General features: G+C 27.5%; 5 protein-coding genes and 1 pseudogene across 5 annotated transcripts; all 6 read right to left on the bottom strand.

Annotated features, from left to right (window-relative positions):
• Positions 1 to 15127: 15127 nt before the first annotated feature.
• Positions 15128 to 19349, bottom strand: LOC113871406 (squamosa promoter-binding-like protein 9). Its single transcript, XM_027508501.1, has 3 exons — positions 19000 to 19349; positions 15859 to 15998; positions 15128 to 15723 (listed from the first exon to the last, which is right to left on the bottom strand). Exons 1-3 carry the CDS (start codon positions 19347 to 19349, stop codon positions 15128 to 15130), a joined length of 1086 nt encoding a protein of 361 aa, XP_027364302.1.
• Positions 19350 to 23315: 3966 nt separating this feature from the next.
• LOC113871405 (protein PHR1-LIKE 1-like) lies at positions 23316 to 26354 on the bottom strand. The gene is made up of 5 exons (XM_027508500.1): positions 26001 to 26354; positions 25125 to 25236; positions 24944 to 25046; positions 23954 to 24023; positions 23316 to 23375 (listed from the first exon to the last, which is right to left on the bottom strand). The coding sequence occupies exons 1-5, from the start codon at positions 26352 to 26354 to the stop codon at positions 23316 to 23318; spliced, it is 699 nt and encodes a 232-aa protein (XP_027364301.1).
• Positions 26355 to 30733: 4379 nt separating this feature from the next.
• Positions 30734 to 33754, bottom strand: LOC113872906 (protein PHOSPHATE STARVATION RESPONSE 3-like). Its single transcript, XM_027510786.1, has 6 exons — positions 33099 to 33754; positions 32735 to 32951; positions 32536 to 32652; positions 31966 to 32017; positions 31769 to 31838; positions 30734 to 31034 (listed from the first exon to the last, which is right to left on the bottom strand). The coding sequence occupies exons 1-6, from the start codon at positions 33696 to 33698 to the stop codon at positions 30831 to 30833; spliced, it is 1260 nt and encodes a 419-aa protein (XP_027366587.1). The 5' UTR covers positions 33699 to 33754; the 3' UTR covers positions 30734 to 30830.
• Positions 33755 to 54930: 21176 nt separating this feature from the next.
• Positions 54931 to 56247, bottom strand: LOC113873536 (annotated as a pseudogene).
• An 830-nt stretch (positions 56248 to 57077) lies between these two features.
• Positions 57078 to 59437, bottom strand: LOC113871404 (alpha-latrotoxin-Lhe1a-like). The gene is made up of 4 exons (XM_027508498.1): positions 59344 to 59437; positions 57556 to 58035; positions 57250 to 57396; positions 57078 to 57103 (listed from the first exon to the last, which is right to left on the bottom strand). The coding sequence occupies exons 1-4, from the start codon at positions 59435 to 59437 to the stop codon at positions 57078 to 57080; spliced, it is 747 nt and encodes a 248-aa protein (XP_027364299.1).
• Positions 59438 to 63626: 4189 nt separating this feature from the next.
• Positions 63627 to 65484, bottom strand: LOC113871403. Its single transcript, XM_027508497.1, has 4 exons — positions 65470 to 65484; positions 65053 to 65174; positions 64353 to 64441; positions 63627 to 64234 (listed from the first exon to the last, which is right to left on the bottom strand). The coding sequence occupies exons 1-4, from the start codon at positions 65482 to 65484 to the stop codon at positions 63627 to 63629; spliced, it is 834 nt and encodes a 277-aa protein (XP_027364298.1).
• Positions 65485 to 72089: the final 6605 nt, after the last annotated feature.

The raw sequence follows: 72089 nt of genomic DNA, 5'->3' as shown, positions 1-72089 counted from the left end.
CCTTTCCCTCCAAATTAATTAATTCTCAAACAATAATTAAACCTCCTAACCCCTTCTTTTCCCTCCATTCTCCTCCTAAACTCAACTCCCAACTAAACTCTTAGTGATTGATGATGTATGTATGTAATATGTACTTGTTTTCTACTTATTTCTTTTGTCACAATATTTGTTTCTTCTTTTTGTTGCTAAAAAAGCAATTGTTCAAAACTTTTGACTATTTTAAGGTACTTTCTATTTTGATTTTCTATGTATGTTATTATTCAATCCATGTAGCTTAAGAAATTTGATAAAATTTTAGAGAATTGACCATTTATTTAGATAAGAAAATAATTAATTGATATTAAATTAGTTCATTAAATTATAGCAAATTAATTAATCATTCAAATGACTTATAGGTGGCCAATTAATTCAATTATGCTTATGCATAGTTTGAGAATAATTTAAAGTTATATTTAGGTGAAAAATGTAATTAGTTAATAGTAGAGAAAAATATAATATAAAATTATGCTATTTATGTGCTAAAAATTTAGAAATGTGTATCTACCGAGTAATGTTCTATTTCTTAGTAGAGGACAAAGTTTTACAACATATGGTCTTGCCTATGCAAAATGGTTGTTACAAGTGTTTAGTGATATATTGTTTATTAGTAAAGAATAAAATTTAATAGTGTTATATTGTTTGAAATATAAAATGCTAGTTGTGAATTAATAATTTTAAAATTATATAGGTATTTGTCTTGTGTGCACTTAAAGTAATAATTTAAAAAAAATATATATCATATAAAAATTATCCTATCAATTTTCTTCTTCTATTGTGTAGTACCTCTCTTTACTAATAATTGCATGATTGACATGCAAGAAATGAAACATAGTTGGAATGTATAATAGGCTTAATTCTTGACTACAACTTTTTGAATTTATTCATCTTTGATCCAAATTTAATAATCATGTTTAAATTGAAACTTGTACAAGTAAATCTTGACTTTAGTTGAAGTTAAGAACTTTATACACTTATACTTTACAAAGTACATATAGTTTATTCTTCTGACAAAAGTAAGATTATTCTTTAGAGAAATGAAACATAGTTGGATGTGTGATAGACTTAATCCTTACAAGGTTAGGCATGGAATCAAGTTTCCTAATTGACCTACTAAATTTGTTAGTAATGCTAAACAAATAATCTCACTTTTTATTGGAATGATAGACTGTATGTCATTGTGTGAAGCATAAGTGTATGAAGTTCATGATGACTTCAAGCAAAGTTAAAGTTTGGCCGTACAAATTTGAATTTAAATATAATTATTGAATTTGGACCGATCATGAATAAATTCAAACAAGTGATAATCAACTTATGAATGATAAGTGTCAGAGCGTTACATGTTATATGATACTTTTAGGCTCATTGGTGATGTACCTCACGTCAATGATAATGTTAGAAGTCAATCATTCAATAAGGAAGAGTTTCCTAATGCATAATCTTAACAATTTTATGATATGATATTATTTGTAAATCAACTCATCTTTGAATGGGCTATTGAATCTAAATTGTCAATATCTATTAAATTGTAGTAGTTTTAATTGATTTGTCAATATATATAAGACCATTCTGTTTAACAACATTAATGAACACATTTATATTTTTAAAATGCTGATCGATAGATTGAGGAAAATTAGGACATCATCTATGTAGACGATGACAAATTTAGAATAAGGATTGAAAATGTCATTCATGATTTTCTGAAATTTAGAAGGGGCATTCTTAAATCCAAAAGGCATTACATTCCATTTGATTGCCCAAAAAGAACAATAAAGGTAGTTTTATACCTATCATTTTCATTAATCTGGATTTGCCAGAATCCAGACTTTATGTCAAATTTGGAAAAAAATTTGGCAGAATTTAGCCTGTTAAGAAGATCTTTCTTATTAGGAATAGGGTATCTAATCTATTGAATAGCTTAATTAAGAGGCTTGTATTTGATTACTAGCCTAAGAGTACCTCTTTCTAGTTCCGTCTATTTATTAACATAAAATGCAAAACACGACTAATGACTCTTACTTTTTTTGATAAGTTTTTTGTCTAAGAGATCTTTGATCTCTTTCTGACAATAATGAAGGAGTTTCTCATTCATCTGAACGAGTCTCGCTTTAGTATGAATTTGACTTTTTTTAAAGTCTTTCTCATAAGGAAGGCTAACTATATGTTTCTTTCTATCCAAAATGCATTGGGGAGGTCAAAACATATAGAAGATTGAATATGTTCTAAAAGAGATTAAATTCTTTTATGAAGTAATGAATTCTCCAATTGCTTATTAATATTAGCAAAAGAGACTTCTTCTTTCAAAAAAAATAATTTGATTGATTTTATTTTGAATAAAATTGATATTTCTAGTAAAAGGTTTGCTGAAAAATTTAAATGTTATTTGCTTGCCTAAGTGGTACGTCGAAATTTCATCTTTTAAAATTTGAAGCGGAAAAAAGACTTTTATAAAAGGCATTCCCAAAATAACTTTTTTTTTTTCAAATTCTTGACAAGCAAAAAGTATGTTTCTACTTTAAAACCTTGATTTTTAATAATAGTTTTAGATAATTTGTAATTAATCTTAAACTTTAAACCACTCGTAGTGTTGAGTTTTTCAAATATTTTTTTCAAAATATTTAGTAGGAATTAATCCTTCTAAAATATAATTTGAATCAACACCTATATAAAAAAGTGTCAAAGTATTAAGAACAAAGTCATCAATGATAATTCTAATATTTATATATAATTTTTGAATTTTGACCTTGTTGATCAAGTTTATGAAAATTTCTTCTGGGTTATCAGAATTATCTTTCTCAAAATCAGTTTTCTTAAAAAGTTGTTCTTTCGCAACTTCAGTTACATCATCATCATCTTCATCTTCAAGTTGTAAAAGAATAGCTTGATAAATTTATTGTTGTTCTTTGATCTCTCGAATCTTTTTTTTAGATTATTAATCTCAATCTGAAGATCCTGCATAATGGTTGGTTTCGTGTAAGAATTATTTTTTAATTTTTTGAAAATACTTGTTATATCAAATTTATTTGTTGTAAAAAGTTTTTTTGTTTTGTTTCCATAACATATTTGAGTTTATTGACAAAATTTTTCTTTTTTTGAGGATCAGGAATAGAATTAATTGCTTCAAAAAGAAGATATTGCTCTTTAGTTAAAATATTGATTTGTGGAGTTTCATCACTATCAGAAGAAGAAATTTGATCATCATGTTAGATTTGGTTGATATCCTCACTAGAATATTTAGTAGAATCTTCTTCAGAGAATTCAATGAAGAGATTATTGATCTGATGTTTTATAAAAGGATCTAGGTTAAGATTAATAATTTTTTTCTTGAACCTACAATATTTACTGATATGGCTGTGTTTTCTATAGTTGTAACAGGTTACTTCTGTTATACTTAGGAGATCTAGAAACAATTTTGGTGATAAAATCTTCCCCAGTTTTCTTAGGAGATTTTTTGTTATACTTCCTTTTACAAGATTTCTTCTTGATTTATACTTCCTTTTTAGGATATAGTTTTTTCTTTTTAGTTGGACAAGGAGGTAGTCCAAATTATTCAAAAACAGATCCTAAATCTTTTTGTTTTGGGCTCTTTCTTTGGCTAATTGCCTTTAAATTTTGTTTTCTTGACAAATTTTTAAAATTAATTGAGATTAAATGCTGAGTTTTAGAAGGGAACATATTTTAGTTTCAAAACTCTAAAATTAAAAGCCTCATTTGCATTATTTTTTTAGTTCTCTAATTCTCTTCGCACGCTAGTCACTGAACACAAATTGCAAGTTGCATTTGCATTCAAGTATTTCATTTCCACACATAGACACACTGAACAAGGTACTTCATTTCCATTCTAGTATTCCATTTGGATACTAAATATTTGTTTATTTATAGGCAAATTGAGTTTAGCTTGTTGCTTATAGATTTATTTATTTTTAATTAATTCATTATCTCGTTAGTTTCTCATTCTAATTTAGTTGTTAATTTTTTTTAGTTAAATAGTTAAATAAATTTTAAATTATTTGTAGTTTATCAATGAATTCAAGTGTGGAATTGAAAATTTTGAAAGATTGTCAAATAGTGAAAAATAATCTAACACCTGAAATTCAACCTAATTTAGATATTTCACAAGTAAAAATTAATGATGATAATTAGAAAAATAAAAAAAGTTTAAGACTCTAACAATAAATAAACTAAATTTACGAAAGGAGGTTAAAAAATGGTGTTAGTGTTACAACATCAAAGAAGAGAATGTTTGATTTCTATTTTAAAAACAGTTTTTAATTTTTAAAAATAAAATAACACAATGTTAATCATGAGAAGACTCTCACAACACTAGAGTCAGTTTTTGGAATTGAAAAAAAAAAACCTTTTATTTTAGTATCGATTTAGTAAACGTTGCGTGACAATGCTAAATTTTGTGATAGAACAGATTTTTGCCAAGATTCTTAGAGATGTACTTTTAGTAGTGATTCTTTTTATAAAAATTATCATTTTTAGATTCTTAAAAGAAATCATGTTACTATTAACATAATTTTCTTTTATTTTATCAATTAAATGATGTGCATGGACAAAAGTTATGAATAAAAATACTGAATTCTTAATACCAATAACTCTGTTAATTTTAAATATTATTTTTTTATAATTTAAAACTAAAACGATAGATAAATATAATTTTAAAAACTAATTCAATAATATATTTGAAAAGTTATCGACTCAAGAATAGATTTGGCAACAACAAATTTCAAAAACTAAATCAAAGTTTACGAGACAGAGTATATTTTTTTGGCCGAACTATCACTTTCCCTCACGTTAACTATTTTAGTAATAAACTTAGGATAATACACAAGAGAAACTTCTTGATAAAGACAAGATAATTTCTCCTTATTCTTATTCTTGTACACTCCACTCAAAACTAAAGATCAAAAGGCACAACAAACGTCACAAACACAAATCACTAACAATACTTCACTAATACTATTCCACATTCTACAGCACTCGCAGGTTCTAAACGTTCACGATATTACTCTGTTCTGAAGGAACTATTCTTTCTTGATACAGTTCTAATTTTCTTCCTAGCATTCTGTATAAAATCTGAAAAGTGGTCTCTTTCATTTTCCTTCTTCTTGTTGGTACCATTAGCCACATCTACAGGTGCAGGGGGGGTGTGCTCCTCATGGCGACCAATTGTTGACATGCTCCTGAATTTACCCTTAGCACTTTTAATGAAATTTGAGAAAGTGTCATCATTATATAGTGGTTTCTTACCATGTTGCTCTGTTGGGTTTCCCCCAAGACCCACATGCTCTTGCTTCGTTGCGATTTCCCTCTGTTTTGGAACAACATAGAGTGGTTCAGTTGATGCAACCTTTGCTCGCTGGCCACCTCGTGTATTTGAGGTTGTTGAGTTTCCGCTGCCCATCTTTGTAGAGTTTAACAATTTTTTGGGGGATATCAAACAATGTTAAAGCTTAGAAGATTATGGGCTAAGTGCTACTTGCATATGCTGCTAAATCTTGGTTTTATAGTTATAAGCCTGGGGTGAAAAGGAAATATGCAAAAGCTAGAGGCTACTAAAAAAGGAAAACGTGTTTTATAAAATTGGGTTCTGTTTGTTTTATTTAGCGTGAAAACCAAAAAAACCTGTGGAAAGTAATAGTTTTGTAGGAGCCATATTTATTGCTTATTAAGATTCTTAACTGAGACTAATGTGAGAGCTTGTTTCTTAATTAACCGTTGAAGGCGATTATGGGGAATCTAAGGATTGTTCCTCGCATTATTCTATCTCAAATCCTGTAGCCATTAGCCACATTTTAGTATTTTACAATCCGAGGGAAGGGTTTCCAAGAATGGCCTGAATGGTATCGGATTCTAAAATGAATGGTACAGTTAGATATTTTTCTCAAGCAAAGCAAAATTGCTAGAATCACATTACCAATTTCTAGTAACACACTATTGTGCGTTCAAGTTAATCACCAACCCAAATCCTAATTCCTATTTGTAATTATAAATGAATTCTTTTATAAAATTGAATGATTTTAATATTAGCTTTTATTGAGTCTTCTTAGAACTCTAGTTAATAAGATCTATATTAAAAAGAATTAAATTTTGAGTTTTATTAACTTCAGCCTTTAAGATTAAGTTTAAGCCTCAACAATTACAAATTTTAATTTTTTTTACTATTATTAACTTATTATCTTATTTTAAGAGTTTTATAATAAATATTTTTTTTAAGGATTAGGCTTTAAGTAATTCTGAGACACTAGGCCACTCTAGCATTTACATCATCCGATGACGTATAGATATAGTAGCAAGGTTCTATTTTAAAGCTATACAAATAAAGGTTCAATCAAATCATAAATGAAAAAGTAAGGATTCTCCTCTACCATAAGCTGCGGCTCTAATAAAATTAGCAGTTAGATTTCAAATTGCTCCTTTAAATACCAAGATGTAATTATATTAATTATTTAAATTTTTAATCTTTTTTAAATATAAAATTATAGCTAAATTTATTCATAAAAAATTTAAAACCATTACATAAAAAGAAAAACTTAATAATAATTATATATTTTTAAAAGAGTAAGTTTATATCTAAATTAACTTATCTTAAAAATATTTATTTTCTCGAGATTAATTTTAACAAAAGTATCTTAATTTGATGAAAAGTCTAAAAGATAATTATTAGGATTATATTTTACTTTTAGAAAACTTATTTCATGACAAAAGTATTTGAAAATAATGTAATAATGAGTAAGATAATTATGGGCTCATCTGGGTGTAGGTACAAATAAAAACAACAAAGTTATAAGCACAAGTAATTTATATATATATATATATATATATATATATATATATATATATATAACTTTAAAGCTAAAGTATAAGTATAGTAATTTCTAATATTATTCATTTTTTTACCTAATACTATTTTATTTTTCACTCTAAATTTGTATTTATTTTCAGACTTTAGACAAATGATACTATGAATCATAATATTGACTTTTACATCTTAATATTTAAAATTTATAATTTTTTTTAGTACTTATTGTAATTTTTTTATTATATTTGATGTACTTTTTAATTATTTTTTGTATTAATTTTTAATTTTAGAAAACTTATTTCATGACAAATTAATGTAATAATGTCTTAATTAGTATTTATATTGGGTAAGGATGATAATGACTATAATACTCGATGAGTATTTGCAAAAATATCAAGGTAAGATAATTATCGACTCATCAAATTTGAGTATAGGTATCAAACAACAAAGTTATAAGCACGAGTAATTTTTACCAATATATATATAATTTAAAGTTAAAGTATAAGTATAGTATTTTATAATATTTTTCGTTAATAATAATAATAATAATTATTATTATTATTATTTTACCTAATACTATTTTGTTTTTCACTCTAAATTTATATTTATTTTCAGAATTTAGATAAATAGCACTATGAATCATAATATTTGACTTTTATATCTTTATATTTAAAGTTTATATTATATATATATTTTTAGTATTTATTATAATTTTTTATTACTGCTTTGTATTAATTTATAAAAACTCATGAAATTATATTTTAATTAACTAAATTACAGTTAATTAAAATAAGTTCAAGGATTTAGACACTTATTAGGTATAAAAATAAAGATTAAAGTTGTTATTGAACTAGTATTAAGATGAGTACAAATATTTTTTTTAAATATGAATATGAAGATAAAATTTGTAAAATATTTAAAGAATAGTGTAATAATGTCTTAATTAACATTTATATTAGTACGTGTATATATATATATATAATAGATATGGATACACCTACACCTATTTATCCACACCCCATGTGTGTATAATGGGTAAGATAATTACTTGCTCATTAAGTTTGGACATAAATATAAATAAATACATTCAAAATTGAGCATGAGTCTCGACATAAATACCTATTTTCTCGTATCTTATGTGTGTAGTATACTAAACATATCTAATATTAAATTCTTACTTTTATATTTTTTATTATATTCCTTTTTTTATCTTACATAATTTATAATATTTGCAATACTATTATATTTATCATTATTTCTTTTTTACCTAATACCATTTTGTTTTTTCACTCTTAATTTGTACTGTTTTTATTTTCTTTTTCTGACTTTAAATAAATGTTATTGTAATTTGTAATATTTGACTTTAATATCTTAGGGTCAAAAGTTCATATTATATTTATGTTGTTTTTTTGGTACTTATTATAACTTTGCACTATATTTGATGTTTGTAATTGATGTTGCATATTAATTCATAAAGTAATGAAATCAAAATTTACGTGAGTAAACTACAGGTAATTGACATGGATACGAGGATTTAAAATTGAGAGATATGAGAATGAGGAGCAAAGTTGTTACCTAACAGATATATAAGAAAGTACAAGTAAACTTAAAAATGTGAGTATAAAGACAGATTATCTCTAAGTGTGAGAAGGTTTCACACCAATTTTTTTGTTTCAATTGATCTGTTTCCATTATAATAATACATGAAAAAGCTTTAGATATTCAGCACCATGGGCAATTTGAGAGTCAAATTCAGAGTAAATTAGGAGAGGGTCACATTGAACTTTAATAACTATTTTAGAGAACGGTTATGTTGACAACTGGTCTACAATAGAAAAAAGGTAAAACAGTTAAATAGGTATCATTTTACAAGTGACCATTGCTGGGTGTCTACAGTAGCATAGTGTATTTTAGATAAATGGTATTGTAATTTATAGTATATGATTTTAATACCTTAATATTAAGTTCATATTTTTGTATTTATTATCATTTTTCACTATTTCATATTTTAAATTGATACTTTGCATTAATTCATATAAAAGTATGAAATTGTATTTTGTTAACTAAATTGTCAGTAATTAAGGCAAATAGGAGGATCTCGTATTTAGACACCCACTAAGTGTTAGAACGAGGATTTAAGTTTACTCAACAAGTATAAAAATAAATACGAATAATTTTTAAAACATGAGTGTGAAGATGAGTCATTTTTAATAATGTGTAGGTTTAGGAGAAACGAAGGAGAAAAAAGATAAATATTTTTTAATATTGAAAAAATATAAAAAATAATAAAGTAATTTATAATTTTTAAAGAGCGGTTTAATATATTATTATGGCAATAATTACTTTTTCTTCTATATTTTTATTAGCCAAACAAGAAAATGTTTCCCTCTCCTCTCCAATTAAATCAAACGTAAAAACTATTTTTTTTTCCTAATTTTCTTTCGTTAAAATTCTCTTTCATTAGAACTGAGGATTTACTATTGGGAGTGTGACCTTCCCCTTAACAAAGAAAAGAACAAAGGAGTGGATCCCAATAAATATCAACAAAATTAAGCTTTCGGTATTCTATTGTTTTCACGCAGTAGATTCCATGCATTACCCTCAGTAGTCTTTCAGTGCATTCATTGTCTATTCGTTGTTTGTGATCAATTAATCATCTTTTACTATGAAACAATATATTCCAACCTTTACCATTCCATGACCAAATTATTTGAGCCAAGTTCAAGTAACTACACCACTGTTATTTGTTTTTTCACACCATTGTTATATTGGAAAAGTTAGCATGGTTGAAAGTTTATTCGTCAATTATGTCTACTTACTTTGCAAAAGTTACCAAGTTGGTATCCCCTGTAGGCAAAGCCAACATTTTGGGATGAAGGAGAGCCATGATTCAATTGATTAAAATGTATACCATTGTTCTTATAATATGGATTTAATTGATTATTTTATTTTTTATATATTATTTTAAGGAATAACACTAATATAAAATAGTCCATCAATTTAAAAATATTATTATAGATAGCTTAAAATATTATCAAATTAATACAAATACAATTTTTTTCAATTAGAGTATATTTTTGCTAGAGAATAATATTTTAAACTGGGATTTGAGATTGTTTAATTACTTTGTGATTGCATCACACAATGGAGGGAAGAAAGGTGTAAATAAGATAGGGGGAGAGTAACACAAAAAGAAAGGGAAGGTGAGAGGTAGTGTACAAGACAGTAAGAGAGACAAGAAAGGGATTAGAAAAAAAAAGTGTTTAAATTTTTACTTTTTATTTATTTATTAGTGTTATAATTTATCATAGATTTTAGCATGGATAATTTTAAAATTAGGTATACCTATATTTAGTCTTCAAAATATGCAACCTTACTATAATTAGTTCTTTAATTTTAAAATTTTAATTTTGAAAATAAAAATTGTTAATAATTTTTTTATTAAAATATGTTAAATTAAATAATAAAATAATTATTTATCACATTAAATAACACTTGAAAAAACACAAAATAATGTGATTTAAGATTTTTTAAAACTTTTATCTTGTTTGTTTTTTTTCATAGCATCTTCTCTAACCATTTTTTTGGCCTTCAAATACGGCAAACGACCTTGTTGTCGATGTCATTGTCATTTGGTCAAAATATCATGGCCTCTGTTCCTCCCTTATCTCCAAACTTTACACAGATGAGTCACTTTATCATTATTGACGATTTTTTAAATATTTTTACCTCTATTAACCACCCTTTTTTATAATCATTGTAATTTGATCAAAATATCTCTAACTTTCTTACTTATTTATCTCAAGTCATACACTATAAGTCACTTTAGATCTCACTATCATTTGGTATTCAATAATTTAGTTTTTAATGATATAAATAACAATTTTTCACTGTAAATTAATCTCTATTTAAATCAAATCATCATTCTTTCATGGATTTATTTTTATTTTTAGTCTTCTCTATACTTTTTTCTTATTTTTAAATTTTATTTTTTTTGGATTTAAATTTTAATATATTCAATCACATTGAATATTTTTTTTAAATAAATTAAAATTTAAAATTATTGCAATCTTAATAATCTTAATTTAAATTTAATTTTAAAATTTTATCATAGCATATCAATATAATTATGTATTGGAATTTTTATTAATTTTTTTTATTAACTCAGAATCTCTTACAGCATAAAAATATTTAAAAAGAAATTCAAAAACTATATTTGAAAAATTGAAAATTAGGAGAGTTTACAAATAAGTGAAACTAATAATTATAAATATTAATTTCCTTTATTGAAGATTATTATTAATAATAATAAATAAATAATACACATGTTTTCCTAATTTATAATAGTTAAGTATATGATACTTCTTTAAGAATCTTAAGAAGAAGAAGAATCATCTGATATTGTCCAGTTTCGCATATATTGATAGCTATCAATATGTCAAGCTTGCAATAATTTATATAGATACTTCTTGATAATCTTGTTAGAGATATGGTTTTTAAAAATTTCAAGTAATTGAATATATTTTTCACCTTGTCTACTATAAAGAGAATCACTAAGGTACAACTAATATTCTTTCTAATGCGATAGTAAATATTCTAACTAATGTTTCTAATCACATAGTTAATAATATGCTAATACAACCAATAAATCACCTATTTTATATCATGAAACACTAGATTGATAATAATAAGCAACGCAATTTGACTATCGCAATACTCTTTTTCAGATTGAGAAAGCTCTACACCGAGAGAAACTGCTTCCCAATGCTCTTTTTTTCGGTTGCTTCATGAATTGAGCCAAAACATGCACACATTAATTTGCAAAAAATCTGGTGACACAAAAATACACCATTAGAATTTTTTACCACCTCAATGCCCAAAACAGACTTCAACTTTTGCAAGTCGTATCAAAACATTGACAAAGACAATGCTTAAATTGTTGGATCTAATCGTGTCAATTCTGCAATAACTAAAGGTTAGGTTAAATCGCATCAAAACATTATATATATATATATAATTGCATTTCATTTAACATATTGATGTTTATTTGATGAGTTTATAGGCATTCTTCATAGAAAATAAAAATAAAAATAGGTCAGACCGTTCTATAAGTCTATGACTTAACTTTTTTAAAGTCTAGTTCGACTTAATTTATACTTTTTAAAAAATTTAATTAATTAAATAAGATAAACTTGAGTTTGAGAAAAAGTTTATTAAGCTTGTTAGAATGACCTATTTAAAATTTATAATAATATATTAAATATTTTTATATAAAAATTATAATATAATAATATATTATTAATATATAAAGATTTAATTGACTTCGTCACAAATATAATTTGACGAGAAAATTAAAGATAATAATTTTTATGTATTTTTAAAAAATATTTCTAATCACTATATTTAAAGTATTTTTATTTAATATTATTTTTTTTATTTTGAATATTGATGAATAACATGAAGAAATTTTCTTAAAAATCAGATGGCATATTTGTTGCTTTGTATTTATTATAAAAAAAATATTGTTATTTGTGTATTTTAGATTTTTGTTTGTTGCATTTACTAATTTTAAGTCTAAAATTTATTTAGTTATATTGTGTTTGTTAATTTAACGTGTAAGACTTTATGCTACTTTATTTGCTTAATAATTTATAAATTGATGTTCATTTTATTGTATTTTTTGTATGTGTAATAATTTACTTATTTAAATTAAATATATAGTTAGAAAGTAATAAATAAAAATATAATTTTATTATACATATTTAAGGTGATAAATTATTTTTTAATAGTTTATTTATATATAAATCTTATGAATTTTAAAAAAGTATACTTATTTAAAAAGACCAGACTTAATCAAGTCTATTTATACAAAACCAATTCTAACTTAGCCTTTTTCGACAATGAACACATTTCTAGAATTTTCTTACTTTCTCCATATATGATATTAAGGACAAAAAGGTTAGGTTAAATTGTATTGAATACCCATAACACTGTCACGAAATTCACAATCTACCAATCTTTTAGTTTATCAAAATCCTTCTCCACTGTCGTTCCATCAACAAAACCATATTTCTTCAAGCAAACCACCCCCATATTAATCCCTTAGATTATATGGATTAAGTAGTTTTAGTCCTTCAAATTTTAAAACTCCTTTGATGGACCATAAGAATCACCTTAATATGTAAATTTAGGCTTTTTAAGCATTTATTATGATTGAATAACGATAGAATGTAGAGTTATCACGTTAAGTGATATCTAGAATTGTCTACAAGCGTCGTTAAGTTTTAGGGATGGTTAATGTCCATAACCTCCTCCACCATACATCCTAAATCAAACTTAGTTTCATTCTAACTTTGTGTTTAAACCCCTCCACCATTATCGATATATTATTCTTCTCATCTTCAACTCAATCTTGATTATGGTTTTCTATGCCTCTTCATTTGGTGATTTCATGTTTGATCTTGATCCTAAACTCTTATCTTCAATTGTCATTAGAGTTCACTTTGGTCACAGAACGGACGTTTGCAAATCATTCTGATTTTTGTCGCAAAAAATGCTTTAGAGGATGAGATTTAGAAGCAATTCCATTTCCCTAAAGGTTGGTGATGGTGGTTAGGCATTGGAGGTGTTTATTTTACTTCTTGGAACAAATGTTGGTTGAGATTGGTTGGTTTAGTGAGAGAAGGGTAACTCTTCATTATTGGCACTAAGGTCTTCATTTTTCTTTTAACACTTTTATGACCAACTAATTAGAAAATACTAGTGCTTTGTTGAGCTGAAACAATTGCAAGACAAGAATATAATTTGCTTATACTATTCTTACTTAAATGCCATCAACAATGCACAAGAAGAACAACTGCAAAAGATTATAGAAGAACACAGGGAAAAACATAACCATTCATAAAGCTTAACAATGTTGTTTAAGCCATTTCGACAATCTTATGTATCCCTTAACGCGACAAGTTACCATTTGGTTTTCGACTCGATATAATCATTTAAGAATTTTTTTTCACCTTTTGCATTCAAGCATTTGCATGCTTGGTTCATCTCTCTTATTACCAAAAGAATGTTTCTTCATCTCTCGGATCGAGCAATGCTATGATTATTTACTATTAATAAGTTCGACTAATTATGACTAGCTTATATTGATTGCGAGATTATTTTATTCCTTTTAATTAAAAATTATTAAGGAATTAATAATTGCTTTAAGAAAAATTATAACCTAATTTATGAACAAAAATTTCTGGTACACACTACTATTAATTTTTCAATCATTTATTAATCAAATTAATAATTCATCGCGTGCTTGTTGGTTAACCTTTCAATTGCGGTAGCACACCCCAAAGATTTAATTTGTCCAAATTGTAGTGTCAATATAAATGCGTAATTCAAACTAATTCATCTGCAAGTAAAATTTGTTCTATTTTGAATTTCCGAAAAGAGTGGATAGTCCCCTGCATGGAAAAGGAGATATCATATCCTGTCCTGCAGGGTTACCATATACTTCTTTTACCTTACCTTGATCGTAACAAAATGGAAATTTGTATAAAACACAGCCCTCTCTTTCCAATGTCATCTTACAAACCAATTAGATGTAATGTTCTTGGACAAAACCATATATTTCTTGTCCAGTGCATTCGTTATTTGGAGACTATTCAATCTTTTACCCCAAAGAAAAAATGAAAAATCAAATAACCTATTAGTAACATTGCTAACTCTACAGGTGACAACAATATATGGAATATAGAGATGCTAACAACAAAGTCTCTAACACAATCTTTTAAACACTCATTATTATCAGTTAAACTTTATTGAAAATCACAAAAATTAAATGATTTTCAACTATATTATAATAATTTTTAATAAATTACAACCAATAACTAAAAATATGTTTAAAAGAGTGTGTAAGAGTGTATTTCTAGTACTCCTCTATGGAATATGGATTCAAGTGGAGGCTGAGACCTAGATGCTAAAACACATCAATCATACCCACGTTAAAATGATCCATATAGAAACTTCCACAAAATGAAACGAGGCTATCCATCTTTGTTATAAGTTCAAATATACCAAAATAATAAAGTCTGGAAGTTCCACAAAATGAAACAAGGCTACCCACCTTGCTTATAAGTTCAAACAAACCAAGATAAGGATGTCTCAAAGGAAGGTTACCACATTACTTGTAAGTCAGAAAGAAACCAAAAAGCAGCAGTACCAGTCCGGTAATTGATAGGCACAAATTCCCTTCTCATTCTGTTGTGCAACATGATATTGTAATCATGTAACTTAAAGTGACCAGTGAGAAAACTCATAGGCCCGGGACTCCCCTAGATCCATGTAATGCCTCCTGCCCTGCTGTGATAGATCAAGCTCATCATGAAGGTGGCTGTGAAGAGGCGGCAAAATATGACCCAGACCAAGATCAGGGACAACCTCGGGCGAACAAGTACCAGAATCAACTCCTTTTATGTACCATGACGTTGCATTTGGAAGTTGATGGATGGCTGCAACTTGAGGAGATGCTGCAACAAGTTGTGTCATGGGTGTCCCATTGAAATTCAACAAGTTGCTCAGCTCAACATTTGGTGGTGTGTTTCTAGAACCCCATGTTTGACTTGACAGAAGAGAGAGAGCACAGCCTGAGTCAGTGACCCTGGCATAATTTTCCACTGAAGGATGTCTAGGACCAAGGAAGCTAGTTCCACCACTCACTGAACCTTGCAGAAAAAATTCAGATTGTGTGTCTGAGTTGGCCTGCCAGCTAAGTGTTGCAGCTTGATTCCCAGGAATTAGTTCAGATGATCTTGGAGTTTGCAATGTATTTCTCAGCTTTGGGTATGAAGCAAATTCCATCAGAAAGCTACCACCTCTGCCATTGTCATCTGTTAAACACGAGTCAAACATTTGAATGTTTTATAAGGAAAGAATATCTCAAGATGAAAAGCATTGATCCTTCCTAAGGATAAATTAAGTAGAGAAGGGGGTTTGTAATTGAAGTTTTACAGATAATTTCTAACCAAAAATAGGCGAAGAAAGCCTGGCAAAGTGAGAGGTTAATAAGGAGCTGGGATGGGGCTTTCGGCGGCGTTCATTATGGCCAGCAAGTCGCCTACGGCAGCTTCTTTTTCCTTGATCAAATTCAGAAAGCAGATGAAATCTGGGCAAGGACTATCAAGGAGGATATTAGCTTTTCTTAAATAGAAGTGCTACAAAGTTCATGTATAAGCATGTTACAAAAGAGAACATGAGCAAACACAAGATTTGAGAATTTCTAAGAGGACAAATTGTTTCTTAGCAGTTAGCATAACATGCAATGTTGCTGTTACTAAAGAATTGGATGCATTTCAAGTAATCTCCTTTCTCATTAAACTTCAAGCAAATAAAGAATTTGTAAGTCCCTTTACATAGTCATCACTAAAATATTACAGAACAAAGCTACCAGAATAATCCCAAGAACTTGGGTATATTTCGATAAGATGTAATTCACACATAGTACGGTAATGCCAATGCATTGGATGAGTGAAGGATACTAATACAGTCTACACCTCAAATGTTATGAACTTAGGGTTGAGATAGCATCAGCAAAAAGTCCTCTTAAACATAGCATCAAGGAACATCTCATTGTTCCGTGATAACTTGAATTCAACAAATAAAATAAGGCTGAAACATGGATACCAGTAAGCTTTCCTTTGCTTGTCGCTAAGTGGGATTACATTGTATATACTTGATAGTACGAGATATACTATTATAGTTGAAAGGTCAAATCATTGAACTTGAGTATGGGGACACACCTTCAAATATATATTCACTTTGTTGTTACAAAAATAAAAATAGATGACCTATCATTCCCGCAATTACCATTTGCCCATCTGCAAATTTGAAGTTATCTGATTTCAAGAACTCATCAATAATATGTCTCCAGTATCATTAAGAATATACTGTCTTTGCAAATTCACAAGATCACTCTTAATTTGTTGGTCCCTCTTTCTGATTAATTCAATTATTGAAAATAACATGATCCTTAAAAAATGGTACGAACAAATGTGCAATAAAACCCTTTTCAACACTAGACTTGCCAAAAGCCCAGTAGAGACAAAAATTATACTTCATACAGCCATAAAAAATCTATCCTAGCTCCATAACAACACTGGATGCTTAAAACATTCATATACTTGTGCCGATAAACCCCAAAACAAATGAAATTCTTATTGTAAGTTTGTAACACAACAAATCATCATATCCTTAACTATCTTAGAATTGACAGTTGAAATAAAGAGTAATCAGAATGGGATTTGACATTTTGTTACACCATATGATAATACCATTCCTATTTAAGGTCACAACAACTACATAATAAAATGACCTCAGATTATAAGCCCAGATAAAGCTTAATTAGCAAGCTGCCTCAAGGCATGTTTAAATCCAATATACAGTAGTAAAAAATTTGAATTTGAATTAAGCACAGTATAAACACACAGAATATGTTCAAGGCAGATACTGATGTAGCTTCTACAAAAGGAATCCTGCATGTATAATAATTACGAATAATATTTACAAACCATCCTATCAACAATATCTTTAAACCTAGTTAAATAAACCTCAACTCAAATTTTGTTCAGTTACCAAGAAGCTACACATATCAGATAAACAAAAAATATATCCCAGCCATGCTATAAACCAAAAGAGCAACAATAACAATCAATCAAAGCCTTTTTCCCACTCACGGGGGTCAGCTACAAGGATATAAGTATGCCATAGTGCTCAATTTGTACTATATCCATAAACAAGGAGAGCATCCAGAAATTTCACCGCACTTTTTAGTTGCTACAAATCATCATTCAATATTCTTTTTTTATAACATAAGTGATAAGCATCTCATCATTATCATTCAATAAGACTTACCCTTCCCCAGAAAACATGATGCATCCAGCATGGCTTGAAGGTTACGTGAGTACACAAAACATAATGTAAGATTTTTGGTTATTTAGAAGAATTTTTATCCTAAAATGATCCTCCCTATGGATCCCACATTACACAAGACCAGTAGATTTAGACCAATGAGATTGATCATCAATAGGGAAACAATTATGATGTTATAAAACTTGGCTATTCCATCAAAGGATGCATCTTACTCTGAAAATTTTATTTCAGCTTGAAGGGAATCACTCATTCATTCCCTAAAATATCTCAAGCAAGGAAAGTATAATCCCTTTGCCAGTAAGGGATCAATGAGCAACATTTCATGCATTGCCCAACAGGTTATAGAGCCCTCAATTGGCTTTTTTATTTTATTTCATCTCATTTCTAATGTCAAAAAAATACTGGCAAACAAATAGACCCGTTTTCCAAATCTCAGTGAGAAATTATCCAATCATGATGACCATTCACCTCCAAAACTATAGACTTGTTAGTGATATTTTGTCATTGAACACATCCTTAAAGTGCCCACTAACATTTGCTAGCACCAATAAATCAAATTGAAGAGGAAAGTAATTTAAGATGTAATAAAGCTTGAACTATTAAACAGAAAAGGATAAACAGAATGTAAGATCTGGATCAGAATTTAGGAACAAGAATGATACAATCTTCATTGAAGAACGAAGACCACAGATCACTCTGCTCTCCATGCTGTGAAATTCAAGAGCCCAGTCCCTCCTCTGCTAACCATTAAACATTCAACAGATGTCCCTCTCTTCGTCTCTTTCCCTAGTTATACCTCCTTCCCCTTTCAGTTACATCTTTAACTCAAGATAATAGTCCAGTTGTCATAGTCATACTAACTAGAACTGTTTAATCATGACATTCATTAACTGTTATTTCTGGAACTAACTGCAACCCAATTGAAGTAAAAACAAGATGTTCTATTTAAAAATTAAATATAAAAGAGACAGCCAAAACCATATAAGAATTGAATGTAACTTAGAAAAGAGAATAAAGCCATTTACTTTAGTTTCTTTTTTTAAAGTACCTATAAAAGAAAAGAGATAACCTAAGGTGAGATAAAGTAAACCAAAGCAGAACATAAACATACCCAATATAGCAAAAACACTAAAAATAGCCAAAACTACACAACAACAAAAAAGAGATTTTTTTTTTTGTTTCAAAGTCATAAATAAAAGTAAATGAGGTCAAAGGCAAAGGAGTCAAGAACAAGTGACCTGCTACACTGTTGGCAAAACCTTTGTTCAAGACCGGCAACAATAACAGTAGGGGATTTAGAGTGCATGGCACAGACTTTATGCCTTGAATAGTAAGCCTTAGCACCACTCAGATCTACTTTACACCCCTCAACCTGACACCTAGGAGGCTGAGTGGCTTGTACTGAACCACCCCTTCCTTTCTTTGAAGAAGATGAAGATGACCCACCATTCGTTTTGGCTTGAGTTGCAACACTCGCATCCTCAAAGTAGATTTTTTTACCAAACTTCAAGCCATCTAGAGACTCTGAGGAGGAGTTGGGTGAGGAAGAGGAAGAGGATTGTGGTTTGGTGACCGTGCCTGAACTCATTGGTGCTACTCACTGATGAAATGATGCCTCTAGCTACTATCTGCTTAACTATACTACTATAATGTAGTCATCAATTCATTCATTGTCAATCTGTGATGCCTCTGGCTACCATCTAACTAGATATGTTCATTAATTCATTTCGTTGAAAGAAAATTTGAACTGCAACAAAATTTTATGTGCAACAAAGAGAGAGATAAAAGGAGAAAAGGTTCCATTAATTGTTTAAAAAAATTATTAATAATTTTTAGTTAAAAGTACTAATTATTTTTATTAAAGAAAATAACTAATGTTAGAGAGATACAGAACATTACAAGTGCACGAGAATAAATTTTGAAGGAATAGTTTTGTAATTTATAGTAATTTTATTTGACTCAAACTGAATTTAGTCCTATTCAGTCAAATAAGATCGATTCTAATAAAACATAATTATGATCCAAAAAACCACAAAACATTAGTATTATAAAATATATCATTTAAAAATATATATGTGAAAATTATGTTAACAATATATAAAAATTTGTATTGATTTTCTTAAGAAGATAAATAGGTAGTTAAAAGAAAGAGGGTGACATGGGCGATGATGTCACAAGGGTACACTTAGAAGTGAGTTGTGAGGGGGTTTGTCTGTCCGAAAATAAATAAGGTGATGCAGAGCGATAATGGAGTTCGTACTTTCTTTGCTTTTATTGGGACTCTTACTATGCTTCGTTGTCTCTTTACTGTTAGTGCCTTATACCACACTCATTAGAGCAACCGTCGCTTTATCAAACCTTTTCACTGTCCCTGTCATCATACATTAAACACCCATTTAGTAACAGTGTAGAGAAAATATTAGATTATAATTAGTGGAAGATAAATTCTTATCTGTACCTTAACACATCACCTCGAATAAATAGTATTATCTTATTATTTAAGATAAATAAAAAATAATAAAATAATAATTTTTATTTTTATTTAAAGTTTTACTTATCAATATATATATATATATATATATATATATATTTAAAAATATGTTTATATACATATAATATTAAAATTTTATATTAAATTACAATAGTTTTTTAACGATTAAAATTTATATTTAGGAAAAATTTATAATTTGAAAAAAAATTAAAATATATTTTATAAAATAGTTAAAATATTATTTACAAATAATTTTTTAAATATACTTTTCTTAAAATTATAAAATTATATTTTTTTTAAATATTTATTTTTTATAAATATTCAAAAATATAAAATATGAGTAACAATGTAACTTAAAAAATTATTCTATCTTAATAATTTCTACCCTAGTATCTCTATTAAATTAAAAATTTAAATTATAATAGTAAGATAGAATAACCTAGTAGAATAAAATTATTATAACTTTGATCAACAATAATAAAAAATAAGATATAATAAAAGTATTAATTTTGGAATAGAAAACTTAATTTGAGCATTAAAAAATAAACAGATTAAATATAAATAATTAAAATTAAGAAGAAAATTAGACATACATTAAAATATAAGGTTCAAAAGTACAATTAAAACTATTTTTTTATTAAAATTATTTTATTTAATAAATTTTATATTAAAAATAATATATAATAAAATACATTTATTAGTAAAATAAATATAAAAATAAGATATTATAAAAAATGTTATTTTGTTTTCCCATTTAGTCAATGAGCATTTTTTTTTCTTTTTACTCGTGTATTGTTTTCGTAAGAGGTAATTTTATTTATATAAAAATATTTAGAAATTAATGGATTGATTTTTTTAATGATAATTTTCTTATATATAAAAATTTCATTCTAACTTTTATATGTGAAAAATAAATATGTATTATTTAATTAACTATCTACTGATTTTCATATAAAAACTTGACTAATATTACTGAATATGTAAATTAATTAGCAGTAGTAGTTTCAATTTATATTGTGGTCTTTATTTTAAATTTTTGTGAATACAGTTATATTAAATGTTTAGAAATTATATAATTAAAACGTGATTATCTTTGGTGATTTAAATATTTTTATTTATTTTATATTTAAAATAAATAAATTTTCATTAAATATAACAATATATACATTTTTTTATATTTTTAAGAAATTATACAATATCATAATTTTTTATATTAATCACATCATTGAAAAAGTATATTAATTTTTAACTATTTCTCTCTTGAATTCAATTTAATTTTATGAGTTTGAAATAGTATGTCTATATATAACTTCAATTTGCATTATAAAAGATTTTTTATTTTTTTTCATTTCTAATTTGGGGACGACATGTTTGAGTCCGTACTATTGCGATTGGGGAAAAACAGGCTTTCGTGAACCTTTTACTTTGGGAAAGAACCTTTCGTTTCCCGTGGTTTCTGAGTTCTGACTTCTGCTCAATCATTCAAGTTTTATTTACAATGGGAAGATTTTTACGATATTTTTAAATTTTTTTTATAATTATACACAAATATCAATTTAAAATTACTGAGAGAACAGGTAAGAAGGTGTAGTGAGAGATCATTTTGCTGTCTATATAATTTTATTTAATTTGAATAAGTTTTTATTTTATTTTTTTATTTTGAACTGTTTTAACTTCTAAACACAAAAAATATTTTCTTTTTTTTACTTCTTAAATATTTATTTATTTACTTTTTAAATTTTCAAACAAAATCTAAATTTATATTTAGTTTAACGTATAGAAATTTTAATCTTAATGAAATTAGTTTTATATTATTGAATATATTTGAAATAGGTCCATAAAATTAATTAAAACCAATCGAGACATGCGCTTGTAAATTTTATTGTAAATTTTTTAAAATAAATTAAAATTTACTTATTTTAATTTATTATATTGATAAAATTATTGCAAAATGTTGAAAATTACTTATAAATTAACTACAAAATAGTTGCGTAAACTGTCCTAATTTCTCCCCCTTGCACTGGCATATATCAAACGTATAACATATGCAGATTTAAAGTAAAAATTAGTTTTTAAATTTCATTTTTAATATCTCAAAATATCACGACTTTTTATTTAAATTTTCAAATTTATTATTTAATTTTTAAATACTTTTTCCATTAAAAATACTTCAATTTGGTCATGGATAATTAAAATGGACAGTCAAAAATTATTTTATTTTATTTCAAACAATATTTTTGAGATACATGTCTATTAAAAATGAAAGAAAGAAAAAGAGAGACATAAATAAGTACGTATTCTAGTTATAATGTATTTTCAATTTCGACTAGAGATTCACATTGTTATATAGCATAGATGAGAATGTTTATATTAATTTCTAATAGATAGTTGAAGAAGATATGCACCAAACCATGTACGTATACTTACTCCTAGAATTTCTAATAGCCTAGAGTTGAATTGGTAGACCTCAAATCTTTTAAAACTTCAGTAGGTTACCTATCCCATTAGTTGTATCAAGAAAAATTATAAAGACTTCTTATTGGCACATATTTAACCATGGACAAATTTTTAATCACTTAATTAAAATTATCACTTAATCAGTTGTAATTGATTACTTTTTATGACTCTATGATTCAACTAAAAAATTTATTAAAAAAATATTTTTGAAGTTGAAAATGAAGAGAAAGATAGGATAAGGAGGAGTAGATGAGAAATAAGAAAAAATAATAATTATAACATTTTAAAGATAGGTTGAGTCTTTATTGGAGTTCATTAGGAGAAAATAATAATAATAACATTTTAATGCAGTTAATTTTTTGTAGATAAAAAATTTATTTAAAATATTTTTGTAAGTTAATAAATAAAAATAAAAATATTAGTAGACCAAACTAAAATACTTAAGACACATATATTCACTTCATCATACAATCATACTTTTTAATCTTTTAAAATTAGTTTAAATAAATATTCATTAAAGCGTTTAGCTCAAACAAGTTTCACAATTACAGGTCCGTTCCTAATTATTTTCTAGAAATATTTTGCCGTCACTCACATTCTGAATGATCAAACATTCTGGAGCTGTTTCTTTTGTTGTTCAACTTGCATCAGCAAATTTCGTTGAATCTGAACATCAGAAGAGTAAAATTACAGTTACAAACACATATATTTAAAGCCATTTAGTATAAAACTTTCAATAACTATTTATAAAATATATAAACAAATAAATCGATCAATAAATAAAATTTAAAATAATTAATTTGCTATATTTAAAAACTCTTCTCTGTATAAACTTATCATTAAAGACTTTTTTTTTTTTTTTATCAAATTACATAAATCAAAGAGGCTGAATCCAAAGAAAATGAAAATTTCCACCAAACACTCTATAGTTTTCCTTTCAATTTTTTTATAAAAAATAAATAAATAATTTATTAAAACTAATAAAAAATAATATATATCATAAATTTATAATATATTCTAAAAATACTCATAATTATAAATTATTACTTGGTTACTTATACAATAAATGAATAAAAATATACACATGTATAAAAGTAGTAGGTGAATATTTTATTAACATAAATCTTATAATAAATTAGGGTATAAAAATTAATGTATCTTAATAAATAATTTTTTATAATTAAAAAATAGTACTAATTATTCCTTATTAAAAAAAACAAAACAAAACTGAAAGGAATACTTACTTCTAATTGTTCTTCAATACTCCTCCGAACCTCAAGTTGCAGTTGCCTTGATTCATCAATTTGCTTATAGCTGCAAAGGAAGCGTTATTAAGTGACACTATTTTGTGACAAAATAACTTAATAATAGGTAATATATACTTAGACACAAACGATACAATTGTGGCAATACTATGTTACATTTTCTGTTGAAGTTCACTGATCGTGTCTCTGCCTTGTTTGTGTTCACATCCCTCTGCAACGGAAATTAACTCATTTTTTTTGTAATTTATCCATAGAATTAGATAAGTAATTCATACTTAAGAATAATATAGACTAAAAAATATATTCTTTTTAGCCCTTTTTATAAGCATTTTTTAAATTTTTTTTATTTTTGTGTAAGGTATTTTATTGATTTTATAAAGTATTTATTATATATTTCTAATTTGTCTATTATATAAACGGAGTCAATGAAAATTTAAATTAAAACTATAAATAAAAGTTGAGAGTAAATTTATTATATTATAATAAAAATTAAGATTTTGTTAACTTCAACCTTTAAGTATTTATAAATAAAAAAAATTTATAAAAAAATATATATAATTATTGTATTAAAGTATAAAAATATAATAAATATTTTTTTAATAAAATTTTACTAGATTACTTATTCGTCTAACAAAACTTTAAAAATTAACCAAACAAAAAGGCATTTAAGCGCATTGAACAGGAATTTACCCGTGAAAGTGTTATGCACGTACATTGTTGTCCGGTATTTCTGCACTCAAATGGTGTCAATTAAAAATACAATACAATATTTTCCTATAACATTTTCTTACTAATCCTCTTAATATTTTATAAAGGACATTTAAATGAAAAAATAACTATATTTAATATCTTGAAAGTTTAAAATATATTAAAATTTTTCTTCATTTAATAAATAAAAGAGTTTTTATTGGAAGAGAATTTAAAGTTATTCTTAAAAATAATAGGGACACAATGATATTTAAGAACAACCTTGTGATTATGTTAAAGAGTGTAACCTGCAAGTGACTCTTAACATGAAAAATGGTCAGTGACGTTGAATTCATCAGCTGTAGCACTGCCTTAGGCTTTGCTTCTACAAATAATGAAAAAAATGAAGCTATGAATAGTTCATTGACAAGTAGATTGTTCAAAGCTTTTAACTTGAACTTACCTTGAGGACCACCAAGGATATTGACAGCTGCAACAAATTGCTCATGCAAATCTTTGGTCCATTTTATTCTTTTTTGTCGTGTTGGAACTTTGCCAGAAGTACAGTTTCCACGCTGAGAACAGAAGGCCAATAGATAATACCTGATATCAATCTTAATTATAACACAACAAGAACATAAAATCAAAACAAAATTGTTTTTGACAACTTTTGAGCGCTAATTTTGTTTTTATTTATCTTTTTGAGAAAAAAATTATATACATCAAGAAATTTAATTTAATCATTTTATTAAAATTAATTGTTAAACTTATTAATTTCTCTTTTATTCATAAGCCTCTCTATTTTAATCTACTCAAATAGTATCAATATCTTAACAAATGTTTAATGATATATATTAAAAAATATTAACTACACTTTATTAAATATTTTAAATCACATAAAAGTACTTTTCTGTCTTATTTCAAAGCTATTTGAGACTGTAGAATATTAAAAAAAATATATTAATTTTTCAATAATATATTTATTTATTAAAGATAATTTTTGCCAACTAACGAGTAAAATAATTTTAAGATGAATGTGTTAATATTAAGTGATATCTAATGTGAGACGGAAGGGGTATATAATAAATATTTTGAATAATTTTGTAATAATAAATATTATTTTCAATAATTTTTTAATTTTAAACTTATAAACATGCACTTCAAATATACACTGAAAAATATTAATATTGTAAATAAATAAAAATATTATTGAAAATTGTAAAATTTGACAGGTAAATAAAAACAAAATTAATTTTCACAAGTTGGAGATATAAATAAAAACAGAAATAATATGAACTTTAATTCTTGAAATATCGTAATTGAACATGATTACACCAACCTGAGTAACAGGGGCAGAATCATCACCCATGAGCCTGTTATGAACATGTCCCAAATTCTCATAAAGTGACAGGTCAAGGGAAGTATGTTCACTATATGTTTGACAAAAGGTGTCTTCGTGGCTGGACAAGAGAGAATCAACAAAGCTTCTGAATAGCGGGGTTGAAGAGTTGTCTCCAGAACACTGACACTGCAGATTTTGCGAAGCAGAAGCTTCTGGAAAATTGAAACACAAAAAGGAATCATCAACTACGTGCTGCTCATGTTGTTGGAAGTTGAAGTCGTCATTTTCTGAGCCTCCACCCTTGGCTAGACTGCTACATGCACCGTTCGACACCTGCGAAGAAAGATACATTTTGCAATTTTCTGGAGACAGATACAACGCAAGTGCAAGGATTCTGATATTCTATTATCTATTTTAACTTGGCATTGCCTAGAAAGTGCTCATCAAAAGAGGGAAAGACAAAAGCTATAACACAGCGTTTGTACTATCACAGTTTCTTTGAGGAATTTGTTCTTGCAGTACAGATCCTGTTTTTGGGAGTACAACCCACAGGGAAACAAAAGTAGCTCCGTATTATATTCAACAATTGACTTTTGTTAATTTCATTCTTTAAACTTGAATTGAATTTAAGTAATTAACTATAATAAAAATATTTAAACATATTTTTAGTCCTTCTATCATTAGAGATATTTTAATTTTAAATTTTTAATATTTATTTTTTAAATTTAGTATTTTTTATTATTAAATACTGTTAATCATAAGTGATTAGCTAAAGGATTTAGTATTTTCACCTTAACCTATTTTTTTTCTCTTTTCACACTTCATTAAAAATATTTATAACTTTTTATTTCTAAAATATTCTTTACATTAAATAAAAATTCTTTCACCCATCAACATGGTCACTTTCCTACATGAAGAGTAACAATCCCTTTACTCACCAATGCAATTACTGATCTTGATCTAGTGATCATCAAGGCAAATATTGTGGGGGGAACCAATTGTCTGGCATTGGGCTATATATGAAGGCTTTGTTTATTTTTTGCAGTGGGACTTTCATTAGTCAAATTAAAAAATGTTTTAAAATCATTGTCATTTTATCTCCTAAAAGTGTTTGATATCCGTTTTGAGGTTCACGCACTGGCAATTTACACAAGATTGAAACATCAACTTCTTATAACTTAGTAAAAGAATATAGAGCAAAGAAGTAGAGAAATAAAATATAGAATTTTATTTTATAGAATGTCTTTCTAATGCTTCTTGATTTAAATTTTATTACTTTTGAAGAAAGAGGAGAAGCTGTAGAAGAAGATGATTTGAAGAAACAAACAAATCTCTTAGTTTTGGAGGATGTGATTTTTTTGGAGAAAAAGAAAGATAATTCCAGAGAAAAAGTTAAAAGATAAATTAAAGAAATATGTAATTAGTAAAAAAATCAGGTGCAAAAATTACAAAAACATTGGTCAACTAACAAGAGATTAACCTCTAGTTCAAATTTCAGTGAATGCTCAATAAAAAATATACTTGTGGTCCAGACAAAGTAAAATCAGATGAGGTGTAAAAATTAATCTCTCTAATTAAGAGATTGTCACATTAATATTTTTTACATTAAAACCATGTTAGAGAGAGAAGAAGAAAAAATTAAAAATCAAACTAAAATTTAAAGAAACTAAATTATTGGGAAAATATAAAAGTTATAAACATGATTAAAAGTAATAAAAATATGTAATTTTTTTAATATGATTTAAATGAAGTTTGGTACCAGGAAATTTCACAATTATTTTATTTTATTTTTTTACAAATTTTTTACAAAAAAATATTTCATTTTTTAATACGATACTTGTGTCAGTAATTTATTATTTTTCTTTATTCATATAACATCTAACTTGACTTATATAATATACATTGAATTAATGAAAATAATGATATGACATCTATATTTTATTTCCTTCATATTTAATTTCAAAATTTTTAACTTTATAACCTAGAATTTCATTAAAAAAATATGAAAATTTAATTTTATAAATTTTAATGTTGTGTCTTAGTCAAATTATATAATTCAAATTAGATGTTATACAAATAAATAATGAAACAGGTTGATGAATTACTAATACAAGAACTAAAAAGGAATAAAAATATTTTTTTATGAATTAGATTAAATTTTTTTTAAAAAGACCAAATAATTTTTTTTTTAAAAATCAAAAGCTCATTTATACATTTGGTCAAAATCATAAAGATACAAGTTGGACTTGTAATACATGAAGAGAACAATAACAATAAACACAGAGTATGTTTACGGATATAAATTAATTAAATATCTATTTAATAAATTTTAATTATATGAAGATTTATATTATATATTTTATTATAATTTTGGAAAATCAGTTTTAAATTTTTTATAAACTCTTTGAAACTTTAGTATGTTTATATGTATATATATGTATGTATAAATTAAAAATTAATAATATATTTCTAAAATAATACTATAAAAATTAACAAATATGAATAAAATAGTATTATATAAATTGAAGTAAATTGAATAAATTTTATATCTAAAATATACTATACATTTAAATATAAATATGTAAACAATACATTTTACGTTATGAAAATATAAAATGCTATCATTTAATATCACTAATATTTTTTTTATAAAAATAAAATGATATTTTTAAAATAATATAAGAATTATAAATCAGGAATGATAATATAATTAAATTTAAAATATATATAAAGTTTAGAAAATATAATATAATAAAAAAATAGTATTGAAAAATTTAAGCAATAGTTGTAAATGTTAGTATTATAGATAATATTAAATAATATTAATGAAAATAAATATGAACAAATTTATATATAATATACTGTATATTTAAATATGAATGATTAAAATGTGAATAGTACATTTTCAAATAATATTATAAAAACTAAACGATAAAATTCTATATCATTAATATTTTACTATAAATATTCTTTATTTAAATGAAAATGTTAGTATTGTAAAAGGTCATGAATAATGGTAGTTTTATATAGTAAAATTTTTTAATAGTTACCAAACATTGGAACAATGAGTATTGTTTTAGTTTTACTACTGAATTTATTTTATTTTACTACTATTTTTTAAAATTTTTATTAAACCAATGTTTTGCTAAAGTGTTGTTTCAAATAATAATAATAATAATAATAATAATATCAAGATATAATTTTTTAAACTGATATTTTATTATAAAACAAATACTACTTTTATAATAACATAATAATGAGAAAAAAGAATATAATATTTCTTTTTTCAATAACAAGATAGATTAATTTAAGAAAAAATAATTGGTAAAATAAATTGTATCAATAATCACTTTAATAAATATGAAAAGTTTTGTAGGATTAAGATTAAGACTTCATATTTTTTTTGGTAGTGATTAAGAATTTATATTTAAAAGTTATTACTAAATATAAAATTCAGAAAAATAAATATTATAACCTTACAGATGATGCATTATTGTAATTTTTTTGAAATAGCAACATTTTAATAACTTTCAAATCAGAAATAATTATAAAATAAGCAAGTAAAAAATTCTAATAAAATTATATTTGAAAATAAGAAATTTTTTTATTTTTAAGTGGTTCAATTAAATTTTAATTTTATAATTTAAAATTAATATATTTATTTAATATATATTTATCATTACACATAAAAAATAATTCAAAAGCAAGTAAAACCATTTTCTACTATCTCTGTAACTTGTAGAATCAAAATCAAAATATTCTAAAATGATAGTATCATAAAATAATAAGAATATAAAAGGTATTTCAATGAGGTACATTTTTTTTTTTTTTACTTAAGGAACTTAAATTTTATATATCTACATTCGTCTAAATATATATTTAAAAGCTGAATAAATAGACATTTTATTAAACAATAACCAAGACATTTATTAAGCTGAATAATCATGTTTTATATTTATTTTTACCTTTTGTGCGAATATTTGTAGTTAGGAATATTTGTTTAAAAGTATATATTTTTCCTTTTTGTGCGAATATTTGTATTTAATCATATTTTCATAACTGCAAATACTCCATATTCTCAGGAGGTAAAAATATTTTAGTAAGCAAGATTTTGTCACCTCCAATTGTTAAGAAGTTCATGTTTGGTATTGCTGAAATAACTGCATGTTTGGTCTAATTCTAGGAAAGTAATCACTTATTTTTTCGAAAACTCTTTAAGAAACTGAAAGGAAAAATTCTTTAACATAAATTGAACTAAATTTGCACCAAGTAGGTGAATGAGATCGGATGAATAAAAATTTGAGATACACATTGTTTTTGTCATTTATGGGGGTCTTTGTCACATACATTTCAGAAACTAGATATAGATACAGTGATGTTAATTTTTGTGCTGTGTTTGCTTTTTCTCTGTTTTCACATTTTTCTACCAGCAAAGTGAAGGTTTTGTTAACTGCATGTCCTGAAGATGAAGGAAATGCAAAGGGAGCAAGACTACAAGACTCTGCTGAACTGATACAAAAACTCTATATGAAAATTACAATTAACCAATTATGATGTGTTCCGTGCAGAACTAATACAAAACTCTAAATGAAAATTACAAATTACAATTAACAAATTATGATGTGTTTTTCAAGTATTGCAAAAGTAGAGCACTCATAATTTATTGAGTTTGCACTTGCACGACAACAAGAGTGTTTTTTTCTTCCCAAAATGAAATTTTATGGTGTGGTTTGACTCCCTTACAAGTAGTAAGATTTGTTGGCACACTGTCACTGCAATTAATTGCCTATGCATAGAGCAATAAAATTATGAGATTGAAGAGCTAACTTATCTTGGAAGTGAATAAGGAGTTTCAGACCCTTCAGAAATGGAAACCTGAACATCTTTAGGTCTCATTGGTATATCAATATTAGTTGTAGTGCCCAAATTCTGAGTATTCAAGGGACTATTACTTGTCTTCTGCTGTTGGTCAAACATCATCTTCAACTGCTTACCTTGTTCCTCAATCCGTAACTGTAATTTTCTCTGAATCTAGAACCAGAAAGTAATTTAAAAAAAAAAAATTAAAGTCAGAACATTGTGTAGAGATTATTACTATGAAGTACCAAATATGAACATACAAGTTTTGCAGAACAGGAACATATAGTAGCCAAAAAGTAATATGCTACAGTGCACAAGTACAGGTACCAGTATCAAGGTATGACACGATACATAAATATGATAATCTTTTAAAAGATTAAGATACAGTCTACTATATCAAGTGAAGCATAATTCTTTTTATAATTTACGTATATTTTATTAATTTATTTTTCTCAACTTCTTTATTTTTTGAATATAGCTAATCTGTCTAACATTGTACAGATAAAAAGATATATATTATAAATTTTTATTATAATTATAAAATTTAATAGTATCAATGCAATTAATTACATTGAATTATGTAATTCTTAATAAAATTTTACTATATATTTACTTCTCATTGTGTGCCATCATTATTGTATTACTACTGCTTTTTAAACTCTTGAAAATTTTATTAAAAAAGTATAATCATAATGAAATTTAAATAAAAATATTATACACAGTTAAGGATAATAATTCCAAAGAAAAAAAATTATATTAAGAGATTAGAAGATAACACAATCAAGATTTAATGTTGAGACAATCATATAAAAATATTCAGTATCCGGTACAAGAACCATACAAATATACATTGTTAATTTTGAAGGATCAGTGGATCATAACATATAAGAACATCAAGGATATACCTCTAGCTGTTCATGAAGACGCCTCTGAACATCTAGCTGCAGCTGAAGTGCCTCTCTAATTTGCAAGCCGCTGCAAATTAAGAACAAGAAATTCATTTGATTAGAGTAATAGCATCCGATGCCAATATGAAATTAACCAGGAAAGGAGTACTGGGATAGTGGAATGATAAAAGTGGCTTTGGTAAAAGTAGTGTTACGTTTTGGCATCAAGATGCACATTCTCTACATGGGTTCTTTTCTCAGATTTCCCTGAAACATGAAAACAGTTTGTTTAGATCTAGTATGGGAAGTGGACCTGCTAATTTGAGAGTGAATAATAACAATAAGGGCATTGAAGATCATGAATAAAGGAAGAATAATAATAAAGCATTAGAGGTAATTTTCACAACATCTTTTTAGTTTTTATAGCCTTGGGAACTTCATGTGTCTTTATGATGTAGCAGAGAAAGTAGACTGTATTTGTCATTTAGTAATAAAGTTTTCTACCATATGAAAGAATATTAGTGTAATTTTTCTCAATTGCAACTGCTTATACCTGGAAGTGAATTCAAGCCTATTTTACCCTCTCAGATATATCTGTATAAATAAGAAGACACTAATACTTGAACAATTTACATTAGTTTATAAGCTGATCCTCTGTATTGCCAAGCTCTATATCATACACATTTGCTCACCTTTTATAATGTGAATGCTATAAATATCAAGTACAAATAAATGTACTTGGCATCATATAAAAACTAACTACAATACAACTGCAAAGAAATTACCATGAGTTGACTCAGGCATATATTTGGCAATTCTATATTTCTGCAAATGGCTTTTAACATGGAATATGGTCACTCCATCTGATTCCATCAGCCTCAATATAGCTTTTGGTGTTGCCTCTGCAATCAAGATACCAAGAAGACAATTATTTGGTGTTGCAAATTTAGTTAATGAAATGGAAAAAAATAGCAAGATACTTACTCTCAGCACCTCCTAGGCGATTCACACACTCTACAAACTTTTCATGAAGATCCTGAGTCCATCTTATTCGCGTTTTGCTCGAGACTACAGGTCCATTGGAAACAGGGTTCCCACAAGCAACAGAAGCACTACCTGCTGAGAGTGTTGGAGACAGCTTCTCCTGCTGAGAAGAAAAGCTAAGCTGTGTAACTGGTAAATTATATGAGCCACATGAAACCTGTAGCATAGAAAAGATGCAATAAAAATATAGGCCGATAAGGAATAGTAGACGACAACAACCAAGTCTTGTCCTATTAGGTGACGTCGAGTAATCAGTGAATAGACAATGAACAAAAATAAATAGGGGGTATGCAAAAGTACTTACTGTTTGATCCTGATTTCCTTTAGAAGGAGTTGATGGGCTCCTACTAACTGAGGCAGCATCATCAATGAACAACTTTGGCTGTTCTATTGGAAGAAAACTTCTGCCAGAAAAATTCCCACATGGGATTTTATTAGATTTCTCTGTAGATATACAACATTGATCACTGTTCAATTGAGATTTCAGCATTGTTTGCGAGGGATTTGACCACTCAAAGTTGTGGCCAGGTTGGTTTGCTGGCGAATCCAAGAAAAGGCTTTCCCTAGGAGATTGATACAAAGGGAACTCCATATCATTAACCTTAGAGAACTGAGATATCAAAGAGGGATTACCAACTTGGCTATCATATTGTGGGAAGCCCATGAAGAATTCTGTAGCATAGAAGGCTGAAGCTGGTGACTCAAAACGGCTAATGATGCTGCTAGATGATTTGGCTTGGCCTAAATATGGTTGCTGTTCCATTCCTCCACCACATGCCATGGCAAGTGGCTGATTGCAAGTACCAATATTTGAAGCCTGTCTCATATCAAAATAATTGAAATCACTATTTAGACCATAGCTTTGTTGAATCCCTTCTAGACAATCAACTTTCTTCTTGCTCATTTATTAGCACCCGAAAAATGCCCATTTAAAATATAAACCGTGCTGGCAGCAAAGTTGCAAGATAACTGTTCAAATTTCTCTGGCAGCATACATAAGGTTCATCCTTGTTAAGGGGCACCAAATTAATGTAAAGGGTGAAAGGGAAGAAGGAAACAAGAACCAAACGAGATCACAAGAAGATTGGAAAGGTAGGAATGGTAGTGCTAAATTCTAGCCTTATGGTATAAAGTTCGGTCCTATATTCCTCAAGGCTTCAGGAATAAGATTTGAATCTAATTTGTCTAAATGCTACCATGCAAGGTCATTAGTTATTATTCTTGAAATAGGATAGGAATGAAACAGTTACCTATTGACACAACCAAAGTACAGAACACTGAAAAGAACAAAGCTTTATAAACAAACAATTACTTTTGTCTAAAGTTGTCATCATGTGAATATAAACGAAATGCAAAAGGAATCAGAGAAAATATGAAAGGTAAAAACAACCTAGCTAGGATGAGTCACAAGTAGAGGTTTAAAATTAAAAGTGCCCCTAAACTAATACTAAATACTAATTCATCATCTTAAAATTGTAGAATATTGATATTGGCATCAATAGTGAAATAATTAAATGTTAGATAAAGATACCGGCATAAATTCTCATACAATAGATCTGCAATTATTCTTATAATGGATTCCGAAGAAATAACTTTAGCCACCCACAGGGGGGATAAATATATATACAGATGGCCAAATCTTCCTTTCCCTAAAAAGAAAATGTATATTAGACTTAAAAATATGTTCCCATTGCATGACACTGCATCTTGCAAAGTGGGGTATCAGAAATTACAACTAACTTTATATTCATCTAGAAAGCATAACAGAATTTCAACTAGAGTTTCTCGGTAACCTTAGTTGGATTTGCATTACCAAAAGGTAAAAAGATATACACATTCAGCGCATTCATCTGCTAATTTTTGATCCATTGGTCCAAATGCAAGAAATATCTTTTAACTGTAGGACAATTTCGAGATGCAACTGATCATTCATCCATATGATAAGTTATTAATTTTCTCTTTCTCAAATTTGATAACATATAGTAGATTTATATTGACTTTACCGTTCATAAGGAATATATATGCTTAAAGAATGCATTTTATCAACTTCATTATTGACGGAACTAGTTTTGTTGGGAGTATCCAATCTATGTAAATGGCTGTTTCATGGTCACCACCCTCTATTATCGCACATCATTATATAGACAAAATTAAATGGAAACACCCAAGCTAGTATCTGTCTTTTGATATTATATTGTAATCAAATTGTTTAGCAAGGGTCTATCATGTTGTGCCAACAACTTTAGCGGAAAAAACAAGTTAAAGAAAACAAAACAAGTTGTATAAAATCATCAGCACTATTTTCATTGGGGTCAATTTCTATACTACAGAACATTAGAAACTAATAAGGAGTCATTGCTTCTGCTTTGGCTAATCCGGAATGAATTAGTCACCATAGTGGATAAGGATTATAAAAAACATTAAATATAAAAACAATCATAATTAATCAAAACTTATTAAAAATCATAAAAAATATAAGTGCCACTCTTAATTTAATTTTTTTCCACACCTAATTTAATGATTCTCACTTATACTTTTATAGTTTTTAATGTAAATTTATAAGAATATGTTAAAAAGAATATATTACCAATACTCTTCACATTAGTTAATAAGTACTGCATGTGTGATTCTACTTAAAAAGTCTCAAATTCAAGTTTATATATCTTTTGTTAGTAAAGCTAACCACGTTATATTATATATATTCTCAACTAAAAAGATGATCTTTTATACAAGATTCTCGTTATCTTAGAATAAAATCAAATGTGGTGATATGTAGTTATAGAGATGTAAATGATTATTTTTTTTTCTATCATACAACAGTGTGAATGTCACTGTCAGAAGTGGAGAATCAAATTAATGGGTTTAGCAATGCAAAAAAAGAGTGTGGAAAGCAAGATTCAGTTCATCCTCTTCAACTTCAAAGGAATATCTACGTGGATTTGGGACCCTAAATTCAGTCAAAAAAGTGCACAAACTTTGTCTTCACCATTGAAACCTTTAGCTAATACATTCATGCGCACAAATCTGAACTGAAGAAGAAATTGCCGCCCAAAAGGGCCCAAGAATAAAATGGAAAAATAATTTGTTCATTAATAATCACAAGTTACCAGGTTCATCAAGGCCCCAACCTCTAATTGATAGTTTACTTAATTTCCTGCTCTCCTTTCTTCTTCTTTTTTTGGTGGAACTTAAGAACCCTGTTCCATGTCTTAATCACATCCACATATGAAACATTAGAAAGCTGAAACGATAACACTTTCACTCATAGGAGTATATGCCACAAATTCAACATCAAACTAGCACGTACATGTAAAAATTTTGAAGAGCAATATCAAAATATACTCTTTTTATTATAAAAATATTTCTTGTCTATAATTACTACTAATTTAAAAGGTTTTGAGAGAAAAAACCATGTTTTTTATCATCTTACTTCTACGTTGTTTTCACTTTGATCCCTTAATTTTAAGAACTTTTAATTTGATTCTCTAATTTTTAAATACATTCTAAATAAATTATTTTTCATTAAAAATGTTGATTTCATTAATTTTTTTTCTCTTTTTCTATCACCACATTTATATTTTATCTTCTTTCTTAGATTTACGACTTCTTTTTTTTCTTCACTTTTTTGTCTTCTTCTTTGTTCCTCTAATGGTAGTTTTTTTTTTTTTAAATAAAAAGAAGTACACAGTATGTTAGGAAAAATGATCATGGTAAATGATTATGGTGTTAATGAAGTCTAATATTGCACTTAGAAATAGATATAGGTTATATTGTTTGATAGGGATATGTGATTTAACTTTTTTAAAGTCTAACTTGAACAAAACTATTTAATTAATAGGTTTAATTTAGACTTTTTAAAAAGTTTAGTTATTTAAATAGGTCAAGTTTGAGCTTTAAAAAAAGTCTATTAAGCCTATTAGAATTGCCTATTTAAAACTCATACAATTTATAATAATATATTAAATAATTTTATATGAAAATTGTAATATAATAATATGTTAAATAAATTAAATTTTAAAATAAATAAAATTTTAAATTAAAAATCATAATACTTTTTGTTAGAGTTGAAGTGTCTCTATTATATACTCTCTAAGAGAGAGAGCCTTATTTCTTAAAAGTCTTTTGTGTATATCATAACGATAATGCTAATTTATATTTGCACTATCTCAATTAGGTTCATTGCGAGTTAATCTCATCTCATCCATCATCTTCTTGTGTATTTTTTTTATATTATATCATATGTAACTCTTTTCTATTACAAAGTAGGTTATTAAAAAGGTTAATATGTTAGACTAGGCTTAATAAAAAATTTATAAGAGATAATAGGTCAAACTTAAACTTTAAATTTATTAGATAGGATAAGCCTATTTATGCAAAGTCTATCTATTTTTATCCCTAAATTACACTTGTGAGTGAAAAGTATAATGAGATATATTCTAAGCCGCAATTTATTTTTGAATATAGGTCATTTCAATTACTCAAGTGAAAGATAATAATTGGTAACAAAGCTTTGAAAACAAATAAAAAGGAACATAGAAAATACAAAGACAAGAGGAAGGGAGAAGGAAGTTGCAAAAAAGGTAGAAGTCATAGAGAAGGAAATAGTTACAGATATGGATAGGAGATAGTTAATTGATTTTATATTTTTACTTAAATGAAAAATCATCTACTTAAGAGAACATGCCTAAAAAATTTTACTGGAGCCCACAGTTAATGCAGGGAATCATTTTCCAAAAGTTACAAAAAAAAAAAATGAACATTAATTTTTAAACTTGAGTGACCACTAATTTGAAATATCGACAAACAAATATTATTTCATAAGAATATAAGCTTTTGATCTATTAGGTATACATAAATATGGTAAATAAAAAAAACTAATTTTTCAATATATTACTTTTACAAAATGAAAAATTTTTGCAAAAGAAAAAAGAGAAAAAATAATTAATAAAATTGTTTTTATCAAAACAATAAGTTTTACAGCGGATAATTTATTATCTATGAGATTTTAAATTTACCATTATCAATATTGAGTATACGAAAAATTGTTCACGTCCATCTTTATATTTTATATAATATCTGCTATGTTGTGTTGTTGTGAATTAGAACAAATAAAATCTAATGTTAATTAACAGCTTAAAAGCATGGAAAAATAATTTTATCGATTAACTTATTTTATTAACAAATTTTTAAAGAAATTTGTATAATAAAAAATTTAGTATAAAAACTAATAATTTTGTCATTTAAAAGTTAAATATAACTTTTTTTTAGAGAACTCTCATGAGTTAGTTCATATACATCGGAGCCTGTATATCGGTATATTTTAATGGTATAAAAATATTATTTATGAATTATTTAATGTTGAACTAATTTTATTAATAATTCTGTTACAAACATTAAATTATTAGTATAAAGATTTTATATTTCTATTAAAAAAATATTATACCAGAAATATTATTAATAAAAATGTTTATAAATTATTAATATATTAATATTAGTATAATACATTATTTGTTATTATAAGTCTTAAAAATATATTAAAAAATTAACCTTTTATGGCCAAAGACTGTAATGATAAAAACTATATTATAACTTGGCAATTTTTATTTGTTAATAGATGATAATTTTTTTAGCGTTAATTAACACAATTTACGAGAATTTTTTCTCTCAATATTTTGTTGTCATCCACCATATATATTATGATTTTATTTTTATTTTTATTTTTTTTTGCGTTGACCCGATGCTTAAGTTTTCAATGTGTTAAATTATTTTGAAACATCGATAAAAGTTTTATTTGGTACAGTCTAAAATGTCACTATCACAATGAATATTGTCAAGGTCTTAATCATATTAAACAACAACTGAAATAGAAAATAATAATAATAATAATAACACAAGACACAACACATATCAAAGAAATAAAGATATAAGAAAAAGTTCAAGACTAAAACAAGGTAAACAAACTGTAAATACTAATTGAAAGAAAGAATTAAGTTAACAACGCTAGTACATGGTTAAAGAATTAATTATTAAATGATGAAAAATTGATTTTATTAATTTTGCACAACAGAATTATTGTATACACATCAAAATACTGAAATTCTACACAACAAAATTATTCAACTGTCAAAAAAGAAATTTTGGCAATTATTTTATGTGTTTCAAAATTTTAATCTAATTTATTAAACCAAAATTTTGTTATTAGAGTAGATTGTAAATCTGTTAAAGAAATTTTACAAAAGGATGTTAAAAACCTTGTTTCCAAACAAATTTTTGTAAGATGATAAGTAATTTTAAGAGTTTTTAATTTTGAAATAGAATATCTCAAAGACACTTCAAATTCCCTTCTTGATTACCTTGTGAATATTTACAGGATAAGTGAGATGTCTATAAAGTTAGCAGCCTCCTCCAGAGAAGGAGCCACAGGTAGAGGAAGAGTTAGGCTTGCCCTAACTCTTAATAAATCAAAATCTAAGTCTATCTCAGTAGATTCTAATTCAAATTCTTTGGAGTCATCCACCCAAAAAGCCATCTAAATAGTTGAGCCATCCACTCAATAATATGCAATTCTAAAAAAAGACTCATCCAATAAGGCTGAATCTTCTTCAACCCAATCTAAAATTGCTAAACAAACTAAAGCCGACTACGCTTTACCTGTTAGCACCCTTTTATCTCTCCAACAAGGAAGCCTAAATATTTTACCAAACAAATCTTGGGCAGACATAACCTCAGAAGATGAAATAAAATTAGACTTAATAAGTTAAACACCATAGTTCAATCCTTAAACCAAACAATTAGCCTTCCTGGTGAAATTAGTAAAACTATTTTGTTCCAAAAAGACAAACAAGTACAAGTATCCATGGCAAACTAAAACCCATCTCATTACATAGCTAAGGGAAAATTTTCCTTAGTTTTATAGATGGAACCAGAATTTTGGGACAAAAATTCCTATAAAGCAATTTCTAAAGTCTTCCCGCCAGGATTCCATTTCAGGCCCTCAGCCTTAAATAGAACTCGACAATTTTATGAATTCATCCTAATAGATTCAAATTTTGTTTCTATAAAGCATTACAAGGATCAAAAGGAACTTTCAATAATCACTCATTCAACCTTACAAATTATTAAGGTTTTAACCCCAAAGAACTTTGGGAAAAATTTAAAATCTTATAAAAAGTTTTCTCAACCTTATGACCTAATAGGTTATAATTATTAGGATTACATTGACGCCTAGACAAGTGCCTTTTGGTTTCAAAATAAACTCAACCGACATGATTGGTTGATCTACTTTAAGAAGACTCAAGACTTCAACAAAAATTATGAATTTCCTAATTGGTTTTTTCAATAGTGGGACTTTTTCGGTCCTATTGAAGAAATTCTTCCTTCTCTAGTAAAAGAATGATATAATCATTTCAAGAGGAGATATTCTCACGAATCAAGAATTCCTAGAGATTTCAAATTCTTCTCTGCATTTGCTCTTGCTTAGATATTTTCATGGCAATACCGATACAGCAAAACAGAGAATCAAGAAAATTTACCCATTGTACAAAGACACTCTTTTGTTAAATGGTGGAACCAATTCAATTGTGATCAAGTTGGGCCCTTAGGAGTTAATAACTTCTTTAGTTATCCCTAATATCTGAAGATCTTTGACTTAGAAACTTCAAGATTTCTTAACCAGAAATCAAGAATTGCAGCATTCTGAACAGGATGTAATATAAAAGATGATCCGAAGAATAATTTGAAAGAAGTTTTTCTACTTTTTCAAAAAGATGACGTAAAAACCTCTTCAAAGAAAGAATTGGATGATGCCTATCAAAATGAAGACGATTGTTTTGACATAGACATTTAAGAATTGTAACCAATACTGTAGCAAATAGTTCCTGTAATCAATTAGAACTGTAGAAATAGTATTTTTAATTTTCTATAAAAGGAGTCATTGACCATGTTGTGAGGTACCCTTTCATTCAGCAATCTTAGGAAGAGAAATTAAAGAAAAGTGCTCTGAGATACTATCTTTACAAGCCTTTTCTTTGAGTTTTAATAAAGTTTAACATTTTTTGTATTTTTTCTCTTTTCTCTCTCTTTAGCTGGTTTTGTTCGGACTACCATCATTCAACTTTCTTATCTCTTTCCTCCACTAGTTCTGTGCTGGTTCTACCGCCGTTCCAGTTTTTTATGTTTAAAATTTTTACATCTTTACTTTTCTGCAAATTTATTTAGTAGTCTTACTACTGCCTAATTTTCTTTTAGTCTTTTACTTTCCTTAATCCACTTTTATATATATATATATATATATATATAAAATAATAATAATAATAATAATAAAATAAAATACATACTAATGCAATGTCCATTTGTATAATCTTTTACTTGCTTTTATTTTTATGTTATTTTAATAAGTTTAAATAAAATAATATTTTAATATTTATTATTTTATTTTAATTTTATTCAGATTAATAGCATTAGTATCACTATTAAAAATATAGAAAATACAAATGGATTTATAGATGGGTTGGAGTTGTCTATAATTTAGTGCCAATAATTATATATTAGCCTTGAGAACTATTTAAAAATCTTTAATAATAAAATATGGTGTTAGTAACTTCACTTATATATGTGGTCTGAGATCATGTATTAGTCCACAGGATTTTGTCTCACTTGCGAGTGTATGTTTCTTCAACGACTTTTTCTACAATTTTGATTAAACACCATCTCAAAGATCAATTATAAATTGAATAATATAAAATTTAAAAGAAAATTGAAAATCAAATACAAAGTTCGCCTTAGTACTAGTAAAAGTCGTAGAGCCAATAGTATGTAGTAATTCCCCTTTATTAGATACCCTATTTGTCTTTTTCTTTATGATGAGATTTTTAAACTCATTCGTACCCTAATACTCTTGCAAGGTATAAAGAAAGGTGGATGCTATCCAATCAAAAGATGATAGGTCTTGACCAGCCTCAATGTAGATCTGTCTTAGTTTATTTGCAATGCGACTTTTTCAGGCCTTAAAAATCATTTTCTTGTCCTAGGAGAAATGGAGAAGTTTCTCTACATAAATATAAAGTAATTAATATAGGTACAAGAAATAATATCTAATTATATTCATCTCAAATTAATTGACTGTTATTACCTTCCAATCTTTGAACTATTTTAGCTTTGTATCCTTAGACACCTTTCTAAAACTTGTGCAAAGTGTATCAAACATCTTCTTGATAGTATCCGTTACCTGGTGAAGACCCTTCTGCGGTGGATACCAACTGAATACTTAATAAAATAACACAATTATTATAACATTCATATCAAATAGAGTTATTAGCCATATTTTTAATTTAACTTACCAAGTGGATTAATTCCATCTTAAAACTAGAAACAATCTTGATGATGCCTGGGTTTGTCATGACTACTGCCCACTTACAGTTGTAACAGTATTGGATTCCTCGCTTGTGTCCTGTGTAGAGGGGAACTATGTGGCATATGTAGTAGACGGTGCAGATTGTAAAACTTGTTGTATTGGAAGGGGGAGCCACATACCCAGAGTTGGGCACCATGATAAACTACTCTTGTCCTCTAGTCTAGGAGGTCTGTACTGTAGCTAGTGTGAAGATGAAAGTGGGAGTGGTGGGTGAATGAGCGTTGCCATGATTAAGACGTTGAGCAACAACTTTCTTATCTTTATCTACCATATTTGAATGAAATATAATATATCTTTAGAACCAATATCATTATTTTTATCAAAATAGGATTAATATTGGTGAATACTCATGTTTAGTCCATATCCAATAATCATGTTTCAATCTAAATTTATATAAAGCATACCTAATTGAATTAATATAAAAAAACTTTTTATACTTGCACATAGAACACTTAACTTTTTGGTTAGTAATAAATTACTGTAAATTATAACAAATACGTATGAATTCCCAACATCCTCATAGAATTCAGGTTTTATTCCCTCCCGGCTTGGGTGCAACCTATCATACATTCATGAATGATTTTCAAGAAATATCTTGATCAAGAACTATATAAACCTAATACAAGTACACAATACTGTATCAACCTTTTATTTTATATTATATAAAATTCTAATGTAAATTTTGGCTGAATCTCCCTAAATATCTGAACATTTCCTTATGTATGTTAACACCTAATACAAAAATCTAAATTTCCTTCACACATAATCTATATATTATATAAAATTATAATAATCAATGCATCAAAAGTATATGCATCAAAAGTATATACATCATAATCCTAAACCATTTTAGAGCGCATCTTTTTATGACTCCACAATATGCATATTCTACAATCTCAGTAAGCATAAACAATTCCACATCAAACAATAATAAGGTTCAAGGAAGGATCTCTATGCCCATTCTTCCAGTCATACAATTTTCAGTCCTACAACTCTATCTTATAAATTATGTGTCCCTATTATACATCAACAATTAAAAAAACTAAATTGATTAAAAGTTAGAGTATTGTACCAGGAATACAATGATGCAAATTGTTTTCCAAAGGCCAAAAAACTGAAGATGCTAGAGAGAGAGATAGATAAAGAGAGAAAGAGATGAGAGAGAAGAAATAATGAAAAGTGAGGAAGAAGGAAAAAGAGGCGCAATTTTGATGTGTTTTGCACAGTACAGACATATTTTTTCGTCTATAAATGGTTTAATGAAATGAATCATTTTGCATGTTTACTTATAGATAGATTTATTGGACTGTAAATCCTCCAAAGGCAATTAAAGACAGAAACATTCATCTATAACGAGCTATATGAACAGTCGATAAAAATTTTTCAAATTACAAACAGATTTTTTTCATTTGTAATTCCTACTCAAAAATTTCTCGTTCATTATCAAATTACAAAAAAAAAAAATTTGTCTGTAAATTTTGTTTAGATGTTTTGCATCAAATAGCGGAGCAATTATAGGCAAATATTATAGACAAATTTCTCCAAAAATAAATAAAATAAATAAATTTGTCGTCTGTAAATCCATCTGTATTACAAGTAGAAAAAAAATTCCATTTGTAATATTCGTCTATATTAAGCGTGTTCTTAATAGTGTATAAGTTATATTCCGTTTTGATGAATATTGAGAATATAACACTTAAAATGCCAATCACACTTAGTACATGACAATATGAGCATTTACTTATTTATTAAAATATAAGAGCAATTGTTTGTATAGATTAGAAATATAGACAAGTTAAGTATATTACGAAATAAATTAGCTTTTTATGAATTAAAAGGCAATAATAGTTTCCATCCTATATGCACACTTTTGCAACATCTTGGGTTGTCAAATAAATTAGTCTTATCTGAATTGAAAATATTGTTCACAAGCTTTTTAATTTAATCCATACTTTTTGAAACTTGCATGACATATAACTCATACTTTTTGATTTAATTGCCTTTAATACTTTTTTCTTTTTTTTTTGCTTTTGAGATCCTAAAAAACTTCACAAGCTTTTATGCTTTAAAAATTTGATACATCCATATAACATTTAAATGAACACTATCAAACTGCTAAAATAAAAAAAAATAAAAACATGAAATTAAAATAAGGTATGTATTTAAATCCAAAAATGATATTAGTCATTAACATTCACACTAAGTAATCAAGTAAAATAAATATATCTACTATCACATTGCGGTAACTCTTCTTGATTTTCTTTCACGTTGTACCATTCTATCAACAAAAGAAGAAGAAGAAGAAGAAGAAAACCACTCGTAAGAAATTGCAAAATAAAAAAAAAATTATTTTTAAATTTAAACAAACCTATAAAAATTGAGGGTACACTACAAATTCAGGATATGGAGGATGCATGAAAACTTCTACATATTTAGAAAACATTGGCAAAGTTTACTTCATATTTGTATGTGCAGGAAATAAGTTATGAGGTCCAAAACTTGAATTCAAATAAATTTATTGAGTATGTATGTATGAAAACTTATACATATTGTACTTCTTAATCTTTACTCACATTGGTGTCATCTCTATTGAGTATACCATGCATGATCACATTCTAAAAGAATTATAAATAAATTAAAATAATGTTCAACAAAATATAGAAAAAGTCATAAATTACATAAATAAATAATTAAATTATCCTTTTCAACAAATTCATTTGCATCCTTTTTCACATTAGCCTCTCATATTCACTTTTTGAAGCTTACTCTTCCAAAATAAAAATTAATTATATTTTTGTTAACCATAAAAAACCCATTTAACAATATTATTGAATTATGGAAAATTTTTATACTTATAGAATGTTCCTCAAACTTTTAGGCCGAAGAAGTAACAATATTACAATTTTTTTCTATGGACAATCGTCGCTATTGTTAATAATCTGTTCATTATTAAATATAGACAATGAATCAAACAAACACAAAAATCAAAGTTGAACACGAATATTAATAATAATATCAATATACTTTTTCTTTGTTGTTATGCTCGTGTTAAATAAGTGGCATTTCTATCAATATGATCCAATGAAACATTCACCTATACATTAAATAATAATTAAAGAAATTTATAAGGACAATAATAGCATCTACATAATTTTTTTATAAATAAATAATATACTATACTTACATAATCAATTATTTTTGCATCACTATCTTCAAACTGTATGTCCAGTTTATTTACAACGAGAACAATGTTTATTTTTAACATATTTTATCTTACGTGGAGCACCTTTAGTTTTAACCACAATTAGGTCATTAATAACAATTGAAGAGATACTTTGCTTACATTTAGGATTATGTCGCTTCTCTATTTTAATTGTAATCTTTTGAATCTCTTCAATAATCTTTAAAAAATCATTTGATTATTTTGCAACAAGATTGCAAAGTTTGTCACAAGTAGCAACCAATGCAGCTTTCTGCAACACCATTGTTTTTTCGCTATCACATTGTTCCTCCAAAAGTGACGAAATGTGACCAATCTTTGCTACATTTGTCCATCGTTTACAAATTAAGTTATTTGGAATAATATCCACATGCTCGTACTTTATAGCACAAAAAATATGACAACATAGGATACCACAACTTTCAAAAAGTCAACAACTATATTAAAATTTATTCTGAATCTTGTCATAGATAATAACATACTCAATGTTTGAATTGCAAAACGTATTCATCTTCAATCTTACATTATTATCATACTCTAAGCATTGAACTACATTTAGAGTAACAACACTTTCTATCTCATTTTTCACTACGCTTAATTTTTTTTTGTGAAAAATTTTGTGAGCTTCTGCTTTAGTTTTGTATAGACCAATAGTCATTACAGGCTTTAGATAAATAGACTTATAGTCAAACTAATTCATTATGTCTATTTTCTTTTATAACCCTCTCAAAATTATGTAAAATATCTATCAGGCTATTTTTTGACTATATGTACCTATTGATGAATGAGATAATACCTTCACATAATGATGTAGTTCTAATCCATACAAAAAAAATAAAATCCCGCATGAATGCATTTGCCACCTTGTTTTTATCTTATATATTTTATTCACCCATTAATTGTCAACAAGACTATATTTGTCAATAATCTTGTTCCATTCTGATTCAAACTTTTCTAAGGAAAGATTTGTATAAATTAAAAACTTAAAATCCTCAACGAATTTAGATTTTTTGACATTTTCAATTGCATTTTGGTAGAGATGCCATAAACATAATCGGTGTGATGCATTTGGAAATACATCCTAGCCTCTCTCATTGCACCATCATAGTAACCGTGGCTTTAGGATGCTTGTCAAACATAGCTTCAACAAAAGCTTATAAAATCCACTTGTACGTTTTTGTTTTCTCATAAGCAACTAATGCAAACCAAATATTATAGTTTCTTCACGATGGTTATACCCACAAAAAATAACTAATGACCTATTGTACTTATTCTTCTTATAAGTCGTATCAAATGCAATAACATCTCTATAACATTCATAATCAAGTCAACTAGGGTCATCTAACCAAAACAAATGTTGAAACGTCCCATTAATTGTGGTAGTGAATTTGCAAAATAACATAGGATCATTATCTACCTTTGCATGCAAGTAACACAATGTAGCAAAAGCATCTCCATCTTCTATTTTAGCACATTTTTCCTTATCTAAATGATTATATAAATCCTTTTCGGTAAAATCAAGATTTGAGTGTCCACTTTTTTGGCCTAACATTAGACCTATAGTATGACTTGTTCTCACTCTATGTAAATGTAAACTATTAACTTGTGCCTTATTTGCATCACTTAACTTATGATTTCTAGGCACTAAGTAGGCATAATGTACACGAATTAATTGATGGTTGTGAGATTCCTCAAAAGTCACAACCTTCCACATTGAAATCTTATAATCTAAGTAAACTTGAAACCTATCTTTGCAATTAGTTCGAGTCACATGTTTGTGTTCTTTAACTCGGTCTACTCTCTCAAGGTGTTTTTTACCCCTTAGGTTGTCTTTATTGCAAACCAACTGCTACATGATAATATTGCTTATAAAATCACGATCAATATAATCTTTTCTAATGACAAATTCATGGTATTTTGCATAATTTTGATAAAACTCATGGTTCAAACTTTGATGCAAATTTAAGACCAATATATCTGTAACTGTCAATTCATTGAATTTTTTGTAAACTCTATTTTTAATGTCATTGCTAACTTAAATGTTCTTCAGACAATTATCAAGTACAATGACATCTTTTCTATCACTTTTTTGACCACCATTGTTGTTAGCAAATGTGAAATTCAAATTTATTTCAATATCCAAATTAATATAATCTTCATCATTGTTTGCCATTTTTAATAATCTGTAAAGATATTGTCACAATAGTATATTATATTTCAAAATCAAAACAAATAAATCGTGATAGACCAACATATAAAGAAAGAGAAAAATATTTACAAATGACAAACTTAGAAATGCATTTATATACACCCAAACACAAATAATGTCTATAACAATATGTTCTTGGTAATACCTTAATCATCTGCCAATAATCATAAAACAATGTTCTAACTAGCTCAAAAGTGCTCTGCATGTTAGTAAATTTCTTAAATTATTGATTATATTGTTCCAAAACAGCATGATAACACAATTATGTATAACTCACATGCTAGGTAAATGTAGTTGCAATATGTAATTAATTGAAAGTGATAAACAATTTGAAGACAAAATTTATGCTTGCCTATATTTTTCATAGGTAAAATGTCTTTTAGATGTCTAAAAAAAGTGTATATACCTAAAATAAAAAAATAATTAAAAATAAAAAAATAAAATTATTAAATAATTATTAATAATATTTAATAATGATAAATCAAAATTATTTTCATTAGATTATAGTCATGACTACTTTTGTCTTTGTCTACCATATAATTCCTACGACAGCCAAAGTAATATCATGTTTCTTGGACAAGAAATGAAGTCAGTAAGCTGGACGAGAGACATTGAAAAAATATTTACCAATTATCATATAATAATAATTTTATAATTGTGTGCTGTGAAATAGTTGGTTTGCTATGATATTGGATATACATAATGCAACAATTGCTAATTTGTAAAAAGATGTATACACAAACTAAAGCAGTGCAATAGTGAGGTTGTCAATATTATCACAATTTCTCTTGTTCTTGCAGAATAAAAGTAATGAAGTGAAAAGGAGAGGGCCGAATCGCTATCAAAATAACTAATTTTTCTAGGAATTTTGTAGTATAAAACCAAACTTAGATTGATTCACAGAAACACATTTTAATTAAATTCAATTTTAGGTTTTCTTTTAAAGAATGCGAGTAAACTTTTGGGGGTTTGAAATCTGCAAAATAATTAAATTAAACTACAAATAGAATAAAATTGAGTAAAAACAAATGAAGAAACATCAATCCACAGAATAACAAATGCGTGTAACTTTAATTACCACGATATCTAAATATTTTAATCTAAATTTGAACATTTACCCAATTCAATTATTAGTTCAATCGAATAACCTAATTGAACTAAATCACGAATTAAATCAAATTATCATTTAACCTAATCCAAATTAATTATCAAATTAGAATATCAATCGAATCATAATTTGAATTCTAACAACAGAAAAGTATATCACAATCGCAATACATAAATCTGATGTTAGAAAAAAAGAGAACTAACTCAGAGCAATTTGGCCTAAAACTCAAATTAGAATTACAGCGTTTGAATTCGGTAGATTGAACAGGAGGTTTAGCCTTCTATCAAAACACTTAATCAATTCAAAGATGAGAAAAGAACAAGAGAATTCAAGAGAAAGTAAAAACAAGGATTCTTATTTCGGTCAAATCTCAAAAACTCAAAGTGTCTAATCCAACCCTCTATTTCAGAACCTTAGTAGTTTATTTAAAGGTTCTTATTAGGGTAAACTAAATGGCCAAAATTCAGGCCTTAATTATAACTATAAGCCCAATTACAATTATCTAATAACAAAGAGTCCAAATACAATCCCGCAATAATATTCAGCAAATCTGCCTTAACTTTAAAAAATCATAAAAAATTTAAAACAACTCCAAATCTAACAATCCATATATGCGTTTTAAATTCCTAGATATGTAGAATCCAATGTAGCTAAAATCAGCCAAAAATGATATCTATAGAAAAAGTTATGACTAAAAGAGTAGTAAGAGATTAGAATAATTGAAAATACAAAATTAAAACATTTATTTGTAACAAATCCAATTTATTCAAATAAGTAAAAAATGGTAAAAACTCTAAAAATAAAGCATATTAAAAGTGTTTATAAATCAAAATAAAACTATAAATATGAACCTAAAATATGTGTTATCACTATCAAATTACCAAACGATTAAGATAGACTAATTTACAAGTTCAGTATTTTGATCATCCTAATTTTCCTGACCTTTCAGTGTAACTTTCATTCATCTTATGGCTAAATCAAGAAACTATAAAGGGGTGGTTCATAAAAAAGTAAGTATGACCTTGTTCTTTTCTTGTGCCATCACAAAGCCACTTTAGAAGGTCAATAGCAATTTGGCAGTGCAATATATAAGCTTGAATTGTCAACTTAATATACGAAATAAATTAGTAACATATATAAAGTGTGAATCAAAAGAGTCTTGAGAGGATAAAGAGTTGCAAGCAAAATGTTCCAAGTTAGAGATAAGGTCTCTTATCATTGTTATTAAAACTCCCAAAATGATCAATATTGGAGCTATTATCCCTTGCTTCAATTATAGCTTAGTTAAGCCTGGTGATATGGTCATCCAAACCTACTAAACTTATTCACAATTTTGTTTCACTTCAAATGGAAAATTCAATTCTCCAAGTATGTGTTAATTTCATTCATAGAAGTATTAATAATTCTTCAAAGTCTAAAAAGATAGATTGGTATAAGAATTTATCTTTCAATGCCTTAAGTTAAAATATGTCATCTGCTTAGATTGGATTAATGATAAAACGTGTATTCAATTCAACCATTTGCATGATCTCCCCTAAGACTAACCACTTTTCCAAATGAACAAAATCTTAATGCCACATTCATCAAAGAGAGACGACCATCTCTGAGGGCCGATAGCCCCCTATTAGAGTGAGTCAATCCTTTCTTTAGTTCTTTATAGCTGTAAGTATAAACTAAGGGATATGAGTGCATGATTCTTTCTCTCACAAGCTTAGAGAAAGAAACCATAGAATGATATTAAAATTTTGTGGATTCCCTAAAGCTAGAGCAGCTACTTCCTTAGAACTACTTCAAGATGGTTTCAAAGAAAAGCTCATTACTAGAAAAAGGGTTTTGAAGAAGTTGACATAAAGCTATGATACATTAATTGCAAAAAAACTAATAATGAATTAAAATTATACTAACAAATAAAATTCTATAACAACATAAATGGTGGACTAAAATAACATATTCACAAATTATCTGAGCAAGAGAGATTCACAGACAAAACAAGAAGATTTGTTCAACCTATAACAAAAATCACAATTATGCAGTATATGGGCTCATCATACCAGAAAAATATAAGTTGAAAATGAACAATAAATCAAAAATTATAGGTAAGAGTGAAGATAGAAGAAGAATGTTAGGTTAACGAAAATCTTCATTGATGTTTAAATCTTAAATTAAAGTAAAGGGTCATGTAGTAATAATAATTAAATATCTTAAAGAATTAATTAGTAAATAATTTTTTTAAAATTCTTTAAATATAAAATTAAATTTAATAAATTTAGAGAGGGTACTGTACCTCTTAATAATGAAGGGTTACATGAGATTTTACCTTTCCCCGAAATCCCTTTCGTTTCATATATTGAAAATTAAAATTGAAATAAATTTTTTGTTGAAAAAAATTATAAGAGGAATAGAAATAAAAAAAAAAAAAGGAAGAAAGAGCATAACATAAAATAATGATGTGATAAAAATAAAATTATAACATATTGTATTAATATGTTTTATATATAATATAATTCCTTAAATATCTATGATTAATTCGAAGTTGTAAATACGCCAGCAACTGAAGAAGAGAAGACAAAAAGATTAAAGACACACAAACCAAAAAAAAAAAAAAAAACTTATTTTCGATAGGGTTCAAGATGTTTCTGAGATGTGGAGGTTCGATAGGGTTCAATTCCGATCTACCTTATTTTAATCGAAGTAGAACAAAGAGAGAAAAACACCAGTACGTGCACGCTTCACAGCGTAATCAGATTTATAGAAGGATCACATTATCTAAATATAAATGGTACATTTCTGACTAGGAAACATACTTTATATAGCCTTCCTATGCTCATGTTAATCATATATTCTAATTCCAATTTTTTTGTGTCCGTTTTCCAAACATTAATGCAAATCACGAAAGAAAATTTGTGTCCAGTTAGTACAGCTTAAGTGTTGGTTACAATATATGTAACCCTCACGTAATGATGCAGTCCTCGAGAAAAATTAAAGGATATTTGATTCTTGATGAAAAACTTTCATGGGAAGGGTCACACCCGGGTTGTTTCAAACCTAAAATGCTCTTAACATTTTTTCAGTTATTGTCATCTATTCATTTTTATTACAATTGATGATATATAGTTTGGGTGTCTATACCAAACATTTTATAATAATTTAAAAAACAATTATGCTATAGTTGTATAAATATCCAAAACGGATATATATATATATACACACACACCAACGCTATTACGTATATGCTTCTCTTCCTTATCCATGGTATGAGTAATTGACCTGTTTGATTCTCCTCAAAATTAATGAGAAATAATAAATGAGTGAGAGAGAAGCATAAGAAAAGGTTAGAGGAAGATAAGTGTTGTGTCACAATTAGATTAGGTCTTGGTAATTGCATCTAATCTGACACAGTGGAATCATCAACATAAATTGTCCCCTAGAAACCTCCAAGGGACGTTTTTAAAGTTCCCTACTCCTACCCTTTATGCTTAGTATGTTGCTTCGAAGAACGGATGAGAAAGAATATTTGTGAGAGTGGAGGGCAACAGTACACTCAGCAAGCATTTTTTGTGGCCAGGATAAATTAGAGACTATCTTACTGTAATATATATATATATATATATATATATATATATATATATATATATATATATATATATGCGCGCGCGCGTGTACAGGTAACTTAATTAATTAGTTACAGGTAAATTATACCTTTTATTTGCTAGTTTATCATAGAATCATTGTGTAAGAAAAAAAACATAATATTGTTTTCGTATTATCTTTTCTTCCATATTAAAATAAAGGAAACATAAATAGTGCTTCAGTATTATCTTTGCTAAAGAAAATATAACATTATATATATATATATATATATATATATATATATAAAGTATATTTTGTATTTCTTCCACCACTACCTTAAAAGTTACTCCTAATTTTTACATGTATAAGGCAAACTCCCAAAGCAAAGGAAATTCAAATGGTAATGATTCACAATCCCATTTCCACGATGATGTTGGGTGAAAAAAAAAAAAGAAGAAACAAAAGAAAAAAAAAACACATAATTTTTTTTTATCTTAAATCCCATTTAGCTAATTTATTATTATTATTATTATTTCAATAATAGATTGCAGGCAAGAAATTAAAATCATGACATTGAGGGAGTGCTTGAAATTGAAACGTGACGTTGTAGGAGCATCAAGTATCATAGCAAATATCACAAGTCAACAATGGATTGTTGTTTGCTACTTACACTTTGTGGACTTCTCATTTATGGTCCCTCCACTAGCTTACAAAGAAAATCATAGTTATTGATAGGAGATACAAGTTCTTTTTATGTTTTTAAAAAACACATAAAAGTTTTCATATTACACTTGATGTTTGAGATCATAGGAATCATTGATATTTTTTGTCAAGCATTGCAATCACGGTTTCTAAATATTTTAAATGCAATGAATTTTGTTTTTACTACAAAATTACTCCTTTATTTGAATAGTCTAATTTATTAGAGAATGATAAAATATTTTATAAAAAACAAGAGATAAAGATTCCTAATATTTCTAATATGGGTGCACAATATATCTTGGAAAGAGGTCAATCTCATTAGCCAAATGTAATGGTAGAATATCATTGTCAAGTTGATATTTTTCTAATTATAATTAATTTTCAATTCCAAGAACTAAATTTATGATTCAATGGATAGTCTATTAAACTTTTAACTTTGAGCACGTCTTTGAATCCTTGCAACAATTACAAGTCATTCAATATAGATGATATTTGTATGTTAGTAGCGAGTTATCCTTCTAACAATTTCATTGTCTAAAAAGTATTTCATTTGAGATTATAATTAACACATTCAATACAAATGATATTTGTATGTTAGTAGAAAGTTGTCCTTCTAACAATTTTATTGTGTAATAAATATTCCATGTGAGATTATAATTAACACACTCAATCTAGATGATATTTGCATGTTTGTAGAGAATTGTTCTTCTCACAATTTCATTATCTAAGAAATACTTCACATGATATTATAATTAACACATTAAATTATTGATATTTGCATATTAGTGAAGAATTTTTATTCTTATGATTTCAGTCAACAAGAAAGACTGTATTTAAAATTACAAATCGGTCATTACATGATTAATATACCTCACTATATCTAAATTGTGTCATACATTAATAATAATGAAAAAATAAAAAAAATTATTACTTAATTTATAGATTGATTTGTCTTGTTTTGACACTTCTAGTCTCTATAACAATTAGAGAAAGTATTTTCAACAATGAAGATTCTTCAATAAGACCCCAAAACAAAATGAATAATGAGTTTTTTTTGCAAATAGTTTAGTTGTTTAAGTTGAAAAGACATTACTAGTCTTTTTAATGCAAAGCTAATTATTAATAAATTTTACTTTATGAAATATCGTCAAGATCAACTTTTATAAATAACTATTATAAGTTTTTTTTATTGCTTATATTTTATATAAGTATTAATTATTTTAAATTATCAATTATCAATTAAATTAAATAGATTAATTTTAAAATATTTTAATTTTTTATTTGACCCCTTTGTATGAGTTTTCACCAATCACAATCCGAACTGCATATTGACAAATATCCTTACATCTAAGTTATATTTAATAATTTAATAATTTTGTCATTAATACTTCTACTCAATTTGCTTTTCCTATAGTTCTACTCTCTTTGATTATGTTTCTTCTATAGTTCTCATTATTTTTCTTAATCTTACATTTCTGTCAAGTTTATTGTTTTGACAAGTTACTCCTAATTTATTGGAAGGATAACTTTTTCACTTCTATTTGTGAATTTATTTCTTCCACAAATTTAATACTACAGAGACAATCACAGAACTTGAGATTCCACACAAGTTCATTTGGTGTAAGGCATTAGTCATCGACCATGAAATATTTAATGACAAATAAAAAAAAAGAAAAACTGCCGCGTATCCATTAACTACTATAAACAAGATAAGTTATGCGCATGTAGACTTCTCAGAAAGCAAAGAAGAATCAAGTGTGTATTAATAAACTAATTATGACATATGTATCTATCCAATTCTTCTATTTATGCAGATCAATATGATCTTTAAAACTGCATAATACATTAACTCAAAGAGTACATTCATATATACAAAAGGAAATTGAAATTCATTATTTAGTCAAGTTCAGTCTTTCTAGTTAATCATACGTTTACTTGGTCTAAATAGAGAACTACAAATGTAGGCTGAATACACTATGTCAGACCAGAGACGAAACTGCAGAAATATAAACAAAGCTATTGGTACAAATGCAAGAGCAGAAATAAAGATAGGAACCCACTTTAAACCATGGTAATATGTTATAAAGAACGCACTGCTAAATGCAACCATCATGCTTATTATTGAGATAAACAATGCAACTAGTCCAGACATCAGCTTGAAGGGCAATGACTTGCGAAAGTCTTCTTCTGCATACCGAGAGATAAGGATGGACAAGAAAATTAGAATTGAGGTTGCAGATGAGATAAATGATATAGCATCTGATAATGCAAATACTAAGAATGATGGTTTCTCCAAATAATTAGGTGTTCCTCCTGTGTTGTCATTGGTGCCACCTGGTACACTGTATGCAACAGCAAACATTCCCGTGGTAATGAGAGTTGAAACAACCATGCAAGAGTTTGCTGTTCTCTTCATCCAAGTCTCTCCCTTTTCGAGCAATTCTTGATGCTGCATGGTGAATAGTTGACGAGGAGTAATGCCCTCAGAATTTGGCATCTCTATGTCTGGGGGTAGCATTATGTTCTTCACTTCCTGCCACATTTATATATATATATATATATATATATATATATATATATATATATATATATATGTATGTATGTATGTATAACTCCATGTATTTATAATTGAAAGTGATATAATAATAATAATTATTTTCAATCAACTGTTAAGAAATTAAAGCTTCATAGTTACATACATGTAAATAGTTTATTCCAATCAATAAACTAATCAACTAACGTTTTTCTGTTATGCTTAATCTTTTAAGGTGCACTCTCATGTTAGAGGAATTATATCAAAATCTCTGTAGTTAAGTTAGGACTATACCTCAAACCATGATAACTCAAGCATCATTTGAAGAGCTGCTCCAGAAACAATGTTAAGTCGATCTGGTGGTGCCAATTTCGCAGCACAATGTAGTAAACTGTTACCTTCATTGTCGGTGAAAGTTACTATGACATCTTTGATTGAGCCTATTTCATGTATTACATTGAAGATACTAGCATGGCGATGCAAAACAGCAATGTGAATTATACTTCGTTCCATTGAATCTAGCGTCCATATCAAATTCAGGTCAGTGCTCATAACAACAGATAGAAACTCAAAATTTCCCACTTCCGCAGCAAGAAATATAACTTTAGATGGTCCTGCTGTTATGGCATACGTCATTGTTGAATCATCCAAGCTAAGGTATATATCCCACATTCGTTTAATAAGTTTGAGAATTGGAGTGTCCTTACCTGGAAACATAATTTGACAAGTTATTTAAATTATGAGAGTAAGAACCAATCAAAACACTGATGAGTTACTCTCCTTCACAAGGCCTAATATGAATCTTCCCTTAGACTAAAAAAAGAAACTAATTATGATTTTATTTATTTAATTTATCTTACTTTCCATTCTTCTCATTCATGTCTTTTTTAAGTTTTCATTATTTTGATGATTATTTAATTTATCTCATCTATTATATGTATAAAATTCGTGAATATTAGAGGTAAAACTTGAACATGTATATCAATTAATAATTTTTTTATAAAATACGAAATTTATCAATTTAACAATTAGTTTTAAAATTTTTATCGTATAAACCAAGTTCATAAAAAAATAAAAATAAATATTTCATCATATTATTTCATTATAATACATAATATATTATCAAAATATATGTAAATATAAATTTTTAAATAACATGATTACAAATTTTTAAATTATATAAAATTAGATAAACAATTATAAATATAATATTATATAATTCAACGGTTAGTTATAAATTTCACATTTTATTAAAAATTATTAAACAATGTATTTAATTCAAATCTCATCACTGTAAAATGCAATTGAGCTAGAAAATTATTTTATAAAATAAAAAATTGTACTTATACCAAAACATATAGAATTATAATATGTCATAAATTTTCATGACCCAAAAAAGAAAAACATAAATGTGACCTTTGACTGAAATTAACGAATAAATGATGTACCCAAAAAAGTGGAAGACTCCTTGGCTATACAGGGTTATAACCTTTTATTTGTATTTCTTAAACACCAAACAAACACATAAATCAAAGAGCATAAGCCTGTAAAATTCCTGGATTAATTTAAAATTTGAGGAGTACTGTTTAAGGTTCTGCAGCTACTTGCTAGAATGCATAAAAAATATATAAAAATTATTATAGATAGTAACAAATGAAAATATACTAATCCTTATAGAAGTTATAATTAATGTGCATTTACCAAATTGCAGGAGGTGTTTTTGATATCGTAGAATACGGGAACCATAAACAGGAGACTTTCGAGCCAAGACGTGTAAGCCTGTCTCATCATTATCACCCCGATCAAGGGCCAGCGATTCCTTCTCATTTAGCATTTCCAAGGCTAATTCTGCAAATTAAAGATAATCCAAATTGGGTCGATTTCAAAATTTGATGACAAAACATAATTATGTGTTCAAAACCTTTATTCTCCTCACCAATTTGAATAGAAATGATGTGTTCTTTTCAGAACAAATGCTTGAGAGGCATCTAAACGCAATATGCTTACCATATAGTCCAGAGTTTAAAGAAAGGAGGAAAATTGTAGTCCAGTCCTCTTCTTCAAGTATTTCTTTAGATAAAGGGAACAAATACTTAGCCATTTCACTTCTTCCCTGCAAAACAGCCAAATGAAGAGGAGTAACTCCTCCACCACCACCCCTAATTGTTGGCAGTGAATTGTTTTTTCTCCTCATTATCTCAGCAATTTGAACATTTCCAACTGCTGCAGCAAAGCAGAATGCAGTGTTATGCTTGAAGTCTTGCAATTCCAAATCATCATGACTCATTAGTTTTACTAACTCTTCCACAAAGTGAACATGATTTGCTCCCACTGCAATGTGAAGGACTGTGGCCCACCCTTTTGTTATTGCAGAGATTAGCAGCCTCTCACCATTCTCTATGATTTTCTTCGCTTCTTTCCAGTCACCTTTCAGTGCTGCTTTGTGAAGGGGAACACATTGGGTCAGGTATCTCTGTCTCTCATTTTCTGCAACAAGTTCATTTTTCCAATTCATTTTAGTGTCTAAATAGATCAATCTTATGAATTTTAAGGAATCTATGATTTAGACGTTTACAATTTAAATAATTAAGGTGGATATCTATTCAATTTTGAAATGATACAATGATGGAATGGATTATGGTATTTTACTGGTTTAATTTGATAGTTTCAACTGTCTTCAAAATAATTTATTTTAATTGATATGCGAATCTTGCTTATCAAAAATAATTTTAAATTCTCCTACATTTATGCTTTATAATTTTCTCAAGTACTAAATAAAAAATATTAAATATTACTTCTTTTCTTAAATATAAGATCCTTAAAAGGAGTATGTCATGGTCATTATTACAAAACTCGTTAAAAGTTATTTATTTCATTAATTATTTATTTCATGAAAATACCTTTGGTCAAAATAAACTAAATAATTGATAAAAAAGACAGTGAGATAATGGACGTCAATAATTTAAAAGGTAATTTAAAAAAATCAAATTGTTCATAAATTTAATGTCGTTAATAAAATTAACTCTATAGTTATTGCAAACGTAATTAAAATGAAATTATATTTAAGATCAGAAATATTCATTTTATACTTTCAATTTAATAAATTAATATATTTATTAATTTAATACTTATTTGTAAGATAATAAGAAAATTATTTGGAGAATATACTAACTCAAGTATCTATTAACTACAAATGCTTGTGATTATATATATAAGTGACATCATATATCATATCACCTAAAAATAAATATTGATATAAAATAATTAGATATTTGTTATTTCATCACTTAATGATAGCAAAGATCATTTTAAATAAAAAAAATTGCAAAGACAGGAAAAAATTTAAATTAAAACTAATTACTCTTATATAAACTAAAAATATATTTAAACTAAATCATAAAAATAAGGTAGGTTGTGTAATAGTAATACACAACCGTTTTTACACAACCGTTTTGTAATGATTATATGGTTGACAACTATTGCAGAGATTGCTAGTTTTATTCTGTTGAGACCATCATTAACGCAAGTAATTATAACTTTCAAGGCTGTATTTCCAATCGTGTGTAAGCATATTTTGGGAAAAGAAAATGTTAATCTCAAAAGATTAAAAAACTAATAATAAAAATATCATATTAAAATCAGAAGTATTTCTCATATTTTACAATTTTAATATAATAAATGTGTTATTTACTAATAAAAAATATTGTTTTTAAATGCTTATATTCATTTTTAAAATTTGAAGTTAACAAAATATTTTCTAAATGGGAAAGGTTTAAGAAGGAACAGAGAGCTTACGAGTGGATACTAGATGAAGGAGTGGCCTCCTAGAGTGAGCTGAAGATGACCGTTGAAACTGATCCTGTAAAGATGTTGAGTCTGCTACAGCCATTTCTCTGTATAGAAAACAGATTATAATACTTACCTTTTTATAAATTATTATTTTAGTCATTTTAATTACTGTAATTTATTAAGATATGTCAACTTTTGATTGAACGACATCAGTTAGAAATACTAAAAAATTAATTTTTAAAAAATTAAAAAATAATATATCTTAATAAAAAATTATAAAAATTAAGTACAAATTATATAATTTTTAAAAATTTTAAATATTTAATTAAGTCATATTTTTAAAAGTTATAAGATTTTAAAATAAATCGCTACTTATTGAATAGTGATTGTTATTTCAAAAATTGGAATTGTTTCATTAAAACATTTTAAAAATAAAATAAAAATATTAACTTAAGAGGTTGATGGATGGCTGCCAACTTGGTAACTATATTCTAGTTTTATAATAATAATAATAATAATAATAATATTCACATTTTTATCATTTTTGAACTGTGGATAGGCTCTTGGATCGTGGCCCAACGCATGGCCGACACCAAACTAAAGTTGGGCTTCTATTAAGGCCGAAGCTCAAAACAAAATAAACTTCAGTGGCAAATTATTTTTGTTATACTTCTACAGCGCTTTGTGACTAATATTCAAGTGCTGTAAAAGTTGGAGCAAAATCACAGAAAAAAAATATTAGAAAATCGTAAAATAAACAATTAACTGGTGTGATGAAAAGTATATTCCCTATAATTTACACATATATAATTTCATCTTACAAAATTTTTATCAACTTCTTTCTGATGTGAAGAAATATGAATCTATCTCTCTGACGTGTAATAATCATTGTTGAATACTATCATTGTTGACTTTGCAATAATCTTTCGCAATTACCTCCATGACTTTGTTATTCTATCCGTTTTTTTCTTTACTTTAATAATTTATTATTTTATGAACTTAATAAATAATTAGCATTTATTCGATAAAATATGATAAATAAATAAGATACTTAGTAAAATAAATAAAAATCATAATAGAAATTAAATAATATTTTAAAAAATGCAACACAGCTAAGTAGAAGCATCATCAACCTCTCGAGAAGGGTGTCTGCATAAGTTTTTGGTTTTAATTTGTATAAAGCTCTGAGTTCTAATTAATTTTACTCAGTTATTTTCCTCTCTACTTTCTTCTGCTATTTGAAAATGGGATATTTGTATTTTCCCTATTATGCCTGAAATACTCGTGTCCAGTGTCTACTATTTTATAATAATGAGTATATTTTCAGAGATGAATACATACCCAGATCAAATAATTCAGCAACAGCATAGGAGAAGAGAAAATCTATGCGCAGGAAGAGAAAGAAGAAAAAATGAGAAGAGTCTATGGTTTGGTTACCTCAACAGAAATATGTTGAGAAAATTTCTCAGCTTTCCTCTCTTAGCTCTGCAGAGTGGATTGGCTTTTACTCTCAAATTGCCAAACTCATCTACACAAGTGTGCAAAGACCGAAACCTTAAAAATAGCGAAAATGTGTGGCTCGTCAATGATAGTCCAAGTGAAAAATGTGATTGTTAATTATATAAGTAATCCAGTGCTGTGGGTGAAGTCGATGTAGTCAAGTCTCTGATAAATTATAAGATATTTACGATATAGTGGAGGGGCCAACTTTAGGAATATAAAAGACTGCAAAAGTAATCATCTTTTTCTTCTCAAGGAATAATTCTTCCTACCTTAAAGTGAATATCAATGGGGGGATCTTAAAAAATGTTTAAATATATTTTAGTTAAGTATATATAACTAAATTCAACTTATTTTTTAAATTTTTTATTGGTTCTAATTTTTTATAAATCTATAATTCTCACTCAGAACCGCAAAACACTTTCTTCTACACCATCATCTCATAAACTTGCTTACTTTTCATCCAAACTCAATAATCCTTCAAGAAATTAAATACAATCAAGCTTTAGATGAATCATAGAAGGAGTTAAGAAGGATTTCGGAAGCAAGAAACCACCCCCTTGAATATTTTACTGGCAGCATTTCTAGCTAGGAGGGATGCGCTTCAAACTTAGGGAATCATATATAAATTATGGTCCTTAATTTTTTTAACTACTCTCTTATAATTTTTTTAAAACTCTTCTTTATTTTCTTTATGTTGAACAACCGTCTCGTTTAATATTAATTTCTTAAGCTTGATGAGTTTACTTCTTCATATGGTATATGTTTTGGTGATGAATGATATTATGGTAGAATATTGGTTACCGTAGAAAAATAAAAGGAAACTGGAAACAGTCTTTTCCTCTAAAATTTCTCCTATGGTGCGCTTGTTTTTTAACCATGAAACTTCTCCACGAAGCACCCAAGAGTATTCTAAAACCACTAATATATCCAAAGAAAGGAAAAGTTTCTTTGGACACAATGATGCCTTAGCTGTTATCACTGTCTCATATTCGTACCATAAGAAGGATACTTCATTTTGGCTTCCACATCTGAATACGAGTCGATATCACCATTTTGTTGTTGTTAATTACACGTAAAAAAACGATTTGACCAAAACAAAAAACTCAGATGTCTTCGTTCTTCTATAAAGATTTACATTTATGACCTGTTTTAAAATTTTAAACTTTGTTTTGTGGAATTGACATTTTTTACTTTAGAAGTTCGAACAGATGTTTTTGTACGAGAAATCGGGAAATTTTCATTTCCCATATCAAACAGAAAAACTCATAATCAGCACAAACTCTACAGTCAAACGTGGTCGGGCGTAATATGACTATTGAAAATTTCGAGCTGAGGCCAGTGTTTAAAAACGTCAACTCATTCCATATTATAGTAACCGAATATTCGCATAAGACTGAGTTTCATGGTAAATTTGCTAAAATTATTAAAATATAATAACGAATTTCACGACCACGTTGAGCTACAATTGCAATTTATAAATTTCACAGAATATTAAAATATATGTAACTTTTCTAAAAATTGCAATGTTTTCATAATCATACAATAAAATTTAGTGTTTTTTTTTTTTTTTACATTTTTTTTATAAGCAAACAGATATTATTAAAGCAAGCACAAGTGATACTCAAAACCCTTACACAAAAAAAGAAAACAAACTGAAATTCTCAAAAAGCAAAAAAAATACAAAGAAGCATAAAAATAACCATTCTATGCTTTTAATAAGCAAAGACTTGAGTTCAAGTGTCAATTAGCAAAGGTAATTAGATATTTTTTATTAAACGGTGACACCCACTTTCAAGATCTCAAAATAATATAATATAACAACTCTTTTTCATCCAACACACTAGCAGAAAACACGACATTATTCTTATATAGTCATAAAGACCACACAACACTAACCCAAACAATAAATAGATTACGACGTTTACTTTTGTTACTACCAGCATTAATCCAAGTCAAAAGATAAGAAGACATATCTGCTGGCAAAATCACTAAAAATCCAAGTCAACGAACAGTAAAGTACCATATTATAGACAAAACCAGACACAGTAAAAATAAATGACTTGAAATTTTCTCCAAATAAGACAGAAACAACAGGAAGTATCAGTTATATGGACATCACGGCTACTTAGCAGTCCTCTACAAGGGAGTGCATTCAACAGCAATTGTCAGACAAAAATAATACACTTGAGAGGAACCTTCCCTTTCCATAGCTTTCTCATAGCGTCATCGTAACAGGTGCAACATTATTTGGATAGCCTATCAGTTCAAATAACAATAAATAAGTAGACCGAACTAAATAGAACCCTGAAGAATTAGCTCTCTAAATCCATTTATCCTCTTCCAAACCCCTCACGTAAACACCGTCTATAAGCTCTAACATGAGGTTACTAGTAGGGTGCTCATGTTGAAACAAATTCCTCCTCTAACTCACTTTCCATACCCACCTAGTTTTATCGTGAAAACCATTTTCCAGAACATTAGAATCCACATTCCTTGGTACCACAAATAAATGCGGAAAAGTCTCACACAAATGTACCCCACCAACTCACTTATCTCACTAAAATAGAGTATTCAAACCAGCCCCCACCCACCTATCTAGCTTCTCATGTAACCAAGAGTTACCTTGTTGAATTGCCACCATCAGATCACGCCACCATCAGATCACGCCACCACATAGAGCACTTATTATTTACAACAGGTCTGTGGATAGAAGAGGTCAACCTACCATACCTTATTTCCAAAACATGAACCCACAAAGAACTAATACTATTAACACCACGCCATATCTATTTTTCAAGAATGGCCCAGTTAAACCACTCCACATTGCAAATGCCTAAGCTACCATCCGTCTGCGAACAACACACAAGATCCCATTTCACCCATGGGATTTTAAACACATCCTTGACACCCCTCCATAAAAATTTACGTTGAATGGACACAAACTCTGTAATCATTGACTTTGGCACTTTGTAAAAGGACAAGGAGTGCAACGGCATCATATTAAGGATAACATTAATCAAAGCGACCCTCCCACCAATCGATAAATATTTATACTTCCATGAGGCTAACCATTTTTTAAAAGCTTCAATCACACCTTTCCATGAACTATGCTTCCTTGAGTTGACACCTAATTGTAGCTCAAGATACTTTAACGGGAATCTCCTAATCTTACAATTTAAAAACTCAACAGCTAAGCTTTCAAACTCATCACCTGTATTCACCCCCAACATGCAGCTTTTATGGAAGTTAATTTTCATACCCGATGCTAACTCAAAACTGCGTATGACTGCTTTCAAGGTCCACAAATTATGCATTGTCGCTTCACCCATTATCAAGAGTGTCATCCACAAGTTGTAGTAAAGAAATTCCTGGCTCCCACCCCCAATCTTTATACCTGAAAACAAACCATTACCCATGGCTTTGAGTATAAGAATTCCTAACCCCTCAGTTGCCACAAGAAAAAAAAAAGGGACTAAGGGGTCCCCCTACTTTAGACCACGCCGAATTAGAACCTCCGCTATGGAAATACTTTGTATTAAGATCCCCTTCCTTGCCCCACTTCACCCTAGCCTTTTGAGCTGAGAGACTTGCCCTGTTCTTCCTAGCCGACCAAATATTACTCAATAGCTCTTATTGACACACTTTTTCCTCCTTAGAAAAACTCGTTACCGAAATTTTATCATCAAGAAGGCTCAGCTCATATATTAAGTCCTTGATCACTATCTCAATCTTCTCCAAAAACCTCCATATTCCATTTTACAAAGCAATTTTCAAATTCTCCAACTACTGCCTAGCTCTCTGAGCACCCCAGGGTAGTGTAACCTCTCTTCCCCAGGCGTTCTCCACTAACCCTGACACCCCTTATAAGATTGCCAACAATTATTAAACTGAAACAGTTTTGGGTCCCAATTTACCACCTTATGTTTCATAACAATTAGACAATAATCTGACACACCTTGGCTTAGAACCTGAACAAAACCTTCACCCCAAACATCCAACTAAGAACTAGAAACTAATACTTTATCAAACCTGCTCATCATAGAAGCATCCTCCCATATTCATGTATATTTCTTACCCATTAATAGAAGATCCACCAACTCCATATCTTGAATAAAGGAATTAAAGCCATCCATTTCTAGAATTCCATGATCTGACTAAGCACTCCTCCTTTCTTTCACCTTTCTCATCGCATTGAAATCACCCAAAACATACCACAGAAACCTACCAAAGCCTCGCCTAGACATAATCAGCTCCTCCCAAAATTTACGCTTCTCTCCTAGTCTACATGATGCATAGACATTCACTACCACACACAAATTTCCACTCGACACCACCTGCAAGCATACACCAAGGAATCCAGTACTAGAAAAGGATAAATTTTTTTTACCTTTAGACAAGTCCCAAATGGAGAGCATACTACCACTACACCCAACAAAAGGAGAAGCAACTCGTTCGAAATCCGCTGCACTCCATAGACACGCCCAAAAATGACGATCTTATGTTTCAAGTTTTGTTTTTTGAATCGCCAAAAAATCCAAACCTTCAACATGATCAAACCCTAACACTTTCTTATGCTTCACCTCACTCCCCAACCCACAAACATTAAAAGAGACAATCTTCGTTAAGAACCAGACCAAATCCCATGTTCAACAGAAATATTTTGATTACGTCTCTCTATCTCAATCAATTGATCACGGACTTGATCTCAATTGCCTTGAATCACTAAACCAACATGCTGCCCGATAACCATCAATTGCGATGCCACAACATCATCATCACAATCAGCACCAGAACTAGAAGAGTCTCCCTCTACCACCCACTATCCTAACCAGTGCTTGAACAGAGGAATTATGCAAACTGACTAATAAATCTAAGGTTTTTCTTTTTCGCGGGTCTCGCACAAATATTATTGATGGGAATGCCCGAAAATAAAGAAATTTTTGGAGTTTTAACCATTGTGCACGTCTATTGCTTTTTACTATGGATCCTTGTCGCATCTTCATTTACTATTTGACTTGTTTCTTCTCAATTTCTAGAACATAAATGTCAAGTTATGAACATTTGTTCTTTTCTTTAATTTCTATTTCTTTTATTTTTTATCCATGATATGTTTTTATTATTTTATTAAAAAAAATTTAAATTATGAATAAATACTGAGAAAATGATTGAATGAAGTAAGATAAAGTGTTACGTCTAAAAAGTTGTAAGTTTGAGTCTTTCACTTGATTTTAAGATAAAATAAAATATACTTATTTCTGAACAGGGATTTAGAAGAGGGATTACATTGAATGAATTAAACTTGTAAGATTATGAGATACACGTCATTTTTTTTCCTTTTCTAATAAATATCTTTTTTTTTAAGCTTTATAGTCATTTACAGAATATAAGGTATAACTCTTCTTCTTCCTTGACATTTTGACCATTTTTTTGTTCGTATTTTCATTTCCACTCCGACTTCACTTTCCTTTTTCAAGAAATTTTTTCATGAAAAAGTAGATGGAAGCAACGTTTCTTTAGCTGGTAAAAACTCTTATTTTTTGTCTTTCTTGTACCACAGTGGTCTTCCATTTTAGTGGACAAGGCAAAGCTTATATTAATAGTCATTACTCAATGGTTAACAAATTCACTGTGTTAAAAATCAGTCATGCTATCTCAATCCTCAGTGTTCTATTTATTCACATGAGAGTGCTTCTTTTTATCATAATATCTCTTCCATCTATACCTATTCATCATATTTTAAATATTTTATTTCTCTTCCTCTTTTACTTGGTTTTCAAAAGTAATCTTTAATTAGGTTTAACAATTTTCTCTACTATCTCTCCTAAAATTCTAATGTATTAAAAAAAATTATAACTATATACATGTTTTAAATTAAAAAATATCAACTTTTATAATTTAAAAAATAAAAATATTATTTATTAAAACTAATCTTTTCCTAACATTTGATTATTATTTTTCTCATATTTTTTCTAGTACAGAAGGAAAATAATTAATTACCAATTAATAATTCCCTTTAAATTGACTCAAATAATTTTGAAAAATGATATTAATAAATAAATATAAACTCGATTGTTTCTCGTCGATTTTATATTTTGTCATATTGATTATTAACTCATTACCATATAAATATTTATAAGTTATTTATGGTGTTTTATAAGGATGTGCTTTAAAGCTTTTATGACAAAAAAAGTGTAGTGGGGAATGGATAAGCACGAGCTAAAAGCTAAAACCAAAATTCCTAGCCCATGGAGCAGGAAGAGACGAGGAAAATGTTGGATTAGGCTCATCCAATGCAGCCTCACACGTCAAATTACACAATCCTTTTCTTTGGCACCTGCTTATTTTAGTGGTTCCACGCTGCATTGACCTTGACTTAATATTCATTAAGATGTCTTTAACCTATATTATGATTTGTGACCTTTGTGGATTCTATTGAGTTGAGCAAATAATGATTCAGACCAGTAATGTGCTACGATGTTTCGTCAAGCCAAGGCCACTTCCTGGGTGATTTGTTTAAAATTGAATATTAAAATTAACTTTAAGCTGTTAAATATGAATAAAATATATGTATAAATTAACTAAAAGTAAACATATTTATTAAAATACATAAAATTTAATTCAATAACTGTAAAACAAACAAAATTTAAACGACAACAAAGGAATTGTTTTTCTTGTTTTAATTGTCAATTTCAAGGACACAGCATGTGCAATTTTTATGATCAACCCACCCATTCACCGACTCCAATCCTATCGTAATATAACAAAAACAACATAGAATTAAAAATGCTAATAAGAGAACTGAATATAAGATGTTCTCATTGGACAGACAGTTAAAAAGATTGTGGTTGGTTTATTTGTAAGTTAAAATTAAGAGAAGAGAGTAAAGAAAGGAAAGACCTTCAATAATTATTTTTATTTGAAAGTTTTTATTTTAAAAAAAATTAAACATCATATATTTGGGAGATTTTAACAATATTTTATTTTATTTTACTTTATTTGCATATTTTGAGCTCTCTTAATTTGGAAGAAGTTTTTGATATGGCAGAATACAATGTAGTATAGAAACCAACACATGTATAATATTGACAATTTTTTATAGTTAACAATTCTATCCAGCGTCCTCTCTCTCTCCATATGAATTTTAAGTTACATAACTTGTACCTCCAAGGATATAAGTGCTAAATTCATCAATTTTTATGGAGTTATTTTTTATTTCTTTTATTTTTCTTTATATTATTTTTGTTCTGTTGTTATGTATAATTAATCTTTTTAGTTAGGAAAAAAGAATACAAATCTTATGTAATATGAAATTTTACTTTAATTTAATTCTATTTATTTAAAATTATTTGTTTGTTTATGTTTTTAATGTTTTTGTGAATTGACTACTCATAGTTATCTTAGATTTTATATTCAATTAGAAGATTAAGATGATATTGGATTTGAGATGAAGCAATATAATTAATGACACTCAAGAAATAGAATTTAACAGTTATAAAGTCTTAAGAAGTCAAGAATTTAATGCTTGTTCAGTTGAAAACAACAAAAAACATTAGGATTTCTAATTTAAAGAAAAAAACTTTGAATCAAAGAATTAATCGTTAATTACAATAGATAATTTGACCTTCACTTAAACTTTTGGAGCTTGAATCAGAGTAAAAGTTTAGGTTACTTAAAAGAGTATTAATGTATAAAATTGATGTACAAAAAGAAATATTAATATATAGAATAAATGATCAAAAATTATATTATTGCATGCTCAAGAATATTATTTTTATTGTATTTAATGAAAAAAAATGCAACATTGCTTTGAAATTGAATAATGAAATTGAGGACGATAGAAACTGGCTAGAGTACAAACATTAATTAACTTGAATCACTGTTTATCATTAGCTTTCCTACTTCTCCATGTGAAGAGTTCAAGAAAAAGAACGTAGTTAAGGAAGAAACATCTAAAATTAAGCTAAAACTATTTTCTCTTGCATAAAATATATTTATTTGGATGCAAAAAATACTTATATTTTATTATTTGTGTGACTCTTGTTGATATTGAAGCGGAGAAATTACTCAGAGTGTTAAGATAACACAAGTAAACTTTGAAATAAAAGATTGGTGATTTGAAGGAAATAAGATCTTCATTTTGCATGCAAAAGATTGTTATTAATGAAAAATATTAAATTAAAATTTTAACTTAAAAAGAAGACTAAATCAAAAATGAAATCACTATGATTCATAATAAACTTTCCAATAAAACTGTTATAGGATAATGAGTGTGCATTAACAAAGAAGTTGAAAGATGCAATAAGGATCATTTTTCCTTATCCTTTATTGATCAAATAATTGAAATGCTTAATGGACATTCATTCTACTATTTTTTTAATGGATATTATAGATACCGCTAAATAGCAATAGCAATAGACCTATAGTTAACGAATTCATATGTGCATATAAAATTTTTTTTTACCAAAAAATGTTATTTGGTCTTGCAATGCCCTTGTAATATTTTATATGTGCATACTTTTCATTCTTTTTTTATTTGATAGAAAAATGCATGATAATTTTCAGTAGTGATTTTTCTATTTTTAGTTTTTCATCAGATGATTGATTATTTTATTTATCTTGTATTTTGAAGAAATGCTAAGATTACCTACGATTAAATTGAAAAATTTATCATTTTATAATAAATGACAGTTTAAGCATAAAATCTCTTCTATAGATAAACTAGATGGAAAAAAGATAACAATAGTTGAAAAACTTCGATCTCCCTCTATTATGCATAGTGTGCAAAGTTTTTTTAAGTCATGCATGATTTAATGCATGTTAATAAAATATTTTATAAAAATTATCAAAACACTATAATTTGTTAGCTGAGTAGGACTTTAAATTTGATGTACATGCATTAATGCTTTCAACTTGTTGAAAGAAAAACTAACTAGTGCACTTATAATTGTTGCACTTAATTGGGATTGACCATTTAGATGACTGCTTGATGTTAGTGACTTTGCTATAAGAGTTATATTGGGTTAAAGAAGAAATATGTTATTGCATGTCATTTATTATTCAAGTAAACTATTAAATATTATTGTCAAACCTTACTAGTCCAACAATGCCTATAACTTCAATTTTGTTGGATCCATCAAACTTCTTCAATTCAAATTTTGATATTGACATGTTGAATTAAGTGACTCAAGTATTGGAGTTAAATTTACTTCAAGTGTATGAACAATTTTCTAGATGTAAGTGGAAGAATACACAAAATAATTGTAATGAATGACAAAATAATTCACTTTTTCAAATGATAATTACACAAAAGATATAATGGTTGTCCTAGTGAGATCCTCTATTAGTGCAATTGTAGTATTATAAAGTACAAAAGAGTACACCTAAACTCCATAGTGTATTAACTCAAAACTACACTCTTAAAATCTTCTCTCAAATTTTTATTATATCTCACTAATGAAATACTCAAGGAATACTTTTGTTTTTCCCTTGTAATTGTTATTTTCACAAAAGTTACAATAGGTATTTATAGGAACCTCATAAACTTATTTTACCACACTTCATTTTAGGTCACCCATAAAAATTGCTTAATTTGAGACACATAACTATTCTTATAGTTTTTACCAATACAAGCCACACATAACATTACCAATCTTTACTTTTCAAAGTGCTAATGCTCAATGCACAAAAGGAGGTAGCCAGTATCAATCTTGTGCTCCTAAATAGAAGTTGGTCAAGTTGGTGTCGTCGAAATGCAGTCAATAGAGAGAGAAAAAAAAAAGATTGTGTTAGGACTAGTTAGCATTAACATTACACTTTAATTTCCTAAACAAAGGAGGTCTTTAGAAAGTAAGTAACTGGCCTTTTCCAAGATTATGATTTTGTGAGAACATAATGGTAAGGTTGCTTGTCTTCCAAAATTTGGATTGTTGTTCACAAGTCACCTAAAGTGAAAATATTAGAGATTTGTTCTATGTTGTCTTAAAAAATAGTTCAAAGTACTCTAACAAGTATCACTATGCAAAGTTAGGTGCAACTTTTTCTACTATATGCAAATTTCAAATTCAAAATTTCTTTCTTCGTCATTTTTTTCTTACAAACAAAAATTGATTATTTGTAGTATTGAAACTCAAGTTTATATGATGCAATATCCAAATAGTCCTTATTCAAATGAATGAAATAATATCATTACCCAATAAACAGAGAAGAAGATCGAAGTAACGAGAGGTTTCACTATAAAGAGAAAAAATGAATAAAAAGAGAAAGAATTGAGAAAATTACCTAAGGTTGTGGAAGAAGTCAACCTTCTTGGCAATGGAGAGAGATGAAGGTAATGATGAAAAAGATGAAGAATAATAGATTCTTGACATTGCGAGTTAAACAAAGTCTCTCCAATATGAGTTTATAGGTTAAAAATTGTTAAGATATTTTAAATTTTTATTTTGTAAAAATTATTTATATAATTATTCTTTAACCTTTAAAAAACAGTTAATATGTATATGCTATCTAAATATAATTTTAGAGAAAAGTTGTATTGCAACTGCTCTCTAAAATGATTTTAGAGAACAATTGTACATGGAATTGCTTTAAATTAAAGAAAAATTATGTTATTTTGTTGTACAAGTGACCACACTAAAAAACATAAAATAGTGTATTGATTTTAAAAAATTTAGTTGTTTTCTATTTTGCATATTTGCCACATAATAAATAAGAAAACATACATAAAAAGGAGTAATTAAGGAATCAAGGTTAACAATATAGGATTGTATTATGTCATAGATCCAAGGGTTAAGTCTGGATACATTCTCCATATTAGGGAGTACATTGTAGCAGAGATTAAAATTGAAGGATTCAAATTCTCTCTTGTTATGGCAAGAACTAGATGTCCAGGTCCATCTTTACTTAAGTAAAAATAAACTCGCTTAAGCAAAAATAAAAAAAAATAACAAAAAATAAGTTCATGTAAAATTTGCTTAAGCGAATTTTAAAAACTTCTTTTGAGAAGGAGGAGAGGAGGTTGAGTGTTGGGTGAAAAGAGGACTGGGGATAAGGAGAGTAGTAGTATAAGGTGGGGGGTCAAGGGAGAGGAGGGTGAAAGAGTTAGATATAAAAAAAATGAGAGATAGGTATGGAGGTGGGGTGAAAATGGGAAGAAGAAGAGGAGAGTTAGGTATAGAGTAGGGGTGAAACAAAAAAAAAATAGGTATAAGAGAATGAGAAAAGTGGAATATGAAAGTTAGAAAAGGAGTATT

The sequence above is a fragment of the Abrus precatorius genome, unplaced genomic scaffold (assembly GCF_003935025.1).
Source record: "Abrus precatorius isolate BTA unplaced genomic scaffold, Abrus_2018 Scaffold7, whole genome shotgun sequence".
Classification (NCBI taxonomy): Eukaryota; Viridiplantae; Streptophyta; class Magnoliopsida; order Fabales; family Fabaceae; genus Abrus; species Abrus precatorius.
Note: the sequence above shows the minus strand (reverse complement) of the source record. Positions and strands in the feature narration are given on the sequence as shown.

Coding starts and splice junctions, on each gene's coding strand:
- LOC113872906 (XM_027510786.1), bottom strand. CDS start 33,698: ATGAGCAAGAAGAAAGTTGATTGTCTAGAAGGGATTCAACAAAGCTAT. Junction 32,018..32,535: donor TATGCCTGAGTCAACTCATG/GTAATTTCTTTG, acceptor TTCATGTTTCAG/GGAAATCTGAGAAAAGAACC. Junction 31,035..31,768: donor GTCTTCATGAACAGCTAGAG/GTATATCCTTGA, acceptor TTCTGGTTCTAG/ATTCAGAGAAAATTACAGTT.
- LOC113871406 (XM_027508501.1), bottom strand. CDS start 19,349: ATGAGTTCAGGCACGGTCACCAAACCACAATCCTCTTCCTCTTCCTCA. Junction 15,999..18,999: donor TTTTGCCAACAGTGTAGCAG/GTCACTTGTTCT, acceptor GTCCTTGCCCAG/ATTTCATCTGCTTTCTGAAT. Junction 15,724..15,858: donor GCTTTCTTCGCCTATTTTTG/GTTAGAAATTAT, acceptor CGTGTTTAACAG/ATGACAATGGCAGAGGTGGT.
- LOC113871404 (XM_027508498.1), bottom strand. CDS start 59,437: ATGGCTGTAGCAGACTCAACATCTTTACAGGATCAGTTTCAACGGTCA. Junction 57,397..57,555: donor TTTAAACTCTGGACTATATG/GTAAGCATATTG, acceptor TTTAATTTGCAG/AATTAGCCTTGGAAATGCTA. Junction 57,104..57,249: donor AAAACACCTCCTGCAATTTG/GTAAATGCACAT, acceptor AAATTAATCCAG/GAATTTTACAGGCTTATGCT.
- LOC113871405 (XM_027508500.1), bottom strand. CDS start 26,354: ATGTATCTTTCTTCGCAGGTGTCGAACGGTGCATGTAGCAGTCTAGCC. Junction 25,237..26,000: donor ATTCTGCCCCTGTTACTCAG/GTTGGTGTAATC, acceptor TTCTGTTCTCAG/CGTGGAAACTGTACTTCTGG. Junction 23,376..23,953: donor GTATTGAAGAACAATTAGAA/GTAAGTATTCCT, acceptor TCTGATGTTCAG/ATTCAACGAAATTTGCTGAT.
- LOC113871403 (XM_027508497.1), bottom strand. Junction 64,442..65,052: donor GGCTTTGGTAGGTTTCTGTG/GTATGTTTTGGG, acceptor TTGGTCGGCTAG/GAAGAACAGGGCAAGTCTCT. Junction 64,235..64,352: donor AAAGTATTTCCATAGCGGAG/GTTCTAATTCGG, acceptor GTTTGTTTTCAG/GTATAAAGATTGGGGGTGGG.